The sequence below is a fragment of the Tursiops truncatus genome, chromosome 11, assembly GCF_011762595.2.
Source record: "Tursiops truncatus isolate mTurTru1 chromosome 11, mTurTru1.mat.Y, whole genome shotgun sequence".
Classification (NCBI taxonomy): Eukaryota; Metazoa; Chordata; class Mammalia; order Artiodactyla; family Delphinidae; genus Tursiops; species Tursiops truncatus.
Window position 1 is genome coordinate 34,245,540 of NC_047044.1, and position 72,089 is coordinate 34,317,628.

Consider the following 72,089-nt stretch of genomic DNA (forward strand, 5'->3'; position numbering starts at 1 on the left):
AGAAGCATAATCTATTATTATATAAAAGAAATTTATAATTAAAAAGTAACTTAAGGGACTTCCCTGGTGGTCCAGTGGTTAAGACTGGGCACTTCCACTGCAGGGGACGTGGGAACTAAGATACCACATGCTGTGTGGCTCAGCCAAAAAATTTTAAAAAGTTATCACTTTTGTTCGTATTTTCACGTATCAGAGCCATTATGGCTTTATCTACAAAATGCAGAAACACTAGCAGATTTGATCCTTGTCTACTGTTTTGAATGCTTCGCTATCTTAGTCAACTGTTTAAAAATTTGATTTGATTGCTTTGACATCTATCTATTCAGTTAACCCATTGTCTGCTTATACAGAGATCAGACAACATGGTTAATTGCCTTGCTTTTACCTCTCAGTCCTTCATCAGTCACGAATATACAGGATCAACAGAATATTCACTAGGTATTTGGGGATTGTGCAGACTTTATTTTAGAAACATTTTGAGACTATGTATCAAATAACATTTGTTTATATAACATAACATTTGGTATGGAGGGTGATATAATAAAAATTTTTACTGGAATGAAAAATAGAATCTCCACAATATGCTGAATATTATGGTGTCGGGAAGCAGAATTTGCCACCCTAAAACAGGTCTCTGTCATATTAGTGAATTTAAGCTGTTTAAAAATATTTTTTTTCCCCCTGAGAAACAGCAGACATGGAAAGGGCTCTAAAAACCACTAGGAGTTGCCCTTTTGTAGGAAACGTTTACATTTATGAGGGACATCTCCATTTGTATGTGTGTCTCCTGCTCTGTCTATGGAAGAGTAAGATGACCAAATCTCTAGAAACTCTTATCAGTGGAGAAGGCAAAGACTTAAATATGCATCACAATCACCCTTGTTTACTGTGCTTTTCCTGGTCACCTCCCATAATGACTCTCAGCATCCTCAACATCCTCTTTTGCCTTTAACTGAGGATGGTACTTAAGGTGAGGGCTTGGGCCATTTTGGTAAGTTACTCAGTTTTCCTGGGTCTCGCTCATGTATTCATGTTATTAAAATTTGTTCGATTTTCTCTTGTTAATCGATCTCATGTCAATTTAATTATTAGACCAGCCAGAAGAACCTAGAAGGGTAGAGAAAAATTTCTTCCTCCCCAACAATAGGAAAATGAATTAATATAATCTCATGATGTGAATCTATTTCAACATTTTCCTTTGAATTGTTGTTTCCACTTGTATAATGAAGACCTTTACTTTCTCAGACTATCCTTGGGAGTGAAATTTCTGGATCTTATGAGAGCTGCATCCTTTGCACTGTCTTGTGGGACACCGCTTACATCCTTAGTTAAGCCATAAAAAGGCTTATTGGTTTGAGTTGCTATTAAGATCCTACTCATCAATGGCCGGAAAATGCATGGGATCCTTTGAACTGGAAAGACTTCTAAATTATTAAAATTTTAATTAAATGATTAATTAAACAACTGTTCCTATGTTAATTGGCATGCAGAAGTGCCAAAAGGCAGAATTTTGAACATGAATTAATATTATCTCATGATGTGAAATGATTTCAATATTTTCCTTTAGCATCATGCATTTAAACCTTTTTAAAAGAATCTTTGAATTGTTTTTCTGAACTCTGGGCGTCTTTGCATAATACTGTCATTTTGAGGGATTTGGTTTTAAAAAATACTATGGTAGAAAGTCTTGGCAAGTCAAGATTCCTCCCACCACACACACGCCACACACACTTAAGGGAATACTCACTTACTTTCTCTTTCAGCCCTTCTATTACTTTTTTTTTTTTTAAATGAGAAGTATAATGTTGATTGCTTAAAAGTAGGTGTCAAATTCAGAAGGTGATTTAGATACAGGCAGGTATTTATTACTGTATCTAACAGATGCCTCCTGACTGTGTGAATTTAGACAACCAAAGCCTCAGGTTTTTCTTCTGCAGTGTACCTACCTCATAGGGTTGGTGTAAGCGTTAAGAAAAATCAAGCATATGGATTATTCCACACATTGCAAAGGCACATACTCAGCATCACATCAATACTTGTTGATATGTAAGTACACATCAGTACAGCGTGGGCATAAGGATGGGTCTACCTTTACCTGTAGGGAGAAATCTTCTTCCAAGTTCTGCTCTTCCCTTCTGTGTGCTGCCTCCTGCCGCTGCACCAACACCACCACATGGTGGCCATTTTCCTACCGTGTGACAGAGAAAGCACTCAGTAATTGCTAGCTAAAAGATGTTAGCAGTTGAACAGTCAATCTTTGAAAGATTTGGTTGTTAAAAATTTTAAACGGTACTGTTCACCTCCATGACTGGAATTACCCAGGATCTCCTTTTAGGACCTTTGCAACCCTCCTCCACTTCCTATCTTCTAAGGTGCCTAGTCCTGGTGGTAATTCTACACTTTCCATCTGTTAAAATCTATACATCCATTAAAGGCTTACAAAAATGCATAGAGGGAAAAAAAAAAAGCCAGCCATTCTGCCATTGAATGTCACCGTGTGACTGTTTGCAATTTTTTTTTCCTTTTCTCTTCTCTTTTTAAAAATTTTTAACTTAATTTAATTTTTACTTATTTATTTATTTTTGGTTGCACTGCATCTTTGTTGCTGCGCATGGACTTTCTCTAGTTGCATGGAGTGGAGGCTACTCTTCGTTGCAGTGCCATGGATTGCAGTGGCTTCTCTTGTTGCGGAGCACCAGTACTAGGCGTGCGGGCTTCAGTAGTTGTGGTAGGCAGGCTCGGTAGTTGTGGCGTATGGACTTAGTTGCTCTGCGTCATATGGGATCTTCCTGGACCAGGGCTTGAACCCATGTCCCCTGCATCAGCAGGCGGATTCTTAACCACTGCACCACCAGGGAAGTCCTGCATTTTTTTTTTCTGGGTATCACCTCTATCTAATCTCTAACTTAGGAAAATCGCATCATTAATTAGTTGAGAAGATTAAATAAACGATTTTAAAGCCCCAGGTGCTTAGGGGGCAACTCAGTAGCTACTTTATCTTATTTTTCCTCATTGGCATCAAGACATAAATTGTATCGATCATTTTTGAGGGCATTACTCCACAAATATTTGTCACTTGTACCTTTGTACATGCATTTGAGACAGGTGTCACACATCAGTGAAAAAGTGTGAGGGGGGAATACTGGTAGGCCAGAAGGCCTTCCTGGTACTACTATAAACAATTCCTGCAAGCATACAGAAAACTTGGTTTCCCACAGATAAGCCTAATCCTGATTATGGAGGACAGAGCTCTACGTATTTTCTTAAATTCTCCTCAGTTGTTATTGGTATTATTTGTACTATGTTTCAATTTCAATATATATAAAATGATATATATTAACATAAATATTTGCCTGTCACAAATACGTGAAGTAAAAGTAAATTAGACAAGATGTTCTGTAAGACTTTTATTGTAACTGTTTTTAGCTTTTCCTGTGGGGCATCTATCAGAGTATTTATTTACCCATGCCAGGAGAAGGGCATCCAGAGGATCAAATCTAATTTAATTTTTTCTTAAAAAAATTTTTTTTAAAGGTGGGTTTGGAAGAGACTGAGAAAAAGCTCTCTTGGCTGCATTAAAAGCTGGGGATTAGTAGCAATGTTCTGACCTGAAATTTAGGTCTTGTGATTTCTTTCCAGGAGATTTTTCACTGCATGAAAAACCTGTCTGCAATGGCCTTATTATTTAATTCAGTCTTAATTGGATACAAACCGTCAAAATCTGAGGGATTGTTGGAAGGCCTAAAAGTGCACAAAGGTATTTTTTTAATGGTAATATCAATCATCTAGAAGTGAAAACGTCCTTCACCAAGTCACTAAGCCTTTCTGCTATAACATATTTTACGTTCATTTTGCATTTCTTTTAAAGTTTCAAGGACATAAAATTTAATCTCTAGAGCATATGCCCTGTTTGGGGGAAGATTCAGCCATTTTCAAAAGTAGGCTAAGCTTTTGTGCTCCGTGATGTATATTTTAAGGAATTCTCCACGTGGCTTAATGAGTATGTCTTCATTGCTACAAGAGGTGAGTCAGGCTTCATTTTGTAATAAGACCCCTTGGAGACGAGTGGGATGCTAAGGGACCAACATAGGGTGAGGACTGGCTCCTTAAAAGAGCCTTTCATCATTTGGCCAGAATCACTGAGCGCTATCAGGCCACCGTTTGATGGAGAAGCAAATGCCCAGAGTGCTTTCCTTTTGCGAGAGATGTAAATGGCAGGCTGGGAAAGAAAGCTAGGGAAGAGTGTTCTCTGGGTCATTCACTGCTTCTAGTTCGGTCCCCGACGTTCGGAAAATATTCAAACGGTGTAAGGTAGGACCATTTCTATTGTTATCCCGGCTGGGACAAAGGCGGGGTGGCAGTGGTGGGGGCGGGCAAGTGATGCCCATCCTTTCGGTTGCGTAGGTTGGGGGAGTACGGGATGGCGCGGGGGGATTTGTTTTGTTTTGCTCTGAAGCCGGCTTCCCGGAGTCCCTCCCGTCCCCCGCCGGGAGCGCAGGGAGGACGCAGCGAGGCAGTCGCAGCGGCCTCTGCGTCAAGGGGCGGCGGGGCGGGGAGGTGCGGCGCCGGGCCTGGAGACCTGGCTCGCGTCCCCCAGGCGCCCGCAGCCTCCCCCTCCCCCGCAGCCTGTTGGCGGCCGCAGCTCTGGCGGGCCGGGCACGTGGGCGCCTCCGTCACACCCTCACTCACACACTGACACACACCCGCGCGCCTGCATCTCGTGCTCTTCGCCTGGCGGACACACAGGCGCTCAGGAGTAGTCCCCTGCCAGCCCGCAGGGCAGAGACCCCCTGCACCCTGCCCCAGGGCCCGCCCGCCCTCAGCAGCTGCTTCTCTGCAGACAGCTCCCCGCGGCCTCGGTCAGTCACCTGGACCCGACCCCTTGGCCACTGCTGCTACTGTCGGGACGTGGACACAGCAAGAGGCGCCGGCCAAGACACCCTGACGGTGAGGACACGCTTCTACCGCTAAGGACACGGTGTAGGTAGGGTGGGGCTCACCGTGAGGCACCCTGGAGCTCGGGGCCGGGGAAGGGAGCGGAATTGATGGATGGATCCCGGGAAGGGCTCAGCCTGTGTCCGGGGGTGAGGGGAGGTAGGGCGGCTCCAGAAACCCAGGAGGGCGAAGCTGGGCTCAGCGGGCGACCCTTCGGGCTCTGCGTCCTGCACCTGTGCACAATCGGGGGGCCTAGAAGCGGTGTGTAACGGGAAGCACATGGGTCGAAACGTGCCGCCATCCTTCTTCCTTCCTGCCGTGACCACAGCATCCCCGAAAGACTAGTCGTTTCCAAGTCCAGTCAGGGTTGGCCGAAGGGCGGGGTCCGCCTGAGGCAAGTCGGAAAGTTGCCAGGGTCGGGACGGAGCGAGACGCTTCCAGGGCTCTCGGTGAGTTGGAAGCTGATCCTCGTACAGGTTAGGGTGGGGCAGGGAGAGGAGCCAACCTCATTCCTTGTTCTCTTCTGGTTGCTTTTGCAACTGCCGAAGGCGACTGCCCAAGGCGGTGTGTTTTCACGTGACCCCAGTTCCCTTTTGCCTGAGGTATCCTGCGTTAAATGGTCCTGAAGTGGGCCTTTCTCCCGCACAAGGCACGCGGCTCTCGGAGAAAGCACAGCCTGTGTGTTTCTGCGCATCCAGGGATTTGAGGATGTGGTGGTGAGGGTGTTGGCGCCGGGATTTTAAGGAGAGGATGGGAGACCGTTTCTACGTTTCATGAACTCGGCTCGTTTGTGCGTGGCCTGGGTAGAGGACCGTTTTGAGTATAGAGGTAGACTTTCAGTCAGTAACGCGCCTTATAAATACGAATGGATTAAAAACGCTCGAGCTGTCCTGGGGACAGTTATGACCTACCCGGTCTCAGAGGCCGCAGTGGCTGGAATGCTTTTCCGTTAAGCGGAAAAGCGGCGTTTGCTGCTCGTTCGCGGAGAGGGAAGCCCACAGGTTCGCGCTCTCCGGTGCTGAGCTCTTCTTTCCGTTTTCCGTTCTCTTCCCTAGCGGGGAAACAGTGGAGTAAGAAGGGGCGGGGTCCGCACTGGGCGCCGTGACGTCAGCAGTGTTTGGGTGCTTATGCAAATGAGACTGCGACCGTTTCCCCTAGGCCGGCCGTTTCCCCTCCAGGTCTTAAAGGTAGACCCAGTCTCAGTCTGCACCGTTTGTTTGGTCCACTGCCCAGAAACACAAGAGGACCGAAGCGTTTGCGTTCTGTGCTACATTTGGGCTTCTCGTCTCCCCGTTTTTAAAGCTATTTTATACCTGTCATTGCCTGGTTGCTTTCCCGAAACACAGGGAACAATGTGTTTGCTTTAAGAAATATCATTCTCTGACGAACAACCCCGTGAAGAGCTCCTTACCCCACCCAGCCTCAGTTCTGCAAGAATGCTGCTGAGATACACTCCTGCTTCTGTCTTCAACGCATAGTATTGGATTTGACTTGTAGTAGGTATTTAATGTGTGTATTTCTCTCATTAAATTCGGAGTATTCAACCATCAAAATTGTCTATTTTATTTTTGCGAAAATGAGTGGGCTTTGTGTCTTACATGACCAGCGATCCATGTATATTTGTTAGCTTAAAATATATTATCAGTGTATTACTGAATTCGTTGACCATTTTCCTCCAAATGAAAAGAAAATTCAGTGTATTCTTTTTTTGCAGAAAGATAGGAATTAATGTTGTTGTGAAAGGAAGAGAATGTCATCATTTGTTGACAAGTTTTCTTTTTCTGATTGCACGTTGTATATTTGATTCAAGAATTACTTTATATTCCAATATATGTAACTCAAGATATTGTATTTTAATGGCGTTAAGAAAGATGTTCACATATGTTTTTAGGAAATAAGTGCTCTGTTATCCAATTAATAAAGTAAATAAGAAATACTATCTCAGTCTAGTTCAGGTTGCTATAACAAATTACCATAAACTGGGTGGCCTATAATGAACAGAAATGTATTTCTCACACTTCTGGAGGCTGGTCCAAGATCAAGGTGCCAGCAGATTCCGTGTCTGGTGGGAGTCTGCTTCGCGGTTCATAGAGGGTGCTTTCTCACTGTGTTCTCACGTGGTCGAAGGGGCTAGTTAGTTCTCTAGCATCTCATATTAACCCCCCAAAGCCTCAACTTCTAATACCATCACTTTGGGGTTAGAATTTCAACATATATGGGATGGGGGGAGGACACAAACATTCAAACCATAGCAAATAGTAAAGAATTTTTAAATTGGATCATAGCTGTTTGAGATACCAATAATCAGGTGAGATGCTTAGTTGTCAGTAGTTGAAATTTTAAAATAAGTTAGAATAATTACTAAAACCTAAACTTGATGAGCGTTAGTTTACCCAGTGATCACAGTTCAAATTTTATTTTGTACATGTTAGAAAATATACTTGTCCTGTCATGACAAAACTTTTGTTTTAATTGGTAAGAATTTTGCATTCCTTTGAACTCTGGGGTTATCATCCAGGTAATTAAAAAATCATTGACTTAGAATGATAGACCTGAAAGAGACTGTTGATGATCAAAAGCACAGAAAGCCTTTACTTCTCAATTTACTTCTCAACTTCCTTTGGAGAGTGTGTTAACCCCTTTATTACTGCATACATATGCATGATTGGCTGTAATAATAATTTCCTATGCAGAGTCGATTTTAAAATAGTTTCTGAGCAGATTGCATTATTAACAAAAATCCATGGGTGTAGTCTGATGCGTGAAAGCATTCAAGGTTACATAGCAGGCATCTTTAGATTTATTTCCAGTTTGCCCTATAAATTAAAACAAGTCCTAACTACTCTTCTGGATATATTGAGTAAATAATTTTTTAATAAACAAATTTATCTGCTTATACATTAACTTTGACCAGTAATGATTGTCTCATATTTCTTGGTGAACAGGAAACCCTAGAGACTGGGCTACAGGGTGGTATTAAATGCACGGTACCACTTGATATAGGAGAGAGCTGTTTTCAGTCTCGAAGTTCAGTTTATTTCCTTGTGATTGACGCGCTAAGGTATCCTTTCACATAAGATTAATTGTTATCTTTGAACAGAATGCTTAACCTGGGAGCTTCTTCACCTATCAGATTGGCAAAGATCAAAAATATTACTCACTGATAAAGACGCAGACGACGTAGAGAATGGACTTGAGGACACGGGGAGGGGGAAGCGTAAGCTGGGATGAAGTGAGAGAGTGGCATGGACATATATACATTACCAAATGTAAAATAGATAGCTGGTGGGAAGCAGCTGCATAGCACAGGGAGATCAGTTCAGTGCTCTGTGTCCACCTAGAGGGGTGGAATAGGGAGGGTGGGAGGGAGATGCAAGAGGGAAGGGATATGGGGATATATGTATACATATAGCTGGTTCACTTTGTTATATAGCAGCAACTAACATGACATTGTAAAGCAATTATACTCCAATAAAGATGTTAAAGAAGAAGGCAGAGGGAACCAGGCACTTTCATACTTTGCTTGTGGTAGTACAAATTGAGACAGCTTTTATAAAGGGTCATTTGTCAATATTTACCAAAATTATAAAAGCACAAACTTTTGATCAAGCAGTTCCGCTTCTAGGAATTTATTCTACAGATATGTAAATGTCAGATATACAAAGTGAGTTGCTTGAACATTGAAGCAAAGGGTCAGAAATGACCGATATATGACATACTCATACAATCATTTTAAAAAACACAGTAATATATGACATACCCATACGATCATTTAAAAAAACACAATATTGTATTGAGAGCAAAAGGTTTTAAAGATTTTTAAAGTGAAAAACCAAGATGCAGAATTATGTTTCATATAGTATATAGTAACAGTGGTGTAAAAAGAAAAAGGTTGGGAAGGTGGAAAGAAAACACATATTAGCCTGAACATACATATTAGCTTGAATATATACCAAATATCTGTGGAGGACTTTGGTGACTTATAGAGAGATAGGGGTGGGATTAGATGTGCTGGGGAAAAAGAGTGGGAAGATATTTTTCACTCTATACCCACCATATTATTGTATTATTTATTCTAAATATAAATTTAAACATATTCTAAAGTGAAAACAGTAGTATATAAAAAGTACTCTTGGGAGAACAGTAGCCAGGCATCAGATGCCATCAAATGAGTAAGGTATAAAAGTCAATGGAGGGGCTTCCCTGGTGGCGCAGTGGTTGAGAGTCCGCCTGCCGATGCAGGGGACACGGGTTCGTGCCCCGGTCTGGGATCCGGTCTGGGAAGATCCCACATGCCGCGGAGCCGCTGGGCCTGTGAGCCATGGCCGCTGAGCCTGCGCGTCCGGGGCCTGTGCTCCGCGGCGAGAGAGGCCGCGACAGTGAGAGGCCCGCGTACCGAAAAAAAAAAAAAAGTCAATGGATCTTTTGGGTCCATGATTTTTGTAGTTTCTGAATTTATGGGAAAGTTTCCTACATTGAATATTCTTAGTAATAAAATTGTATTAGAACAGCAGATGAGATTTAGTGGATTCACTAAAATTAACTGGTTATATCAGCATAAAAATGCACATTTTTTAGTGAGTTGACTAAGGTTTTTTTTAAAAAAAATTTGAGATGGTTATAGATTCATATGAAGTTGTTAAGAAATAATTATATAAGATAATATATAATTATAAGAAATAACACAGAGAGTTCTTGCATGCCCTCTATGCAGTTTTCTGCAAGTGTAACCTTTTGCAAATCTATACTATGACATCATAATCAGAATACTGACATTGATAAAGCAAAGTTACAGAGTTCCATCACTATAAGGATCCCTGTGTGGCCCTTTCATAAGCATAACCACTTCAGTCCTGTCCCCAGCCTCTCCTTAAATCGTGGTGACCACTAACCTATTATTCATGTTTGTTGTTTTGTCTTTTTAAGAATGTTATGTAAGTAGAATCATATAATGTGCAACCTTTTGGAATTGGCTTTTTCCACTCAGCATATTGTCTATAGATTCATCTAAGCTGTTGTGTGTATTAGTGGTTTGTTTTTATTTCTGAGTAGTACTCCACGGTATGGATTTACCAGAGTCTGTTTAACCATTCACCCATTGAATGACACCTGAGTTCTTTCCAGTTTAGGGTTGTTATGAATAAAGCTGCTATAGAAACTTGTTCACAGGTTTTATGGAAGCTAAATTTTCATTTCTACAGCATACATGCCCAGGAGGGCAATTGCTGGATTATATGGTAGTTGCATGTTTTGTTTTCTGGAGAGCTGTACCATTTTACATTCTCACCAGCAATGTATGAATGATCCAGTTTTCTCCATATCCTTGCCAGAATTTGGTTGTCTTTCTATTTTAGCCATCCCGATAAGTATGTAGTGACATCGCATTGTAGTTTTAGTTACCATTGCTAATGGCTGATAATGTCAAACCTCATTTCATGTGCTCATTTGCCATCCAGACATCATATTCAGTGAAATGTCCCTTTATGTCCTTTGTCCATTTTCTAAATTATTTTTAATTGATGATGTTTATGAGTTCTTATAGATCCTAAATACTGTTTTTTTTTTCTTGGGGTTGTGGTCTGCAAATGTTTTCTCCCAGTCTTTAGCTTATTTTTTTCATCCACTTGATAGGTTCTTTCACAGAGCAAATTTTTAAATTTTGAAGTCCATTTTACCAATTTTTGCTCTGATGGATTCTGCTTTTGGTTTTATGTCTAAGAATTCTTTGCTTAGCTCTAGATCTCAAAATATTTTCTGATGATTTCTTTTTAAAAGGTTTATAGTTTGATGTTTTACATTTAAGTCCGTGATTCATTTTGAGTTGTTTTTGTATAAGGTATGAAATTTAGGTCCAGGCTATATTTGCTTGGGAATGCCCAATTGTTCCAGAGCTATTTGTTGAAAGGGCTATCCTTTCTCTACTGAAATTGCTTTTGCACCTTTGTCAAAAATCAGTTGGATGTATTTGTGTGGACCTACTTATGGGTACTCTCTTCTGTTTCATTGATCTATTTGTCTGTCCTTCTGTCAACCTCACACAGTCTTTATCACTGTAGCTATATAAGTCTTCAAATAAGGTAGAAAGATTCCTCCTACTTCATTCTTCCATTTTGAAATTGTTGTAGCTATCTTAGTTTTTTGACATTTTATATAAATTTAGAATAATCTATATCTACAAAAATTTTTGCTGGGATTTTATAGGAATTGCCTTAAACCTGTATACCAATTTAGGGAGAATTGACATATTTACTGTGTTGAGTCTTTCAGTCCGTGAACATGGTATGTCTGTCCATATATTTAGGTCTTCTTAGATTTCTTTCATCAGTTGAAGTATTCAGTATAGAAGTACTGTTCATATTTTGTAGATTCCTTGGTATTTTCAATATAGACAATCAGGATGTCTACATATATGGAAAATTTTCTTTCTTCCTTTCCAATCTATGTGCCTTATATTTCCTTTTCTTGCCTTACTGCCCTGGCTAGAACTTCCAGTACTACACTGAATAAAAGTATGTGAATAGACATTCTTGTCTTGTTCCTGAGCTTCAGGGAAAATATTACATTATTCGTTTTTGAATATTGAACAAGCCTGTGTACCTAGAATAAGACCCACTTGGTCATGGGGTACAATTCTTATTATATAGCACTGAATTCTGTTTTCTAATATTGTGTTAAGGAAGTTTTTGTCTTTATTCACAAAAGATATATATAGTTTTTTGTTTGTTTTATTCTGGTACTATCTTTGTATGGTTTTGGATTCAGAGTAATACTGACTTAATAAAATGAACTGCGAAGTGTTCTATCATCTTCTATTGTCTGGAAGAGATTGTGCAGAGTTTGTGTTAATTGTTTCTTAAATGTTAGGTGGGATTCTCCAGTGAAACCATCTGGGCCTGGTTTCTTTTGTGAGAGTTTTAAAATAATGCATTCATGTTTCTAAATAGTTATATGGATATTAAATGACCTGTTTTATGTTGGGTAAGTTGTGGTAGTTTGTGTTTTTCAAGGAATTAGCCTATTTCAACTAAGTTGTCAAGATTTACGTGTGTAGAGTTTTTGCTAGTATTTCTGTATGGTCATTTTGATGTCTGCAGGTTTTCTTATAATCCTTGTTTCATTTCTGATATATAAAATGATATACAAAAGCGTAAAATCGACCTTATGGAGCTTTACATTAGGGTAACTAAACGTGTCTTTCAAGGCTAATATTTATCTTGTGGTTACAAGAGAATCACTGCATGGATTTAAAAACCTAAACCACACCTTTTTTTACACAGGTCTAGCCCCACTGTGAATGGTTCCTTGGACAATATTTCAAATTTAATTAAGTATTTTTACTTTCAGTTAAATTCAGTGACTATTCAATTTCTCTCCCCCATTAGGTAGTTAGTACATATGCTACATAACAAACTATCCATTTTTTGTTTTTTTTTTTAGTAGGTTTGAAACAACGTTATATTGAAGCATTCACCCTCTGTTACCTTCCTGGGATTGTAGTGACTTTAAACAATAATGATTTATTATTTTTCATTATCCTCTGTGTTGGTTGGGCTCAGCTAGGTGCTTCATCTGTTCTAGTTGATATTTCTAGTTGGTATTAGCTGGCTATTCAACTGGGGCTAGAATGTCAACATCTTTGTTCTTGTTCTTGTGGGTTTAGCTCAGATGGCTGGTACAACAGGTGGTTGATAGAGTGTCTCTCTCACTTTCCATGTGGGATTTCTAACAGGGCAGGTGGACATTTTTTATATTGTGTCTGGCTTCCAAAAGAGTCAAAGCAGAAACTGCCAGGCTTCCTGAGGCCTAGTGACATTTGCATAGTGTCACTTCTGCATTCTAATGGTCAAAGAAGTTCAAGGCCAGCCCAGAATTAAAAGAAGGGGAAATAGACTCCATCTTATTAATGAGATGAGTAACAGGGATAATACAGCATTGGGAAGAATTGTTAACATTTGTGTTTGCTATCTATTATAGGAAACATCTAAGAGAGATCATACTTGACATTCTATGATGATGACAATGAAGCATGTTGAATGCTTTCAAATTCATTTTTTCCATAAGGCATGATAATACAAATATAGAAATAAGTGTAATACAATAGAATGTGCCTGCAGGAGGCTAATAATAGCTCCTGAAGATTTGTCTACCTCTTAATTCCTGGCACTTGTGACTGTTACCTTAGTTGGAAAAAGACTTGTTGCAGAAATTATCTTCAGATGAAGAGGTTATCCTAGAATGTCCAGGTGGGCCCTATATGCCATGCCATCTCAGATGTCCTTATATGAAAGAGGCAGAGGAGATTAGACACACATAGAAGAGGAGGAGGCAATGTGACTATGGAGGTATGGACTGGAGTGATGTGGCTATGAGTGAAGGAACACCGGCAGCCCCAGAAGCTAGAAGAGGCGAAGAACAGACTTTCCCCTAGGGCCTCCTGAGGGACTGCAGACCTGACAACACCTTGATTTCGGTTCACTGAAACAGATTTCAAATCTCTGGCTTCCAGAGCTTTGAAAGATCAGATTTCTGTTGTTTCAAGCCACTAAATCTGAATTTGTTACAGCACCCTCAGGAAATGAATACAGTGCCTAAATCTGAGGTGTTCTCAATAAAATTTTAAATGTTTAAAAGACTTTTTGTATATTTTCAAAATGTTTAAAAGGCCTTTTGAAAGACTTAGTTAAATAAAATTTAAGATCTGTCCTTGGTTTATAGAAGTCAACAAAAATACATTTCAATTTCTGGGAATTGCTGTATAATTATAATTAACTTTGAAATAATTGCAAGCTCACAAGAAGGTGCAAAGGGAGGTCCTGGGTAACCTTCGCTTAGCCTCCCCCACTTTATAATCTTATATAAAAATACAGTACAATATCAAAACCAGCATATTGATATTGGCAAAATTCATAGAGCTTTTCCAGATTATGCAGTCATTTTTTCTGTATGTGTGTGTATGTATGTATTGTTCTTTGCAATTTTATCACATGTATAGCCTCATGCAACCCTTATCACAATGAAGATACTAAATGGTACATCTCACAAGATTCTCCTGTGCTACCTTTTTATAGCACACCCACCTGTCCTTCTGTACCATAACTCCTAGCAACCACTGTTCTGTGGTTCATCTATGTCATTATCTAATTTCACAAATGTAATATAAATGGAATCATGAAATATGTATCCTTTTCAAACTGGCTTTCTCTCCCCCATTTAGCATCATTCCCTTAAAGTTTATCCAGGTTGTTGCATGTATCAATAGTTCTTTCCTTTTTATGCCTGATATTGCATGATATGGACGTACTCTGGTTTGTTTAACCATTCACCCATTGAAGGACGTTTGGGTAGTTTTCAGTTTGGGGCTATTATGAATAAAGCTTTTATGAACATTTATGTACAAGTTTCTGCTTGAAAATAAGTTTTTATTTCTCTGGGATATATGCCTAAGAGTGCAAAATGATGGTCACAATGGTAACTCTATTATTAGTGTTAAAAGTAACTGCCAACTATTTTTTAGAGTGGCTATACTATTTTACATTTCTATCAGCAATATATGATTGATCTAGTTTCTTCACATCCTCACCAGCTTTTGGTGTCATTATTTATTTATTTATTTATTTATTTATTTATCTATTTATTTTAGCCATTCTGATAGATGTGTTATAGTCCACATTTTTGGGCAAAACGTATGTTACCAAGTGTAAGTTGTGACTTTGTATTTCACTTGTAAAAATGTTCTCCTCCTTTTGATTGATTCTGTGATTTTTTTTGTTATCTTTTTGCTTAATGCAGACATTTTATATAAAGAGATATAATTTGCAAAATAAATGCTTAGGTGGAATTCTATATGGTTGAATATTTTTTGTATTATTTGTTAAAATCATTATTTCATTATGTTACCAAATTTTGTCTTTTTCTATGGTGATAATTTCATAACTGTAAACTTCTTAACATGTGCCTTTTTTTTCTTGGGTATTTCAATATGGTTCAACATTTTATTTTTGTTCAAATAGTCTTTACTTTTTACCTTATACATTAGACTATGAAAAAATATATTTCATTTGAATTCACAATGAATTTCAGATTCAATGTTCAGAATTGGTTCATATTTAAAGAAAACTTTATTCAGTAAAATTTGAATTTGTCCAAGTCAGGGAGATAATTCACTGTTGTTCTAGTTCTTTATTATAGAATATTAAGATTGTGGAAAATGCTAGTAATTAGCCAGCACAGGCATGTCTGTTTGAGTCATCTCTCATATCTAAGATGCAAGTGTCTGCCTGCTATTTTAGGGTTTTGCATATTTTCACTGGAAACATTTATTAATGTCTAATATAACATAACTTCAAAAGATGTTGTAACAATAGTAGTTTAAAAGTCTGGAAAGATGGAGTAAGAACTCTGTTAATTCTATAGTGAATTCTTTCTATTTTGAGTTAACTCTATAGTGAAATTTTTAGCAAGAATAATCAAGACAAAAGCAGAGAAAACACCTATTACCAATAGCAGGGATAAAAAATGAGATAAGACTAAAAATCCTGCAGGTGTTAAAAAACACTAGGGACTATTATGAATCACTTTGTGCCAATAAATTTGACAATTTAGATGATATAAATTCCTTGAAAAGCACAACTTACCAAAACTAACATAGCAAGAGAAAGAAAACCTAAGTAGCTGTATATCAATAAAATAAATTGAATTTTTAATTGAAAATATTCCATAAAAGAAAACTCCAGGCCCAGATGGCTTTATTGGTGAATGCTGCCAAACATTTTAGGAAGAAATAAAACCAATCCTACATATAGTCTCTCAGAAAATAAAAGAGAGGCCATTTCAGAACTCTATTAAGGAGTCCACCAAAACCAGAGAAGTAAAATATAAGAAAAAAAATTTTACAGATCCATGTTCCCATGAATGTAGTTGAAAAAAATCCTTACCAAAATATTAGCAAATAAATTCAGTGATATATTAAAAGGGTAATACATCTAGAGTAAGTGGGGTTTATCCCATAATAAAAGATACAAAACCAATCAATCAATATAATACTCTATATTAACAGATTAAGAAGTTATGTGATTATCTTAATAAAAGCAGGAAATTATGTGACAAAATTCAACAGGTATTCATGATTCAAAAAAAAAAAATCACTGAACTAGGAATAAAAGAAACTTCTAAACAGATAAAAGGACCTGATGAAAAAATCCATAATTAACATTGTACCTAACAGTAAAATATTGAGTACTTCCCCACTAACATTGGGGCATAGATGAAGAAATCTGCTCTTAACACTTCTGTTCAAAATTTTGGTGGATGTCCTAGCCAGAAAATAACTCAAGAAAAAGAAATTAAAGGCAAACAATAAGACAAAGCTAAACTATCTTTATTTACCAATGACATATTGTCTATATAAAAATCCTAAGGAATCTTTAAAAATAACAACTTGATTTAGCATTGTTGCAGGGTATATAGCTTGTATTTAAAAAAATCACTTTTTTCTGGAGAGAAATTAAAGCAGATACAAATAAATGGAAAGATATAGCAAGTTCATAGATTGGAAAACTCAATTTTTTAAGATGTGAGTGCTCCACAAATGGGTCTATAGAATCAATGTAATCCCATTCAAAATTCCAGCAGACTGTTTTATTTTGGGTAGAAACTGACAAGCTGATTTCAAAATTTATGTGGAGAGGCAATGAAACAATCTTAAGAAAGGAAAAACACATTAAAAATGGTTAGGCTTGAGAACCACAAGTTAAAATTTTATTATGTTGATTTTAAAAGGTTTTGAATCTAGCTTTAAGTATTTAAAATAGATTTTTTTTCTGAAAAGTTACTCATGAAGATATTAAAGCAATACAAAAATGGGAGAATGAGAAAAATATAAAGATAAGTCCAAACTTAAATAATGTAACATTTTCAACATTTTAAATGTATGTAACTCCCTATATAGAATAGATAAGTGGGAAGACACCAATTGTTTTATATTTATAATAGGTTTACATTTATAATAGGTATATAATAAGGTTCTTTGCAAGCTGCAGAAACTGATGCTGGCTATGAGGGAAAAAAAAAGAAATATTGGCAGGGTTGCAAGGACTCAAAGAAACAATGGGGTGCTTGGCAATAAGATGGAAAAGGGCAAGAATGAAAACAGTTCTGAAAACTGGATCCAGGATCCATCACTATGGTAGTAGTTACAGCCTGGGCATAATCCCTTTGGAATTAAATGAGATGCCAACTTTTTGATCTCTTTGTTCTTCTCCTCAAGGTTCAAAATCCAGGGAGAGGAAATCTAACTGGACAAATGCAGATTATTCTCAAAAATGGTGGCAGTATTTCTCTCTTCCCTCTACTCATACCTTTAGCAAATTGACTTTGTTGTTCCTTCCATCAAAACATGGAGTTTATTTACTCTTGGGTCATCTGGACTTAGCTGTGTGACTTGCTTTGGTCAGTGAGACATCAGCAAATGTGACACAAACAGGCTTTACTAGAACTTGTGTGTTGGGCTTACCCCTTTGGGCTAGAGTTGGAACTCTAAGCTTATAATGTGAACAAGCTGGAGCTCGCATTTTGGAGAGACTACGTGTAGGAGGACCAAAGTGCTCTGGCTGATAGGCTGTCCCTGCCAGAATGTGATTTGAGACCCTCTTAGGCCATCCTCCTCCACTCGAGTTGACAGGTGACTGCAGAGCAGAAGTGACCCAAGTCAAGAGAAGCAAAACAACTGACCATTTAAGCCTAGCTCAAATTGCTAATCCACAAAATCATGAGCAAAGACAGTTTTTGTTTGCTAAGCTATTAAATTTTGAGGTAATTTATTATGCAGAGATAGAAAACTGGTTTTATAAAAAAGTGGTGTTAAGACACCTGAAACATGTAGCATTGGCTCTGGACTCACATTATCCTTAATTGAATGAAGTTGTAATATAATACAAATATAAGAGGGCGATAATCATAGTAAAAAGAAAACATATATTGAGTACTCTCAATGTGTTTGCGTTTATCCAAGCACTTTATTATTAGATAACTAAGTAATTTAGCCAAGGTCATAAAACCATAAGTGATAGAGTTTGGATTTGAACTCAGTCTGTCTCTAGAACCTAGATATAAATGTTTGGCACCATGGCCTTCCCTGGTGGCACAGTGGTTAAGAATCTACCTGCCAATGCAGGGGACATGGGTTCGAGCTGTAGTCCAGTAAGATCCCACATGCCGCGGAGCAACTAAGTCCGTGGGCCACAACTACTGAGCCTGCACTCTAGAGCCTGCGAACCACAACTACTGAGCCCACGTGCCACAACTACTGAAGCCCACGCACCTAGAGCCCATGCTCCGCAACAAGAGAAGCCACCGCATTGAGAAGCCAGTGCACTGCAACAAAGAGTAGCCCCTGCTTGCCACAACTAGAGAAAGCCCGCGCGCAGCAATGAAGACCCAATGCAGCCAAAAAAATAAATAAATAAGTAAATGTTTGGCACCAACACATATCTTTTCACAGCAATAAATATTAATTCCTACAAGATCTCATTAAAAGTAAATAAGAAGGATTATACAAACACATGAAGAAGTGGGGTCATTATCCTTTTTTGGACTATGAGTTTCATATTTAGACTGTATCCTAAATTGATACTGTCAATTTAATCCTCATTACAGTTTAATCCTCATCTTTCTGCTATGAAAGATGAGAACATTCTCATACCTTTCTTTCTTTCTTTCTCCCGTTTAAATTCCTGATTTTGTTAGTCAGGTTATCTTTGGATTTTAATTTATATTTTTCTCCTCAACATAATTCTTATAGATTTTGAACCTTATTTCCTTGTTTAAATTAATGTTCACGTCTGTCGTTTAACACGGGTCTCTGTCTCGATTGGCTAAATTTCATGATCATGTAGCCTGTCCCTCTTTCTCCCCATTAGGGCTCATCAGATCTTTTATGGATGAGAATATTTGCGACATTTATAATTGGAATACAAAGTACTTGAGTATAAAAACTGAAGATCAAGTATTTTTTTCTCTTAGTTTTTATAGAGGTGATTGAATGTCCTGGGCTTATTTCTCCTTTCTACTTCTGCTTGAAATCCCTAGGAATCTCCATACTAGTAATTTCTCAGTGTTGACCGTTCTACATTATTATTATTATTAAATAATACAAGTCTTAGCAAAAGTCTGCTATTTTATCTTTTAGTATTTTGTGTTTTATTCTATTCTGTTTCCTGATATATATTCTACATTTATCTTTTGCTTTTGTTTCCCTCTCAACTACTACCCCTCCATCTCCCTGTTTCTATGTAAAACTTTTTCATTCTTAGCAATTAATCTCATAATTACTCATAATCTCATAGTTACTTACTAAATAATCTCCTTTTTGAATGGGGAGATGTCTATCTTGTCACACCATGTAATAAAAAAATTAGTGCCGTGCAAATGAAACATAGATGGAGTGATCGGGGGCACTCTGCATCTTCAATTCAGATTTAATCTCTGGAACAGTGGTTGTCAAATTTTTTCAATAGTAAATATTTTAGGCTTTGCAATCCATACAAAGTGATTCAGTTGTTGCAGCACAAAATTAACCACAGGAGATATGTAAATGTGTGGGCATGACTATGTTCCAATAAAATTTTATTTACAAAATCAGACCGTGGGTTGTATTAGATTCATGGGCAGTATTTTCTTGACCCCTGCTCTCACCTGTTACTCCGTTGTAGACAGGAGGCCCTTATCAGTTAGTGATGAGGACAGCTAATGCAACTCCTAGGTACAGGTGAAGAGCAATATGATAGCTTGTTGCCAACTTTACTCTCCCAGGAGTGGATGGTGATAACTTGGCAGGGACTGTGCAGTTAATTGATTCTGATTATCCTACTGCCCATGTGACCGGTAGAATATGAAAAATTTATCACCCACTACTTCACATCCTCCCTGGACATTCCTGCTTCGTAGTAACAGTAATACACTTTTGGCAATAGTCGATTACACGTTTAAATCTTTGTTTATGGCATACTTTTACGGGCTAAGTTCTTCAGGCAAGCTTTTGGCATTCCTAAAAAATTTCTCTTTCAGAAAAGTTGGATCTTGAAAATTTTGAAATTAATTTGGCTTTCAAATTGTCTCATATACTAGGTTTTTACAAATCCACTCAGAAACTGCATTTATATCTTTTGGCTATATGCAGCAGCTATATAAGAAAGATATGACTCTGACTCAGTAAATATAGGGACTTGGGGTAAAAGGCAAAAAACGAAAAAACAACCAAACGTGTAATAATGTAAAATACTTGTAGTTATTATACAATATTATTCTGTCATACTTCAGTTCATTTATTTGACAGACAAATTTAAACATTGAGAATGTGAGATTGGTAAGATAATGTCATTCTCCAAGTAGAGCTTATGGCCTATTGAAGAAGAGATATACATTTTCCCCCAAGACTTACGTGTTACTGTGGAAACTTCAATGTTACTGCAACCCCACCCAATATTTTCCTATAGCCGTCCCAGACAGGAGCAGGAGGTGGGAGAAACAAAGTGAGATAAGAGAATGTAAATGATTTTACTTGTGATAATATTAATGTACTATCATTTCTTTTTTTTTGCTTATAATAGAAAAGGAACTCTAAATGCATGCAAATACATATTTAGCATCACTTTTTAAGTTTTAAATTTTGTAAAGGTTGCCTAAGATTATTGCATTATAAATCTGTATATGTAGTTAAGTACATTTTAGGCATTTAAAATAGAAAGTTGCATTTAAATTTTGTTTCCATTAGACATTGATTTTTTTTTTCATAAGAATGTGAACTTTGGGTAGTCTGACAGGAATTTTTAAACTAAACTATGCCAAAAGATATCCTATGTATGATTATTCATTGGATATGTAAAAAATATGCAACAGTGGCCAAAGATGTTATTTTTAATTTTTTTCCTGCAAAGACTAGAAATCTGTAGAAGAAATACAACAATTTTCAGATAATTAATTTGAGGGAGACTCATGAATAACACTGTCTTTTAAATTTTTTCTTCATGAAATGGTGGGTGATTTTACTGTAATGTCTTTAAACTTCAATACATTCCTTACCTTTCTATTTGCATGGAAAAAAGCAAAAGGAGTAACAGACCAATGTCTATTGAGGAAACTAAGTTAAGAGTCATATAACTATGAGAAGTTACACAACTAAGTAAAAGAGCTATGGCATAACTCCAAGCTTGTCAGATTAAAACAAATGCTCTTATCCATGTATCAGTAAAGTTATTATGCAAACAGTTTATCATTAGATGATCCAAAAAATGTAGACCTTTAGATAATTCATGTCTCACAAATCACAATTTCTTATATGTCAGGTTGTTTTCTTCCAGCAAAAACTATTTGGAAAATTAGCTTATTTCAGTTTTTCAGTGGTTATATTTATCCATCTATTCAACTAATAATTACTGAGCTCTAGGGGGAAATAGTACAAATTAAACATACATAATCCCTAACTGCATGAAACTATTTCTGTATCCAACCCGTGTTGGCCTCTTCAAAATAGTCACCATGAGAAGTTTTTCAGTTATTCCAGAGATATGTCTACTATTCAGAATATTTTGGGAATGCTTCTCTTTCAGACTTTCCTTCACAGTCTTCCTGTTAATCTTCACCAGATCTTAATGAGTGTATTTTCTTAGAGTATATATTTTAATTTTGGAAACAATGAAACACATACAAACCTAAAAATGATGAATAGTTATATGGTTAAGTTAAAGAATTTTTCTTTTCATTGCGTTACCCAGCACCCTGTCTTTTTCATTAAGATTATAAGATAAAGTATGACAGACTCTTTCTCTGACTTTTAATGTAAATCTAACAGCAGTTCCGTCAAAGAATTCCATTTTTTTTCTAGCAGTGAATGATAGAATTCTTGGGATATCATTTTTAAAGCTTCCTGATCCAATTTTGAGGAGAAGCTCTCATATGTTTAGTCACTTTTTAAAATAGACAACTTCATACTGGACACAATGGCTATTATCAAAAAGTCTACAAATAAATGTTGCAGAGGATGTGGAAAAAAAGGGAACCCTTGTACTCTGTTGGTGGGGATGTAAATTAGTGCAGCCACTGTAGAAAACAGTATTGACGTTCCTTAAAAAAACTAAAAATAGAGCTAACATATGATCCAGTAATTCTACTCCTGGGTATATATCCAGAAAAATGGAAAACTCTACTTTGACAAGATACATGAACCCAATGTTTAAAGCAGTACTATTTACAGTAGCCAAGACATGGAAGAAACCCAAGTGCCCATCAACAGACAATTGGCTTAAGAAGATGTGGTATACACACACACACACACACACACACACACACACACACACACACACACTATATTACTCAGCTATAAAAAGGAATGAAATATTGCCATTTGCAGCAACATGGATGGACCTAGAGAATATTATGCTTAGTCAAGTAAGCCAGACAGAGAAAGACAAACACCAAATGATATGACTTATATGTGGAATCTGAAAAATAATACAAATGAATACAGAAGAGAAACAAACTCACAAACATAGAAAACAAACTTATGGTTACCAAAGGGGAGTCAGGGAGGGACAAATTAGGCATATGGGATTAACAAACTACTATACATAAAATAGATAAGCGATCAGGATTTACTGTATAGCACAGGGAATTACACCCAATATCTTATAATAACCCATAATGGAATATAATCTGCAAAAACAAAACAAAGCAAGCAACTGTGCTGTACACCTAAAACTAAAACAATATTGTAAATCAGCTCTACTTCAATTAAAAAAAAGAATAGTCTCATTGGTTCGTAGATATGCCGTGTGTACTTACTTGGTCTGTATCTGAATAGAGAAAGGAGGTGAGATATAATGCAAACAGAAATGGAGAAAGGGGAAAATGCCAAGGTGATGGCAGTGTTGTTCTTGAGTTGTTTGAGAGAATGTACACACAAATATCACAAATTTTTACCACTTCCTGAATCTGTTTATGTTTTTCCTTATGTTTGTTGTGGCCCACTCCATTTCTGCTCAACTCTAAGTTCACTTGTATCCAACGTTCCTGGTCTCTCCTATTGTAAGGATGTTGGGTCATTTACATTGTGCAGCGTGGTGCAGTTATTTGGGATGCACCTTTCTCTATAGTAGATATAAGCTCGTTAAAAGCAGATATTGTATGTTTCATTAATGTTTGTGTCTGATGGGATTCAGGGTAGGTTGCCACAAGATGTGCCACTCCAGCATGCAGATTACTTTGAGCTGAAAAAATGAAAGCCCAAAAGACTCAGGAAGAACCTTTGAATTCCTCCCTTACTGCCTAAAAGAATTTAAGATAGGAGGCCTGTCCCAGTAAGGAGCTATCACCACTGATAACTATAGTCAAGTATTAGGTGTGGTAGACAGGAAGGAACCTAGCCAAGCCCATTTGATCAAAGTCCTCTCTGCGTCCTATTGTCTTTGGATGACCCGCAAACATTTGTTTACCAAACAACTCCTTTTATCTTCCTTTGAATTCTTTTACTTCCCCTTAAAACCTCAGATCCCTACCTCCTTCTTAGTCCAGAATAATATATATATATCTCACCTTGCCTTTGGAATTCTTCATATTTATGTGGATTTGCTGTATGAAAATAATAAACTTTTTTTCTCCTGTGAATCCGTCTTATGTCATTTTAATCACCAACCAAAAGAACTAAGAGGGGAAAGAGGCGAAATTTCCCCTCCCCCAATATATCCCTTAATGTCTTTTCCCTTAATATCAAATGAATAAATAGATGAACATGCCAACAGATGAAATTCTGTATAAGACAAATTTACAGGGATGGCATGCAATTGTGTATATAATTCTATAAGCAATAAAATAAGGGATGTACTTTAGTCAGAGAGGGGAAAAAGGAAGAATTAAGAAAAAGGGTCTCAAAATTCTACTTACTTACGAATGAACCGAGTCAACATTATGCAGTGGGGTATATCTGAGATCAAAGTAGATTTTTGCAAGAAGGAAGAAGTTAGCTAAAAGAAAATGTGTGTGAAGCCCTTGTGTACTTTACAATTCTTATACTTCTGGAAATAATAAGCTCTGAAAGGTCAAGGACAGTCATATGTTTTACACTCTGTAGAAAGAGTTTGCATCTTAAAAATTAATAAGAAAGGGTCTTTGGTATTTTAAATATTTTTCCTTATTAAATATTATTGTTTTTCAACTTAAAATTTTACAGGTACCCACAGAATATTGGACATAGAGATCCAGGATCCATAAGACTTTATCACCTTGAATCAAAGATTCCTTTGATATCCTCCTCCATCTTTTATTCCTATCAACTAACATATTTTTAAAAAGGATTAACAAACTTACCAAAAGGGAATTAAAAAAAATACCACTGCCCGCACTTTCCAATGCCTAAGAATAGCAAGGTGGTAAAAAGAGAATTAGACGATGAGGTTATTGAGTCTGTCAAAGACCTTCTTTCCAATGAAGACTCAGCTGATGATGCCTTTAAGAAAAGTGAACTAATTGTTGACGTCCAAGAAGAGAAAGACACAGATGTTGAAGAAGGATCTGAAGTCGAAGATGAAAGACCAGCTTGGAACAGTAAACTACAATACATCCTGGCCCAGGTTGGATTTTCTGTAGGATTAGGGAACGTGTGGAGATTCCCATACCTCTGTCAGAAGAATGGGGGTGGTAAGTTTCTGTTTTCTGCTTTTTTTTTGAGTGATACATTGCTGAGCAAATTGCAGTTGATTATGTCAAATAGCCCCTGTTGTTGCTGTAGTTTCACTATTTTAGAAACTATGAATTCCACTGTAAAACTAGGGAGACACTTTTGCTGGAAGTAATTTCAGCTCTGAATTTCAGCTCTGTTTTCAGATTAGGTTTCCATAGGAGCAGATGGCTTGCTATGAACACTCAAGGATTGCTTAAGGTCATAAATTCTCAAATTCTTTCTGTGGATGCTATTAACATCTCTAAATTACTGACTTTTCTAACCAGTGTTCCATCCCTTGTGCCTATCAGTTATTCACTTTGGAGAAAAGTCCTCAAGTTTTTGATATGAGACGATATTGGTGAACAAGACAAGAGAGAATTTTCTGTCCACAATTTATTAACTCTGAATTTTAAGTTGTTTCCCTCTTCAAAAAAGCAAAAATTTCATATAATTTAGAATGATTATAGTCTTCAAATGCTGATCAGAACTTTGTATATCCTAGTAGAAAGAATTTAACCAGATAATTAATATAATGCCAGATAGTCTTCATCCTCAGATATTAGCATCCTTACGATGATAATTACCATTTCTGATTTTAAACATATTATCTAGATCAACATGATATTTAGCTTTTTGTATTTGTGCATATAATTACCAGGTGTTATTTAGTGAAAATTATCTTAAAATCAAGAAAATAAAACCATATACAAGAGAGTACATTGTTCATGTAGGATACAAGCTCAATAGTACACCAAAGTCAAACTGAACATTAAGTTAACTAACATTTGAGTTATTAAATTAAAATAACTTTAATATTAAGCTTTACTTTCTTTACCATTACTATCTTTACCATATACATATATGGAAGCTGTTCAAACAAGTGTGATTAAACACTAAATATTCTGTAAGCAGCATTTCAGCACATAAAGGAAAGACTGAATATTTTGGTCTTTGATTCCAGTTTGTGATAGTTTTGCTGACTGGAAAAAAACATGGTTTTATTTTATTTTTGATGTAGTTACAACCTATATATCAGATGAAATAATAAAACCATTCATATATGAAATGGTTTCTTTTCAGTCACTAATAGATAAAAAGCTAAGGTGTCATGGTGACAAAATATGTTTAAGGTCTTGCTTAGTTAATTCAACCAGGGACAAAACTACAGGTTTGGGGAAAAGTAGCCTGTCTGACAAATCTGCCAGAGAGGTAAGAATCAGTACATGAAGTTGGTGATGCACTACCCATCACTCCACTGAAACAGCAAGCTCCTCTAGCTAGTCTTTAACATCACAGATGAATTATTTATTAAATCAGCTACAAGCAGCTATGTACTGCCCTGCTTTCTGTTTCTCACAAATCATCCCCATTTGCAAGACTGGCAAAAGATGAATTCTGATTTTCAGACCTTTCACCTTATGAGCCTAACTGGCAATACTATTAAGGAAGACCACTATCTTGGCTGAAAACTCAGGTTGCTTTCCATTTAATACAGTATTTGTCTTGGTGGAGAGCTCTAAAGGATTTCATAGTAATCAGTTGTTAGCAAAAATGGCTCCTCCTCTTTACTTTCTTTCATATATAAAGATAGTCAAGATGCCCTTCCTAGTATTGTTTCCTCTCTTCTAATTACAAATGCTAGAGAGTGACATTATAAAACACCAATGGGCTTTATCGTTTCAAGATGGCTGTTGGAGTTCAAAAGGCAGTACTCAGCGTGCAGTATGGCATTGAGCTGTCTAGGTATTTGACTGTTTAGTCAAACAGTCTCAGGTTACGTAAATCTTATTCATCATTTGAGGCACTTTATGAATAACAGAATAAAAAGTAATAGACCAATATAAGTTGATTTGTCTGAAGATATTACTGAAAGCACAATGGTTAAGCTTAATAAGTGTTATAATGTAGAAGCTACCAGCTCAAATTTTGAAGTCAGTTTGACTATAAAGCCTGGCTCTTTCCCACATTATCCAGGTGACCATTCACAGGTTAACTATTTCTTCTGGCTGAATTCCCACACCTGTACAATGAGGAAAATACTGGTACTTGCCCCATTGGATTCTTGTGAGGAATAAATGAGTAACTACATGTAACATGGATAGAAATGTGCCTGGCAAATAGTAAATTCTCAGCTGTAGTTTAGCTATGACTATTTTTGTTATGGAGGCTCGTGTTAGAGAAATTTGAGTTAGAAGAAAAGGCCAGGTATCTAATAGTGTGTCATGAACACATAACGGAGGAAATGCTCCCAATGAGTCCAGTCTTAATTCATTCTCTCTTTTCCTCCTAGTCATTCACACACATATAAACCAATTCACACTCCAGGATTTGAGACGTGTTAAAATGCACTGAAACATGTTCAGGTCATTAGTGCCTGAATGTTATTAATCATTTTAGAATTTGAATTTTGATAATTCTGTTTTATAATCTCATGCATCAATGCTTTACATTGCATACCTCTTTGTAGATCAACTCATGTCTCAAAGACTGAAAATCAGCTGTAAGGGAGTAGAGATTTTCTACCAACCACCATGTTAAGGGAAATTTTTTTTGTAATTCAATTTCTTTTTTTAAAAAACATTTATTTATTTATTTATTTGTCTGCACTGGGTCTTAGTTGCGGCACGCGGGATCTTTAGTTGTGGCATTCGATCTCTTAGTTGCAGCATATGGGATCTAGTTCCCTGGCCAGGGATTGAACCTGGGCCCCCTGCACTGGGAGCGCGGAGTCTTAGCCACTGGACCACCAGGGAAGTCACTAATCATGTGTCTTAAATTGAAATTTAGCTGTAAAATAATATATATATTTTTCAAGTATGAAAACTTTACTACAAGGAAAATAGCACATATATTTTACAATAGCTATTAAATAGCTCAGTTTAGTCAGTCCTCCCTACCCCTTAACAGAATTTTGGAAAGCAAAAAATTACTTGTTTCCTGAAGTGAACTTTTTATATGACATATATATATATATATATATATATATATATATATATATATATATATATAGGAAAAAATGACATTTGTCTGTGGTAGAAGTTCTTTTTCCTTTTTTTTTTTTTCTCTTTCAGTCTAAGCAGCCATTTCTTCTTCCCTGTTGTTAGTTAGGAAGAGTCAGTTTTAATACCATAACATCTCACTCATTTTGATTTATCAGATTTGAAATGCATGATTTAGATGAGTTTGAATAAAATTTAATAAATGACTTCATTAACGTCGTATGAATAAGATTTCCAGGAGTTTGTGAAACCTATTTGAGAAAATAATTAATTTTAAGGAAGCAATTATTTTTACAAAAAATAAAGCTGGTTTACCATTTCAATAAAATGAAACTAAAACTATTCATTGGTATCCTTACTTTTTTCATAATTATTTTTTATCAGAAACTCTTTGTAGCAGTCAAATTCAAGTTTCAAATACCAGAAAGCTTAAAGTAATGAAATTGCATTTTCTTTAAAGTCCTTTGTAGTTATACTATATGGAAGTTTAAATATCATCTTTCGTGAGATAATCAGAATTAGTGTATTCTCTCCTGTGACTGTTGAAAATATAATCTATTTTATTTGTTCTTGTTTCTGTAGGTGCCTATCTTTTGCCATACTTAATACTGCTTCTGGTAATAGGTATTCCCCTTTTTTTCCTGGAACTTTCTGTGGGTCAAAGAATTCGGCGAGGAAGCATTGGTGTGTGGAATTACATAAGCCCTAAACTGGGAGGGATTGGATTTGCAAGTTGTGTAGTAAGTTTCCTGGTATGGTATATGCCTTATAATTTTTACAGGGTTTGTAATTATATAGTTTGAATTTAAATGAAACCTTTGAGTGTGTATTTCTACTCAACTCTTTAATCATGTTTTAAAAAAACACTACTGGAGCTTGCACTAATACACAAAACAAGCTGTAAATTTAAATGTAGTTCAATCTTGTTAACACATGTTCTTAAGGTCTATGAGAGTCATCGTTTTAGAAAAGATAATGCTTTGCAAATAAAAATAAAATAAGGAGGTTTTTTTTAAAGTATTAAATGGGTTTTATGCATTTCATCTCATTGTTTCAAAGGAAGGGGCATGAGAGGTTTAATATAATCACACTATTTTATTTTGCAGGTATGCTTTTTTGTGGCTCTCTACTACAATGTCATCATTGGCTGGAGTTTGTTTTATTTTTCTCAGTCTTTTCAGCAACCTCTACCTTGGGATCAGTGTCCTTTGGTGAAAAATGCTTCACACACTTGTAAGACATGTACCATGTAGTGTTTTTGTATCTAAAGATCATACAGTTGGTAAAGGCAGGAGCTTTCAAGATTCTTTTTTTTAAATAATGTGAAAAAATCTTTCAAAATTGTTACTATAACAAACTTTCCTTGACATACTCAGAAAGATAGATGTCTGGCATCATTTAATTTATCTAGCTCTTTCCAAGTAATTTTATTGTGCCCCATGATGTTAAGGGTAAACAATTATAAGCCTTCAATTGTAAATTTTGACAATATTTTATTCTGTATATCTTTATTGATGCCTTACAGTTTCATTAAAATAAAAAAGAGGACAAAAAGAGTTTAGATTGAAGGAATTGTTTTTATGTCTTGGGTTGTTTTTCTATGGTTTTCTTATCATTTATTTTTATATCCTAGAATATAAAGAACAATTCCCTAGCGCTGTCCAGTAAATATAGAATGCAACTCACATATGTAGTCTAAGATGTCCTAGTAGCCATATTTACAGAAAGTAAAAAGGGAGAGGTGAAATATTTTATTTAATCCAATATATCCAAAATATTAACATTCCAACATATAATTAATATAAACATTAGTTACGTAATAATTTACACTGTTTTTCTCATACTAAGTCTCTAAAAGCCCCTTTGTACTTTATATTTACTGCACTAGTCACTCTAAACCAGCTCCATTTCAAAAGTCACACATGGCTAGAAGCTAGCATTTTTGACAGCTCTGCCCCCAGGAAGTCAATCAGATAATTCTGGGGGCAGAAGGGGCTATAAACCTGATACATTTTAATCACCTTGATAAAAATCTCACATATTCCTATTTTAGAAATGTGTAATAACAAATGTCAAAGAGGATTCATGTCTGTTGACTTTTTCACATTTTTGCACAGTTGAGGTTTCATTGTGGATTTAAATACTTCTGTAGAATAGTAGTACTTTTCTAGGAAAAGTTAAGAATTGATTTACAGGCTTACTGGGGGGGAAATGGCCTCATTATTCTTTATAGTCTGAAATGACTGTGTTACCTTTCTTTCTACAGTCGTAGAGCCAGAATGCGAAAAAAGTTCTGCCACTACCTATTATTGGTACAGAGAAGCACTGAATATTTCCAGTTCCATTTCTGAAAGTGGGGGCTTAAACTGGAAGATGACCGTCTGCTTGCTGGCTGCCTGGGTTGTGGTGTGCTTGGCTATGATCAAAGGCATTCAGTCTTCTGGAAAAGTTAGTATGTTAGAGCCCCTCCTGCTTCTGCTAATCACCTCATCACCATTCCTGGGAACTATCTCCCCCACCCACTATAAACCTGTGTGGGCAAACTGCAAGTAGCACTTTACTCTCTCGGCAGTTAATTAAAGATTGGTAAAAAGTAGTGCTTTAAAAAATGTATTTAAATCAAGGAAAGGACATAAATAAAGATATAAGTGTTTTATAATGAAATCTAAAGTTGTTTATAATCTTTCCCTATTTTATCAAGATCTGTTTTGAGCTTTTTTGTCAATACTTAAAAGTCCTTTCTCGTTGCTGGTATTCAGCTGACCTTAATGTTTTTAGTTCTCTGATTAGTTCCAATCATGGAAATTGGGAAAAGTGGTAGAATAAAGAATTTGTTTATTTGTGTTATATCATTCATTTTTCTCTACTACAGGTGCTCTAGGGAAAAGTTGCATAAAAGATTTAAAATAGTCTAGTGTGGAGTGTTTCTTAAAGATATGAACATTAGGTAGTTATGATATATCTCAACAAGGAATTCAGAGTAATATAAAAGACTAAAGGGCATGCCTGCCAGGGCAAATGGAAAATTTTATAAGGCTGTGCTTGAGAAAGACAGTAAATCAATTCTAGATACCCCAGGAAGTCAATCAGATAATTTTTTAAAAGGATGCATTAGGAAAGTAATTGTTATTCACTATTTTGTTTCCATATTACATTTTTTCCCATTATTATTGCCATTGTTTTAAAGCTCTCTACTTCTTTTGTTTGGACCATAGCAAGAATTAATCTTGGTTCATCTTCTCTCTGCCCTTTAACAACCCATCTCTACTGTTTTTTCTTTCCAAAGCATAGATCTGATCATATATCCTTCCAGGCTAACATATTGCCACTTACCATGATATACTAGTAAGAGTGGGAATAGTAGTAGTAGTAGCAGCAGCAGTAGTGGTAATAAATGATGATGATGGAGATGATTCTGATAATGATGAGAACAAGAACAATAACAGAAGGCAAAATTTATTACCTGTTTACTTTGTTCTAGGCACTGTGATAAATGCTATATATACTTTATCTCAATTAAATCTTAAAAAAAAAAGAAAACAAAAACCAACTCTAAGAAGTAATTGCTACTCTCAGACCTGCTTTACAGATAAAAGAACAAGTTTGAGAAAACAGGTAACTTGCTCAAAGAATCACAGTTAGTAAATGCTAGTACCTGGATCAAACCCAGCTCTGTCTAAATCTAAAGCCCATGTTATTTAATTGCAACACTATAACGTCTCTCACTGTGGTATATTTTTTCCCACAAAAAGTGAACTCTTTTAGGCGAAGTCTGTCTAATTCATCTTTGCTTCCTGTTACTTCATATTTAATTAGAAATGTTTGACAATTTTTTTAAACTTGTTAATCACAGCTGATTTTACATTTACCTTCCTGATGGAACTTCTATACCATTTTTCCTTTGTAGAAATGAATGTGGTAGATAACACCATATTCTGTGAATGTTAGTGTATTCTGTGATTAAGTTAGTTCAATTAATTCGTTCCATTTGGTGTGTCTTCTACTATGTCAGGGCCCCATTACAGTCAAGTTATAAATAAAGGACTAGATTCCTAAGCCAAATCTAACCACATTTATGTGCTTCCTAAGATGATGTCATTTGATAGAAAGAGGACCAACTATGGTCAGCCAAAGAAGTCCAAAAATCCCTCTGCTCGAGTCTTACCACCACATTTTATTTCTTCTTTGTCTGAGTATGTGTCTTATCATTTAAAGAACTATTCATCCTTTTCTTATCACAACATTGGGGATGTTTTTCTTATGTCGTGTAATATAACTTTATCTGGAAAAATTTAATACAATTTATAGACTACATGTAGTTTATTATTTCAACAAGAAGGCTTCAGGGAGAGGGTAGCTTTTCAGCAGACTTTGAAGAAAAAATTTAGTAGGCACAGATGGGGAGAAAGCTGTAAGTAATATGAACAAAGTTATGAACATCTAAATTGTGACAATTCCTCATTCTGAGACAATGAGCTAAATATAATAAGAAATTTATTAGGAATAAATGTAAAGCTCTGTTTGCCTGCCAAACAAAAAAGCTTCCAAATAAACAATCACACAAATGCAGTATAGAGATATATTGTTTAAGGGTAATGAAGTTTAAGGGTAGTATGTGAAAAAAAAACTTAGAGAATTTAGCAGCTGAAAGAAAAGTCAACTTGTGATATCCCTAGCCAAAACACACACACACATACACACACACACACACACACACACACACACACACACACACAATGCTAATTTGAAACTGAATGAATTAAGACAGGAGTATGACAGTGTCATTCTCCTTTAGGTCAGGTAGGCACATGCCAGTTGAACCACACCTGTAATACTGGATTTTACTGAAATCTTTACTACTTTGTTATGGAAAAGAGCCATCTCAGCTTTGTGATCACAATCTTCCAATAGTTGAATAAAAAGAGGAATAAGCCTTATTCTGTGTGGTCACAGAGAACAGGACCATGATCAAATATTTGGAATTATGCAGAGTGGCGGGATGGTGGTAAATCTTCAAGGAAAGGAAGACCTTTCAGGAATCAAGCCTAGTAATAATGAAATCAGTTGCACAGTGGTAGAGAGCTCAGCACTACTGGAGGTGGTCCAACAGAGGTGGTATGGTTGCATGTCCCTTTGTTGGAGCCTCTATGCAAGGGATGCCTGCCCCCAGGGGAAAGATAGAAATGAGAAGCTCTAGGCTTTCTTCTAACTCTAATATTTTCTACTAGCACTACTTTGCCATTAGTACTACTACTGTGCTAAGTAAGTACTCTACATACATTAGCTTGTTTAATCTTTCTAGCAGCAAGATGATTTGCATGTTCTTATCCCCATTTTACTGCAAAGTTAAGCTTAGGGAAAATAAATAATTGGCCAGAATTAAACAACTGATAAGTGGCAGAGTTAGAACTAGGCTATGAAATCCTCAAAGAGAATGACTCTTTCTGAAGGTATGTTTAAAATAAACATTTTAATATGTAAGAGAGAAAAACAACTAAATGATTTCATATATTTTCTTTTTTTTAATAGTTGAGTAAAATGAAAATATTTTCATGCAACATTTTGATTGATAAACTTATGTCTCTTACTGAATGTACTTACTGTGAAAGGCATGTCAGTTTTTAAGGCCCAGGGAGTCTTAAAATCAGCCAGAGAAACGTATTTCATTGTTTCACTTCCAAGTTCTTAAGAATAATACTTAAGGGTCATTCATCTACTCACTGAACACATATTTATTGAGCACCTACTATGTGCCAGGCACTGATCTAGCTCAGGAGGTACAGTGGTGAACAAGGCGGACAAAATACCTGTCTTCATGGAATGTCCATTCTAGTGGCAGAGGCAGACAATAAACAAATCATAAAATAATATCAGGTAGCAATGCAAAATATAAAATAAGGAGAAAGTGTTTGGGGTAGCATTTTACATATAGTCAGGTAGAATTTAAACTATTTTCAATAATATTATTCAACTGACAATTTTATTATTATGAGACCCATATGATTAAATAAAATGAATTTGTGTTTAAAAGCACAACATGGATACCTCTGTAAAATGCTGACCTAAGACACATCTTTAAATCTCAGAATTTAATGATTAAATATTTGTCCTTTACCTGCTCACAGAAGAAAAAAATTCAGGTGTGAACACTACCTATTACTACTTAAGTTTTTAAGTGTTTAAAATCTTGACTGTTACTTTTCTCCATGTTGCATCCAACATGAAATTGTCCTGTTCCTTTTTGGACAAAGCTATCCTTATCTTATCAGAGTCTTATCACTGAAGCCAGATGAGTATTAAGAACTCAAATATGTGTTGAATTAATAAATGAAATTTGAAATGTCTCATCATATAATTAGTACCTAATTTTTAAAATACTGTAAAATAAAGATGAGGGTTTTTTGTTTGTTTCTTTTTTTTTTTTAGGGAATGTGTACAGAAAGGAAAACTTCCTATGAATTCTCTCTTAATGTACAATATTTTTGAGTATCTAAGAATGTGCAAAGGTTAATAGGCCACCATCTTTATCCTCATGGAACCCATAATTTAATGGGTGAGACAAATAATGACAGCAGAATAAATGCAGTAAGATGTACAAATAAAAAGTGTATGACAGTATAGAGCATAGAGGCAGCCACTGAAATTAACCTGGAATTGGGGGAGGGCTTCACAAAGCAGGTAACTTTTGGGCTAGAGTTTGACAGTTGAAGAAGAGTTCACCAGAAACTTCAGAGAGAGGACATTGGAGGCATGGAAAACAGCATGTGCAAAGCCCAAAGTTTGCTGAGTAACCCCGTGTGACTTTTACATACAATTTGTGAAGCTTGTGGGAAATGAGGCTGGAAATGTAAGTTGACTGCAGGTATTAAAGTATCTATGGACACTGGTAAAATGACTGGCTGTTACTTAACAAACGGTGTGAAATATTTGAAGATTTTTAGCAGTTCATTACACCATCAGATCCTTAGAAAGATCTTTCTGGTAGCAGTGTGGGTGATGAATTTCAGGGATGAAGAGGAGAGCTGGCAGGGAAAATCAAGAGGCAAAATGAGGAGGAAGCTAATAGTGAAAAGTGACACATCACTGAGGATGAAAACGAAGGGACAGATGAAATTTGGAGTCAATTGGACCTGTTGGTCAGTTGTTATGGGATGTGGGGAAGAGAACCATATTCAGGTGTGTTAGAGTTGTTTAGCCTGGGCAAATACACATACAGGAAGAATCATTTCTTCCTTTAGCTTCTAATTTGAAATTATATTAAAAATATACTGAGGGTACACTGTATTTATTGGAAAAAATCATAATCAAACTATCCAGATTATTTTAGTGTGCAGCCTTCATTTTCATTTTTAAAATAAATGCATTAATGGAAGTCCTTTAAGTCATTTATAAGGCAGCAAATTTGAGTTCTGTTAAAAAAAAAAAAAACAAAGCAATTGTGCAAAGGTGAATCCATGCTTCTGGTTAGCCCCAAGATTTGTGAAGAAGAATCATAAAAGGAATAGCTGTAATCAAGTGAGATCAAGGCTACTTGAATAGATATATAGTAGACCCACAAATTTAAAGAATGCTAAAAGGGGGCAGAAAGAATGAAAAAAATGTACTCCATCTAAAAGCATTCTGATAAGAAGAAATCAAGAAATGTGGATGAATGGATGCAATTTAAAAATTATACCATTTTTATAAATAAAAATTTAAAAAATTATACCATTTTGAAATGATCAAAAAATTATATTTCTTTACAACTAATTAAAATATAATTATTTTTAGAAAAAATATGGGTTTCTAATTATGCTGAGATTTTATTTGTAATATTAATTTTTTTCTTAGAATGCTTAATATAATTATAAGGTATACAGAACAGTAGAAGAGGGGCAAATTATTGTGTTGACTTACCTATTGTTTGTCTACAGTTACTATAGGATTCCATATCTCTAACCTGCCTGAGCCATCCTCTGCTATGGCAGTTTTTTTCTCCATTCTTCCTACCCTTCCTCCATTCCTTCCTCCTCAGATAAGTATTATATACGTACTATGTGTTAGGAACTCTGTTAGGTATTTGAGATTTGGTAGTGAACAGGAGAGAAGAAGTCCTTGCCCTCACAGAGCTTATATTCCAGTAGGGGAGATTGAAAATTAACAAATAAACAAGATAATTTCAACAGTGTTAAATGCTGTCAAGACAAAACAAAATAATATTGAAGGTTCATGGGGCATAGAGGAGGGCAGATGGAGGTATACTGGATGAGAAAAAGGCATCACCTTATTCTGGGTGTTCTAGGTAGTCTTGAGAAAATGAAGATAATACGTAAAATAACAAAGAGGAGCGAGTCTCGGACAGATGAGGGAAATGAATACCTCAGACTGAGGGCACAGCCTGCTCTGGCCCTGAAGCTAAAGAGCTTGGTTTCCCTCGGGGCTGAAGCTCAGCTGGGGGAAGAGTGGTGGGGCAGGCAGGTAGGCAGCCTAGTCTAAGGCTTTGCAGGACAGAGGGAGAAATTTGCCTTTTACTCCAACTGCATTAGAGATCCCTGGAGTGGGTTAAGCAGGGAATGAGATAACCTGAGTGGTAGCTTGGAAACTAGAATATTACAAATAGTGCAGAACTACTTCTGGATGTTTGACTTTAGCAAATGGATGGGTGGTGGGAGATGGAGTTGGGTGGGGACAGCTTTGGGGGAAAATCGGGAAAGTTTTGGATACCACATGGAGATGTCAAGGAGGCAGTACATGTCTGGTTAGGACAACTGCTTTTCTATGATAAACATTTGCTTAACTTTAATGATGAAACTTCTGAAGTAGAACATAAAATCTCTACACTATTATTCAAGTTCTGTAGGAACTTTAACAGGACCACTCTCTACTCCAGAAGCTTTAAAGAATTATAATGGAACTTTGCTTAATTAAAAACAAACAAAAAAAGGACTTTTTTTTTTTGCTACCTCAAACAATAAAGTAGAAATTTGTTAATGAGTTAGTGTCCATTCATTTCTCTTAAATATTGCTTGTTTTGTGAACTGTAAGGAATCAACACTATTCAAATTACACCATACCTATGGGCTATTTAAAAGGGGTTTAAATAAGGAAAATTTTATTTTTTGTTATATCTCAAATAGAATCTTAACTAGTCACATTGAATCAAGGCTATTAAGCCACTCTGATATGATGGCTATGCAAGGTATTAAAAGTATTATTTATCATATTATAAAAAGTGCCACTTTCACGGTATAGAACAGAACACATAATCTTAACTATGAAAAAGAAAATAGTCGTTAGGATGTCTCACTTTTTTTAAATCTTTCTTACTTTGCAGATCATGTATTTTAGTTCTCTGTTCCCGTATGTGGTACTTATATGCTTCCTAATCAGAGCACTCCTTTTAAATGGTTCAATTGATGGCATCCGTCACATGTTTACCCCTGAGGTATGTACTGTATTTCTAGTTAAGGCTTATGATCACAAAAGCCTTATGTTTATTGTTAAAATGTTCCCACAGTTAGATTTAAGGGATGATTGTTCTAACCTATGTGCACTAGACTATTAAATTATAGCTGTTATGTTAACCAGCCTAGTAAAACCGGAGCTTTTGGACATCTATAATTATATCCATCTCTCTCCAATTTTAAAGGCCCCATTAGTGAGTTTCACTATTTAAACTTCAAAAATTCCTATTTTATAATAAATTAACTTCCCATTTTTACACTGGTATATTTTAGAACTTTTCAGTCTTTACTCTTCCTCCTCTATTTCAGTGGTTCTTAACCTTTTGACATGGACCCCTTTGAAAAAAACCTGATAATGGAATCTTCTTACCAGAGCAAATAGAGAACATATTAATTTGCTTAGTGTCTCAGGAGGTTGACAGATCACCTAAAATCCATGGACCCAGGTTAAGAACCCTATTGCCCTCTAAATCCTGTCTCAGAGAAATTCAAGGTTTCCTACTTTGTTTCGTTTTGCAGTTTTGTATTTTCTAGAATAGTACTTAACATTAGTGCATTTGGGAAGTTTTGTAACTTTTATAAATGCATATGCATTTTAGGAAAATTCTCATTAGGTTTCCTAAAAGGCTCGGAACTTAGACTCCGTTGTTTAACTTAGAGCTGACTTGATTAATCCTTGTGGACTTGTTATATTGATTTGACAGGAAAAATCAAGTTTGAGGTGTACATATATTTTGGTTATACACTGACATTACACTTCACATTAGTTTGCTAACTCTATCATAGGCAGACAACGAGTTATAAAAACACAATTTCAAAATTAGCTCAGAAATTGGAAGTTGTCTGAATGATGACTGTGCAGCCAAGCATGGTGCTGAGAGATGTGGGCAGAAGATTTTAGCCTCCTTGGAATTGTCACTCCTGGCAGCTGCCTTGATACTGTGTCACAGAGGCTGTGTTCTTTGTGTATCTGGTTCCAACGTGGTGTTCATTCTCGAGTAGCAAAAATGTTGACACTGTGATCTGGTTTTCTCGAATAGTTCTAAAGTTCTGTTTATCATTTAGAGTTGTTGGAACTCCTCAGTGAATAATTCCTTCAGATTTATGAATTTCAGCTACATTATAATTTAAATCAGCCTCAGATGGGCCGTACTTAGTGACCAAAATATTTATATTTGCAATATCAAAAAAAAAAAGTTCTCTGAGTTAAAAACAACTAGCTTTGTTGTGAATTCCTGGAATATCACCTTTCCCAGTGTTGGCAATTGTTTGTGACATAATTCTAAATATTTAATTTAAATAGATACTTTAGACTCTAAATACTTTGATATGATGCTTTTACACGGTCCCCGTATTTAAAGCTGCAGCATTGTTAACATTTTAAACCAGAACTGGAGATAACTATTAAAATAGAGTTAATTATTTCTTCAGCTCACTTTTCATGGACTGTTGATAAGATTCTGTATTAGGCCACTGTAGGATGATAGTTAATATAATAACGATAAGGAGTTGTCAATAACTTTTTAATTTACATTATTTATGTATGGGAGAAAGTACCTAAGCACACGAAATATTCCCAGTGAATGGAGATTTAATTCCTGAATTGGAAATAATCAGAATGTCTTTATTACATAGGTGTTGTCTGCCATCTAGTGGGCAAAGTGGAGATAGACAGTTGAATGAGTGTATTTTACTAGATGGGCATCAACCGTAGAATGGTAATGTAGCAGCGATAGTCAGTAAACAGTATGCATATTTTAGTTAATTGAAAATAAATTATAAATATAATCATGATTATGTTTCATGATAACATTGCATAAATTTCAGTAACAATCACTAAAATTAATTGAACAACATATCCTAATGTTTGAGAGCTTACGCATTTTGAAATCTACCTGTGTTCATATGTCAGCTCTACCCCAGAAGTGCTGTGTAACCTGAGGCAGGTTACTTAACTCTTCTAAGATGCAGATAATATTAGCCACAATTTCATTGATTGTTGTGAATAATAAATGAGATCATCCATATAAAGTGCTTATCAGTCTGCCTGCCACTATAGTCCATATGTTAGCAATTATTGAGGACTTTGAGGGCAGCAGGCAATGTGATAAGTAGTACCTGTCTTGTTACTCTCATCTTTCAGTTGAGAAAGCTTGAACTCAGAGTGGACAGGCCACCTGCCCTAGGTTGCACTATTTTTAGATTATTAAATGGCAGAATCAGGATCTGAAAGTGTCTATGTAACTCATGTTCTTAACTACATTTGGCATTGTTCCCAATAAAGGCAATTTCACCGCAATGGTGAAAAGAGATAAAATACCAATTTAAACACTACTGCTACTGAGATCAGACTTAATTGTTTATTGAGGTCTGTGCCAGGTATGGCTAATATTAATAGTTCCATTTAAAAGGTCTGGTTATATACAGTGATAATTGTTTAAGAAGTGAAGCACAGTTACTTGAAATATATGTTCAGCACAGATTCCAAACTTTAGAACTTTGGATCTGAAAAGGTCTTAGTGATGATATGGTTGAATTTCTTCTGTTTTCAAAGAAAAGGCTTTCAGGAAACTACTCAATGAATGAATAATACCTATCTGAATATGCAAAGTACAAATAGTTCAGCTCTACCCAGCTTATAATTATTATCTGCTTTGGCTGTTAGACTTAAGAAAACACAAAACTTAGGGTATTTGTTAAATAATTATTTAACTTTTATGGCTAACTGATTTATTTTGCTTTGGAAAGAAAACAAAGATAATAAATAAGAATAACTGAAGATAGTTCATTTCTCTCCCAAATACTCCTTTGATGATTTGTCTTAAAGATATTTAAAAATTCCCATATACGTATTTTCTCCGTGTATTTAAGTAACATCTCCGTCTAAAGTTTCAATAGTCTGTAGCCTTTCTTATTCATATTCCTTGTATTATTCCTAAGTGAAAATTTGTTCTTTCTACTTAAGAACAGACTATCCCCCTGTTTTAAATAATCTTTGGGTGCATAATGATATATTTAAACAATAGAACCAATTCCTTGTAGATTATTCTGAAATATTTTTTTGCAGCTGACTTATATTCTGTTTAATTTTAAACAGCTTGAAATAATGCTGGAGCCCAAGGTCTGGAGAGAAGCTGCAGCTCAGGTGTTCTTTGCCTTAGGTCTGGGATTTGGTGGCGTCATTGCCTTTTCAAGCTACAACAAGAGAGACAACAACTGCCACTTTGATGCCGTCCTGGTGTCCTTCATCAATTTTTTTACTTCTATCCTGGCAACATTGGTGGTGTTTGCAGTTCTGGGCTTCAAAGCAAATGTCATAAATGAGAAATGCATTGCAGAGTATGGTTGTTGATTTCCTTTAGCTTTTGATGGCATAATTATATTAAAAAATCTCCTTCCCAAACCCATGTGTTCACTAATGTTGTTTTCCTTTTCAGAAATTTGGAAATGGTCATCAAACTTGTGAAAATGGGCAACATTAGTCAAGATATTATTCCCCATCATATCAACTTTTCAGCTGTTACTGCGGAAGATTATCACTTAGTTTATGACATCATTCAAAAAGTGAAAGAAGAAGAGTTTCCTTCTCTTCAACTCAATTCCTGTCAAATTGAAGATGAGCTAAATAAAGTTAGTAGGCTATGTTTATGCGATAAAATAATTCTTATTAACTTAAAATATGTATTACCCAGAAGACTTCTTTTAGGAAAATGATCTTTAAAATACCTGTGGAAGATCATGCTGTTTCAAAATTCACATTCTTTATTTCAGAGAACATATTTTCTTAAATCAAAAATGTTTGTTTTACTTTGAAAAGCAGTTTCACTGATTAAGCCACAATAATTTAAAATATGGGTATAAATTAGGTGATTTTCATCCCAGAAAATGAAATTAGTCTGGTACCTTTCCGGGTATAATATTTAATACAAAACTTGAATTGCAATTATCATTTACATATGGTATGGTTGTTTGGACACATGAATGATATTTGCTCATCTTAATAATTGTGTTCAACAAGTCATGATTAAGTCCTTTTTCTAGCCACTGTCATACATTTTAATAAACACGACATAGGTGAACATGAATAAATAGCCTTGCATTAATTGTCACCCTCTCTTTACATTGGCAAAAAGGAAAATATAATGGAGAAATTGGCTGTTAATCACTTGCTTTAAGATAGCTAACTGTACTTGAGACTAAACATAAAGAATCACGTGCAGGAAATTATGGATGAAGCCATCATTAACATAAAAATCTCGAATTCTGGAAGGAAAGATTTAATTACTAACTTACTCTTAAAGTTCTTTTAAAATTTTGGTCTACCTGCTGTTTTTATGAGATAACACGATCACCTTGAATTTTATTTAGAGGCACAGTTTCTTAGGAGACAACATGGTATCAGCGTGTTTATCTCCAGTAACTCCCATGCATTATTCAGAGTTCTCCTGCCCTTTGCAACTGATGTATATATAGCCAGCACTTCATATTGCTCTGTATTAACGTGGCTGTTTTGTGTATCTTACAGGCTGTTCAGGGGACTGGCTTAGCTTTTATTGCCTTTACAGAAGCAATGACACATTTCCCTGCATCTCCCTTCTGGTCAGTGATGTTCTTCCTCATGCTGGTAAATCTAGGGCTTGGCAGCATGTTTGGAACCATTGAAGGGATCATCACACCCATTGTGGACACATTCAAAGTGAGGAAAGAAATTCTCACTGGTTAGTTTTTATGTATTTGACTTTTCATTGAACTGATGTGGCGGGCTGTTTTACCCTTGGTGAGAGATCGGAGATGGAAATAGGAAAAGTGTTTATTATTAATGTCTACTTATTAATAATACTAGTATTTGTTATTTAGGGCTTTATTTATATAATATGCAAATGACATATTTAATACAGATTCTATTAATTATTAGTGATCATTTATTCTATTACTCTTTATTAGTAATAATGTCATTATCATGAATTACTGGCGCTAGAACAAAGTCACAGAATGTTCATGTATAATTTTGTATTCAACTCAGATAATTATAAAAATAGTAGTTCAGGTCATTGGATTTTCCAAAAGTGCATAGCTGAAATTGATAAACCTAAACTGAGTTCTCATATAAAAGAGCAATTGTAGCCTGATAGAAGTTAATACATCTAGGTAGGAAAGACAATAACACAATTTATCAATATTGATGGTTGTTAAAAGTCCAATCTACAAGTAGTTATTAAAGTACTGGTTGTGTGTTGCATGGTCCTCACATTTGAGGGATATCAAGGATATAAGAGAAATTACAACAGAGATACAGAGATATAGGAGAGCCTCTCCTCTAAAAAGAATAGGACTGATAATTAAAATCAAGGTGTGTAGATAAGACTTGTACCATGTAATATATTGATAGCATGATAGGGACTTTACCTGTTCTATGAATTAAGACGCAGCAGAGGTCATCTAAATATATGAGGGAACTGTCAGCGAAAGGCATGGAAATTGAATTCGAAAGGGGAGGGGTCTTCTCAGGGGGTCAGAGGATAGTGTTCATAAACATAGCCAAGTAGAGACAAAGGAAGCAGCGGGGAAGCCAGCCAGACCAGAGTGCAGCAAGAGTGTTGGTAAGTGATGTAATAATTAATTGGAAAAAATACATAGATGATCTTAAATGCTGGGCAGTGGTACACAAGCTCCCCAAGGCTCTGTTTTTAGCTCTGAAAGATTTAGTAATAATTTATGTGTAAATAACTCTCAAATACATATATATCTTTATCACTCACCCTTCTGCTAAGTGTGTGTGTATAAAACAATTTCAGCAGTTTGTGAGATATTTACATCTAAATATCTTTGATTCAGCTGAACATAAATGAGAAATGTCTCTGTCTTTTCCTGAAAGGCAGTCTCTACTTCTGCAGTTTCTATTTATTTTAAGGCTATCAATACCCTGCCTGACATGCAGACTAAGTAACAGTCATCTTTGCTGCTTTCCTCGTCTTTGCCCCATATCCCAACCCTCCTGTGGTAAGGGGGTTTGCAAAATTAAAGGGAAAACAACAGTGTAGAGGGAGAAACACACATGTGAGTATTTGGTAACTCCCAGTGGAAGACCTTTAGGTCAGAGTAAAGAGGAATATACTCTCTACGCCTGTTACCTGTATTCTGGGATCATACTTCTACTTTGAGTCATGTTTTATATACTTAGATGAAATGTTCCCCCATCACCTTTGTCAGATGTTTTCATCTCCTCTGATAGGACAGTAGGACTTAGATAAGTGACTTACTCATTATCTGTTCCTCTCACATCGTCAGCAAAACTCTCAGTGTCTTTACCACCTGGAATACACTTTCTTCCTATCTACCTTATACTATAATGTAATTAGGAGAGAGTGAGAGTGACACAGGCTGTGGTTCAAATCCAAGCTCCGTTAGTTACTTGGATCCTGAGACTTTGAGTACAATTTGCTGTGACAAGCATTCAAATATTTCAATATGCATTAGACTCCAAGTGAATGCTACTTTTCCTTTTCTGCATGGTATGTTTATATATAATATTCACTTATGTACGATGTAACTCATACCACTAGCATAGCGCTTACAAGATGGAGGAAACGGCTTAATTTAACCCATACTTATTGAGATTTTTAGGGAACCCCCATCAGATGGAACCCCCAGGATGTCTTTCCTCCCCTTCTGAACTGCCCTTACCTGCTCCACTTCTTTCACTTTTACTCACCTCTGCTAAAAGCTGTTTGAGAAAGAGAACACAGTCATCTTTTATTTTCGAGGTCTTCTCTACCAACGTGCAAGAGAGAATAAAGAGTCTAACAAAAATATGGGAATATCATATGGATTCCAGAATTCTAACTTTCTATATTAAGGGTAGCTGGTTAGAAGTTTCTGCATCTTTCTTCAGTACTGCTGCAGAAACTCCTTTTAGATGGTTCTTCTTAGTTACCTGGAGAATCAGGTTGCCCAACCCTGTCACAGATGTATTCCCAACTAATCTGTTTGGGCACTATCAGGACAGAGCTATGGATTGCTGCTAAGGCAAGGTCTCATCAGATTTTTTTCAGTTATGCTTTAACAATAACCATATTTCAATCAGACAGAAAAATACATGTTATCATAGTCTTATTATAAGCTACACTAATCTCATTATTAATTTCAAAATTCAGTATTGCTTCCAAAACTATAAAACATTCTTAAAAGTAGAAATGACCCACAAACATTTGCTGCCTGGAAAGGTCACTTTGCTATTAATAATGAGAAGAAGGGCATGGAGAGTTATACTTTTAATATATCCTCAGTTTTGCCTCATTTGTTATCTGTGTTTAGTAAACACGTTTCCACAGACTCGAGATGAGTTGAGTTACTGTCTTACAATGAATTCATATTAAATCTGGGGCTAAATCCAGGTAACTAATTCCCAATATGTTATAGTCCATGGTATCAGGAAAGGTATCCTATTTGTATCATTGACAACTTATAAAAGTGGAAACAAAATTATTGTTTGCGTATAATAACTTATAATGAAGTTTAAAAGACTTGACTCTGAGTAGGGCTTAATTTTCTTATTTATTCCTTTGGTCCAGTTATCTGTTGTCTTCTGGCATTTTGTATTGGCCTGATATTTGTGCAGCGCTCTGGGAATTACTTTGTTACAATGTTTGATGATTATTCTGCTACCCTGCCTCTGCTAATTGTAGTCATTTTGGAGAATATTGCTGTATCCTTTGTTTATGGCATAGATAAGTAAGTATATTCTCTCTTATGCATTCATTTTTCATCTCTCTCTTGGAAAGACCAATTGTTAATATATATCTCATTTAGAAGAGGAGGGAAGTGACTAGAGGGAAAAATTCCTCGCCACAAAAATCAAATCTTTTGCAGGCTCCTCTTCATTCGATCATTTTAATGAAGTATATCCCCTTATTAGGTGATTAGATGGAATGGTGTAGATGGTAATGTAGTTTAGGATTTTGGAGCTTTGATTTAATTCTGGCTATCAGATAGGAACTTCCAAGGGTTAGAGCATGTTGGCAAAGTTCCAAGAACCTCGTTCAGTTGTTTTCAGCTATTGTTACAGATAAGAAAATGCAGGCTTCGTGAGACACCAAGTGACTTGCTCCTCACACACCTGAACAGAGGCAGACCTGGGATTCATAGCCATTTTTGCTTAACTCTAAAGACTATACTTCTAATTACGTTGCTAACCTGTTTTACAAGAGGAATTTTATTTTGTTATGCTACAAAATGCCTTATTTTATCATGTTACACAATGTTTTATGTCGCAGGCCAATTTTGGGAAGTGGCATATATATATGATGCTCCAGGATATATATGCCATTTGCTGTACACAAACTTCTTATTTATGTGGAGTCATGACTTCATGAGATGCTTAAACCTTTGAATTATATACTTGATCGGTTTGAAAAGTATATATACTTGGCGTGAAATGAAGCATTAGAGTAGTCTCAGAATAAAAAAAGTTTCTGGAGGCCTTGTCCAATATTTTTTAAAGTTGTGGTCTTTAGTTAACATATATGGATTAACTAAAGGTAATAAGACCATCAGGCTTATTAGAGGTCTCTGTGAAGTAGGAATAAGTTAATTGAGGACCAGAGTCCTCTTAAACAACATAAAGAACTTTATTGGTATTGAGTGAGCTTTGCGACAAAACTTAAAGAATGTTTTTATTACTGGCAAAAGCTCCAGGCAAGGAAAGATAGGGGAACTTACATTTAATGATCATGTACTATATAGCAATAGTAGTAATAGCTGTATGACACGCATTTAATGTTAGTCATTATAACAATCTGTGGTAACTAATATTACCCATATCCTAGATGGAAAATTGGCCCTACTTGTAAAGGAGGACACAGTATGTTAGTTGCAGAGCCAGGACTTTAATTTCAAAACCAGATATTTCTACACTCTACCAAGCTACCCCCAACTCCTAACCTGCCCTGTGTTGGAATTTGACATTGTTATTGGATTGATCTATGGAACAATAAGATCATAATTTAGATTGCCATTTAGACAGTTCAACATTTACAATAGGCAGAGTAGTAAATATTTCTTTTTCGTAGTTCCTAAATAATAATCATTATAACAACAGGAAGAATACTACTACTAATAATACTTGCATCTATAAATTTCTGCTGTATGTGAGGTAGTGTGCTCTGCATATGTTGTCTATGAGTATAACAATAATCCTCCAAGACAGGTATTATCTTTTTCGAAAATGCCAAAAATTAAGCTCAGAAGGACTAAGATATACATTAAAAGATGATGGAGCTATGATTCGCAACCAGGTCTGTTGGTTTCTAAAGCTCATATCTTGTCCTATGAGCAGAATTAGAATTCTCCTGTCTAAAATGCTCTCATTTATTTACTTTCCCCTCCTTTAAATGTCGTAGCAACCTTATATTCTTCCTGTTCACCTTCAACAGTGTCATGAGCTCAGCTCTTCTCTGTCTTCTGCCACATTTACCTACATTTCCAGACACAGAGTTGAGAGAAAGAAGGCTTTCAAAACCTAAACCTTTGAGACAGTAAATTCAAATGCAGAAAAAGAAATATTGGAGCATAGCAAGTTAGGGATTAGGAAGAAATATGAACGAGAGGAAACGAGAAGGAAGATCCTGTAAAGCTGAAAGTGATGGCTGCGTAGATTGTATTTTCCTGAGTCTCCTTTTAAAAATGAAAGAGAAAAAGAATGACTAGAAAGCAGAACTAAATACCCATAAACACGGGCAAGAAGATATTCCTGTGAACCCTCAAATACGAAAGGTTGGGGCAAACCACTGGCAGCCACAGGACCTGTGTGATATCACTTCCGTGTGGGAGATGGTAGAGGATATGCAGCTGGGCTTCTGACAGCTTTCCAGTCACCCCCAGGTCCTCCCTGCAATGTGTGGCAGGCTGATCGGAAGACAGTGAGCTAAACTGGGAGAAATTCTATAGGATCTTTGCCCACATTTTGCGGAGTGCAGAGGGACCAAAATACAGTAAGATCATCAGTGCTGGAGAAATCTGGTCTCTAAAAACTCTTGAAATGAATAACCCAAAGTTCTCTTCCAAGATAAAGCTCTTCACTGAAGAAGTGGTGGGAGCAAAACCTGAGTTGAGTAGGAGAGAGGTAGTAGCGTCCATAGAAAAGAAAGTCCAGGTCAGTATGAGGAGGAGAGCAGAGGTAAACAGAACTGAGAAATTCTGAGGCCACCTTTTTTGATTACTTTGCAAAAACAGAGAGGAAAGGCCCATCCCTCCCTCCTAAAACACACAGGAAAATTCATTTCACTTAACTGTGGCCAAATCTTAAGAAAAGTTTCTTTTTTTAAAAAAAAAGAGTAAAATCTTTTTTTTAAAAAAAAGAGTAAAATCTCTGCAGACAACAAAAGCACACATGCAAAATAGATGGAAAACTAACAATACTTCAAAATGAGGTGAAATAAATGTCTAAAAATGATAGAAGCCACCAAAGAAGAGCAGAAATCAGTTATTTTAAAATTGAGAATAATAATAATTAGAGAAAAGGAAGATTTGAAAACAGAGGTGATAGAACTCAGGAAATAATTGTAAATAAAAGAAAAACACTTAAGAAATGAAGATCAAATTAAAAAGAAAACAAAAATGATAAGCACAGTGCCTAATTTCAGAAGAATTAGAAGCTAGAAAGGAGGGAGGCTTTTGAAAATCAAGGAGAAATAACAAAGGATTTAAGAGAAATAAATAAACACAGTAGTTAAGCAAAGATGGTTCAGCATATGTACAATGAAGGCCTCTAGAAACAGTAGCCAGAACAAATGCTAAAAACTATAATTGAAGAAACTTGCCTGAAATAATTAATTTGAATGTTGAAAGGGCAAACAATATACTTGGAGAAATAGACGTAAAGGCCAACACGAGGACATAGCCTAGCTAACATAGCCTTGTTACTACAAGACAAAGAAAAAGGGCATCCAGGCAAAAATAATACAAAACAAAACACAGCAAAGAAGATTATTTATAAGAGAAAAATCTAATAGTTAACAAAATTTTTGTAACAATATTATGTAGTTAGACATATGTATGATTCTCAAGGAAAAAACGTAAGCCACAGGTTTTAAATTCAGCTGAACTGACATTCAGGTATAGTGACCACAGACAAACAATTAGAAACATGCAAGAAATTAGGAAATATAGTTACTACGATCTCTTTTTGAAGAATCTACGAGAGAACTAGGTTTAGACAACCAAGAAGTCTGCAGAAACATTAATACAAGGGCTGGTGGGTGGGCAGTAAATATTTATCTGGAGATAAACATTAAGGGATGTAGACTAGTATGAAATGGCTACATGTTCCTGACAGTGTTAACATCATACAATTAAAAAGGGTGAATTTTACTTCAGGTAAAAAGTACCTCAGTAACCTGACTCTTAAAAAAAAGAACATGTTAAGTCTAATCATTACTAGGTCTAAGTGTTAATTCATGGGAAATAGGAGGATCAAATGCTCTTGTGAAGCAAAACTGTGGGAATGCAATCAGCCAAATACAGACTGTGGGACAAAGTGATCAGCTGATTCAACAAAAAATCAGAGGAAACGATGAAGACATGTACGAGGAACTTAGAGATGAAAAATGGTCTGAGAAACACATACATCAACTGCAATGTATGGACCTTCTTTCAGTTGAAAAAACAGACTACCGAACGAAATGAGAGGTCAGATAATATAAACACCAATTGGATTGGATGATATAACATATGGCTAATTAAAAAAAAAAGAAACAAGGAAATTTTAATGTATTGCAAATATTGTGTTCATAGAGTGGAAATCATCAGTTGGAGGAGACTTTCCAGTAATTGACTTACAGGGACTTTCTCCAAATGAAAATTACAGTAAACTGGTTCCATTTTACTTTATAAATGTTCTTAATTTATAAGTCATCTTCCAATATGACTTTTAGACTCAGTGTAAAATGTCATAGGGTATCATGGTTAACCCCCATCAAACCATTGATATAATGCATATTTTAAAGGACATGTAATTTACCATATTTTAATATAGCTATATTAACTCAAGGAATAATTAAATTCCTTCGTTCTATTTAGGTTCATGGAAGACTTAAAGGATATGCTGGGCTTTGCTCCCAACAGATATTACTACTATATGTGGAAATATATTTCTCCTCTAATGCTATTATCACTGCTAATTGCTAGCATTGTGAATATGGGATTAAGTCCTCCTGGCTATAATGCATGGATTGAAGATAAGGTAAAATGCAAAATAAGGAAGGTAGATAAAAATATACATAAAATGTCATTTTAGAGGTTTTTGTTTTTTGCTTTTTTCACAGTATAGTTTGCGGTTAAATGAATGGTGTTGCTTTTATGTGAGGATCTTGAGATTTTTATGTTCTTTTGGCCCCAAATATGTATGATTTTTTTATATGTTGTGGACTTTTTTAGTACATGAAAAGTACTGACTTGGTCCTCATTAAAGTAATTTTATTCATGTCACCATAGATGAACCAATTGGGCCTTTGACTTTAGAAAACATATTGATCAAACCACCAGAAATATTTTTTCCTGTATAAATTTACTAACTTATATCTGAGATACTCTAACAATGAAACTGTTCATTAGCCATGTATACATAATTTAAGTAAATACTGAAGTAAAGTTTTGCTATAACTGTTTTACATTAGCCACGACTATTTCAATTTCTGTTGTCATGTTGCTGTAGCTACACAGTAATGCAATCTTAAAGTACATATTAGCAGTTAGAAAATCAGAATGCTTATTTTTTAGATACCTCTGACCTTTATCCTACGGTCAGTAATTCTATATAATAACAACTAAATTCAAGACTATTCTAAACAAATAAGTCTGTTATCCCTTACCAAAACCCTTGGGGCCAGATGTAGTTCAAAATTTAATTTCAGATTTTAGAAAGATAATGTGGCACATGTAACAGGTAGCTATCACTTAGTAACATATGACCCCCAAACTTAATGACTGAAAGCAGTGATGATTTATTATTTCTTAGGGTTCTGTGGATGAACTGGATGATCCTTCTTTGGGTCTTGTGTGAGCTAACTCATACAGTTGATTAAACTTGGAGACCTGGGCTCTATGTGAGCTTTCATTCTTGGTTTCTTCCAGGCATTATGGACTCAGGGTAGCATTCTAAGACACAAAGGCAGAAACAGCAAGGCCTTTAAGGCTTTGCCCTGGAAGTTGCTTACTGTCACTTCCACAGCAATTCATTAGTCAAAATCATAAGACTAGACCAGATTCTTTTCTTATAAACCTGAGAATAAACAAATATATATAAACAAATATATATTTTTTCATGTCCCTGCAGAGAAAGAGATTATTAATAATTATTTTTTGGCTTTAACAGGCATCAGAGGAATTTCTGAGCTACCCAACGTGGGGAATGGTTGTCTGTATCTCTCTGATGGTCCTGGCAATATTGCCTGTCCCAATTGTCTTCATCATTCGTCGCTGCAACCTTATAGACGATAGTTCTGGTAATTTAGCATCTGTGACCTATAAGAGAGGACGGGTTCTGAAGGAGCCTATAAACTTAGAGGGAGATGATGCAAGCCTCATTCATGGAAAGATATCAAGCGAGATGTCCTCTCCAAATTTTGGTAAAAATATTTATAGAAAACAGAGTGGATCACCAACTCTGGATACTGCTCCCAATGGACGATATGGAATAGGGTACTTGATGGCAGATATGCCAGATATGCCAGATATGCCAGAATCTGACTTGTAGCTGGGGGGCAAAAATCAGTGGGATTTTATCTGGTTCATTTTTGTCAATGAACATTGGCTCTACTAAGAGAAGCGATAGACTTCGCTTATCAGAGGGCGATCTCAGGTGCTCCATGGCTGTGATCTTTAATCCTAGCAGTGTATGTAAATTCAACATGAGCATTCCTTTGGATTCTCTGGTTTACATTTGCACAGAAAGAGCCACAGACACAGTGTACAATAACTGAGGTCCATGTTGGTCAGAATTTTCAAAAATACCTTTGGTGTTTTTTTCAAGGATTCCTCTCTAAAAACCACAGGTGTTACCTCAGTTTCTAATAATTTCTGGATGTCATGGTATGGGCAACTCAAAAATGGTATACTTCAAAATTTATAAGTTTGCCTTCAGGGTAACCCCCAGGGTTACAATGACCAGTTCTGTAAGTTGGTGCCACTCAGCACACTTCCATGAACATATTGTGTAGATAGGCTGTACTTATTTTGGTAGCATTGATACCTTCTTAGGCAATTAGTTGAAGAAAACTGCAAAATATTTTCTTACGTAATAGCTGTATAGAGCAATAGTATCAAAGAATAAGAAGGCACTAATGCTGGGATGAAAGGTGAGGTTCTGAGGTGACTGGGGATCATGTGTGTGATGGCTGTATATTTTGTGTAAAATATATGTGTGAAAATGATCTAAGAATGAGTCACTCAGCACTCTCAAGAATTATGCAGATTTCGCATTTTTTTATGCGTGTGCCTAAAAACCTACTTGGTATTTATTGCGGTTTCAAGATTACTCATAGTATATTTGTAAAATATACTTGCAATGTATATAGATGTATATTAGTACTCTAAGTACTGATTTGAAAACTTGAAGCAAGATGGCATTTTATTTCATATCTTTCTGTTTTGCTTCTGTTTTCTGCAAATATAAATCCTTTTTTAAGTGACTGTTAAAATTGTATGGCATTACATTTTAAGCTACAAATAAACAAAGTTAAAAAATGATGTTTGTTTTTCTCACTGACTTTTCTTGTGCCACCTGAACTAGATTATCTTGCACTTCTGTCAGCACTTAGGCATTTCATAATAATTAATCGTCATATTCCAAGAGGGATTAATAAACTGATTAATAGAGTTACCACCACTTTAGAGACAAAGGAAAAAGATAGTATTATGGTTAAATGGTGTTCTAATGTAGTCCCAGAATTCTTGGAAAAATACTTATCGTCTCCCAGGAAACCGTGTGTACTGCTTGCTGGGTCAGTACTGTCTCTGAAGTGTAAAAAATTATGATTTCTATGAAACTGGTCTATATATGACATTGGATGAAGCAGAACTCCACTGAGTGCCACCTAGTTAAAAAGCTCTCATTTAACTGTCCTACCACTATATCGGCCACACTTTAAAAATAATGGTGGATAAAGCAGCACAATAGGAGAGGTAGTATACACTCTGTATCCATTGATTATTTTTGGCCAAATGTTCTTCATCTGCTATGGACGTTTAAACAGACTGCATCACAGCATTTCAAATATAATTCCACTAAAACTTTCAGGCTTTTTTTTTTTTTTTTTGCATCTTCATTAATATTATATTTTGTAGTACTTTAAAGTTTAAGAATATTTTATAGATAGGCAATACAGGCACATTATACAAACTCAAAAATTATCCCAATTCAGTGTAAATTAAATTTTCCTTTCAAAATTTCTCCTAGCCACCCATCTCCCATCCTCGAAGGCAACCACAATTACCAGTTTATGTGTCTTTATAGAGATGTTCCATGTATACACATTACATAATGACAGCATTTGGTATTCTCTCCTCAATCTTACTTATTTCGAGGAATAATTGATTTTGGACTGTGTTTCACACGAAGGCACATAAATCTGCCTCTTTATTCCAGAAGTTGAGGTAATATAAATTTTGTTTATTTTTGCATTGAAGCAGTATTTTCTTCCATAAGCTACTCAATGTTAGAAAGTTTGTAGCAAATACTTACTTACTTTACCTGCCAGCTTTTAGCTTAACATGATAATACATTGCCAAATAGCACCATCCCTCTACACTCCCTCTCTTGCCATGAGGGCTGTTAATTTACAGTCTGGATACCTGCCTTGCACTAGGGAATAGGTCTTCTCCCTTCCATTCACAGAGTAATACGAAGAATACAGGAATTGTCTGAGATGGAAGAGAATCTGAACAGCTTCTAATGCGCCCATGTAGCAGATGAGGAAACTAAGGCCACAGAAGTGAAAGGGAATGAACAATCTTTCCTTTCTGCTTTTTTCAGTCAGTTCTTCAGCTGTTCATTCATTTATTCACCCATTCTTTCAGCATCTATTCACCAAGAATCTGCCTTATTCTTAGCACTTATCCCAGATACTACTGTAATTAAGGCGTAAACTATTCATCTTTTCCCAACTTTCTCACATTTGTCTGGGAGTGCCCTTACCTGCTTTTTTCCCAGGCAGTGTAGTAGTTAATCAATAAACAGTAGTATGAAGTATCCTTCTCTATACTCCAAAATTTGAGGCTATTTGCTTTTGTATTACTTTCCAGTATTTCTGTAAACTCTGGCCTAAACTTGCACCTAGACATAACATAACCAAAGACTATCTTCAAGTGGAAAGCAGTCTGGGGAGTGTGACAGGAGGGCTAGTAAAGTGTTCAGAGTGGAATAAAAGGAAGAGGGAGAAAATGTACTCACTTTTAGGTATTAGAGTCATAATGAGGAAGTCTAATATCTTGGTGAAACGACATTTTAGGGTATATGTTATGAAAGTACATTTTCATTTCCATATGTTTGTGTTTATGTGCATTATTTTAAGAAGAAGTTATTTTTTTCATTGGCTCTTCAAATGGGTATGTGATTCCAGAATGTTTAAAATCAAGATATAGTGCTTCTTAACAATAATTATGAATTTGAGTCACTTGTAACCTTATTTCTAACTTAATGAATCTGAATCCTTTTAGGATTGGAAGCAGGACATGAGTATTTCTTTTAAAACTTATTCTAATATGCATTCTTGGTTAGAAACTATGAATATGAAGAAGATTAAGAGGAAATCAAGTAAAATATGAACTCTAATTGTCTTTAATCAAACAGAATAAAAACTAAAGTTCAGTATCTGTGATATCTAGGGAGGAAAATAATTTGGGTAGATAGATTTTGGAATTGATAATTTTAAAAAAATTCCTTAAAAAGTAAAATATCTTTAGCCCTTTGACATTTTTTCTGGTCACTGTGTTTTCTGAACACTTCCAAAAGAGATACATATCTATGTCAACTAAATATGAATAAAATCAATATCAATTATAGCCATTACATAGATTTTTCCATAAATTTTAGTTGTAGGTTTTTTGAGACAAAAAGTTTTGACAAAAAGGGAAAAACCTCTAGGTAAATATTGGAACTATTAAAAATAACATTTCCTCTAAGCTATCCATTATTGAGTATAGAATATTTTTACCTTCATAAGTTGGGACTGATGTAAAATATTTCATATGTTATTTTGCCTCAAATGACTGACTGTAAAATGGCTAAAATTCTAGTTGTACTAATATAATTCTCATCTAAAACATTGCCTTAAGAATGTCTATCATGTGGTGTTAAAAAGAGAAAAGGAACTGGGACAGTATCTTGTCCTAAATCCAAAGCCCTTTGGATTCTACTATTACTTTAAAACATCACAGTCATTCCCAGCACCACCATCAACACACACACACACACACACACACACACCACCACCACCACCACAACAACAACAACAAAAAAACAAAAACACTTGATCTACATGAATAGCAAAAGAAACATGCCCTGTGGTGCCTATGCAATACTATATTTGGTGCCATGTAAGTAAAAGAAAACATGCCTTGTAGATTAATGATATCTCATCTGCTATTCCTTTTCTATTTATTAACTTTTCAGGGGATAGTCAACTGCATAGTAAGGAAGATAAAGGTTCTTTAGAAGAGATTGATATTTACATTTCTGAGAATATAATTTACTCAGGAAAAAGCCATTAAAAGAGTTGCAACAATAGTCATTTCACTGTTCTTTAAAGGAATGCTTATAAAAAGCAAACAAAGCAGAACACTATACAGCACTGTACTCCAATCTGAAAAGACTGAATAAACCTTGAAAATTTTCAAGCATGGTAGCAATGTGGCATTTACTTGATCTGGTCATCACTGGCATTTACCCACATTATTGATGAGGTCAGCAGAATTCAAAGATGCAGATGCCTGGCTTATATTCATTCCCCCAGAATACTCTCTGTCTCTTTTGTCAGGAATATGCCTGTTTTCCTTTTCATTTTAAAGCTTTGCTTGAATCTGAGTAAATATTAAAAGTACCAATAAGGGATCATTTGAGATCAGTTATATCAAGATCTGGTAGGATTGAACAAACAAGATATTTTCTCTGAGCAAGAGGAGATCTGGATGGCCCAATCTCTCTGCTAAATAAATCAACTAGAAGTTTGTTCACTATGTACTTTCTTTTTTTCTTTTATTTTTGTAAAATGTTTATTCTCTTAAATCAAATACATTCACAGGGTGTTAACACTTGAAACGTTTATCATTTCCACCAGCTGCAGCATTATCTAAGTAAACCAAAATAAGCACTTTTATCATAGATGTAGTCAGTGATTATTAATACTTTTTGTTTTTTTTAAAGGACCTAAACATCCCCCAAATTTCAGCACAGGTAGTTTCATTGTATGTTTCATTTTCACTATATACTTTCTTTTTTCTTTTTCTAACTTTTGAATTTTATTTAATTTATTTTTTATACAGTAGGTCTTTATTAGTCATCAGTTTTAAACACATCACTGTATACATGTCAATCCCAATCTCCCAATTCACCCCCCCACCCCCCCACCCCCCTGCCGCTTTCCCCCCTTGGTGTCCATACCTTTGTTCTCTACATCTGTGTCTCAATTTCTGTCCTGCAAACTGGTTCATCTGTACCATTTTTCTAGGTTCCACATATATGCGTTAATATATGATATTTGTTTTTCTCTTTCTGACTTACTTCACTCTGTATGACAGTCTCTATGTGCACCCGTGTCTCTACAAATGACCCAATTTCATTCCTTTTAATGGCTGAGTAATATTCCATTGTATATATGCACCACTTCTCCTTTATCCATTCATCTGTTGATGGGCATTTAGGTTGCTTCCATGACCTGGCTATTGTAAATAGTGCTGCAATGAACACTGGGGTGCATATGTCTTTTTGAATTATGGTTTTCTCTTGGTATATGCCCAGTAGTGGGATTGCTGGATCATATGATAATTCTGTTTTTAGTTTTTTAAGGAACCTCCATACTGTTCTCCATAGTGGCTGTATCAATTTACATTCCCACCAACAGTGCAAGAGGGTTCCCTTTTCTCCACACCCTCTCCAGCATTTGTTTGGATTTTCTGATGATGCCCATTCTAACTGGTGTGAGGTGACACCGCATTGTAGTTTTGATTTGCATTTCTCTAATAATTAGTGATGTTGAGCAGCTTTTCATGTGCTTCTTGGCCATCTGTATGTCTTCTTTCGAGAAATGTCAGTTTAGGTCTTCTGCCCATTTTTAGATTGGATTGTTTCCTTTTATAATATTGAGCTGCATGAGCTGTTTATATATTTTGGAGATTAATCCTTTGTCCATTGGTTCATTTGCAAATATTTTCTCCCCTTCTGAGGGTTGTCTTTTCATCTTGTTTATGGTTTCCTTTGCTGTGCAAAAGCTTTAAAGTTTCATTAGGTCCCATTTGTTTATTTTTGTGTTTATTTCCATTACTCTAGGAGGTGGATCAAAAAAGATCTTGCTGTAATTTATGTCAAAGAGTGCTCTGCCTATGTTTTCCTCTAAGAGTTTTATAGTGTCTGGTCTTACATTTAGGTCTCTAATCCATTTTGAGTTTATTTTTGTGTATGCTGTTAGGGAGTGATCTAATTTCATTCTTTTACATGTAGTTGTCCAGTTTTCTCAACCACTTATTAAAAAGACCATCTTTTCTCCATTGTATATCCTTGCCTCTTTTGTCATAGTTTATTGACCATAAGTGTGTGGGTTTATCTCCCGGCTTTCTATCTTGTTCCATTGATCTATGTTTGTTTTTGTGCCAGTACCATACTGTCTTGATTACTGTAGCTTTGTAGTATAGTCTGAAGTCAGGGAGTCTGATTCCTCCAGCTCCGTTTTTTTCCCTCAAGACTCCTTTGGCTATTTGGGGTCTTTTGTCTCTCCATACAAATTTTAAGATTTTTTGTTCTAGTTCTGTAAAAAATGCCATTGGTAATTTGATAGGGATTGCATTGATTCTGTAGATTGCTTTGGGTATTATAGTCATTTTCACAATATTGATTCTTCCAATCTAGTACATGGTATATCTCTCCATCTGTTGGTATCATCTTTAACTTTTTTCATCAGTGTCTTATAGTTTCTGCATACAGGTCTTTTGTCTCCCTAAGTAGGTTTATTCCTAGGTATTTTATTCTTTTTGTTGCAGTGGTAAATGGGAGTGTTTCCTTAATTTCTCTTTCAGGTTTTTTGTTGTTGGTGTATAGGAATGCGAGAGAGTTCTGTGCATTAATTTTGTATCCTGCAACTTTACCACTTTCATTGATTAGCTCTAGTAGTTTTCTGGTGGCATCTTTAGGATTCTCTTTGTATAGTATCATGTCATCTGCAAACAGTGACAGTTTTACATCTTCTTTTCCAATGTGTATTCCTTTTATTTCTTTTTCTTCTCTGACTGCCATGGCTAGGACTTCCAAAACTATGTTGAATAATAGTGGTGAGAGTGGACATCCTTGTCTTGTTCCTGATCTTAGAGGAAATGCTTTCAGTTTTTCACCATTGAGAATGATGTTTGCTGTGGGTTTGTCATATATGGCCTTTATTATGTTGAGGTAGGTTCCCTCTATGCCCACTTTCTGGAGAGTTTTCATCATAAATGGGTGTTGAATTTTGTCAAAAGCTTTTTCTGCATCTATTGAGATGATCATATCTTCAGTTTGTTAATATGTTTTATCACATTGATTGATTTACATACATTGAAGAATCCTTGCATCCCTGGGATAAATCCCAGTTGATCATGGTGTATGATCCTTTTAATGTGTTGTTGGATTCTGTTTGCTAGTATTTTGTTGAGGATTTTTGCATCTATATTCATCAGTGATATTGGTCTGTAGTTTTCTTTTTTAGTAGTATTCTTTGTCTGGTTTTGGTAACAGGGTGATGGTGGCCTCATTGAATGAGTTTGGGAGTGTTCCTTCCTCTACAATTTTTTGGAAGAGTTTGAGAAGAATGGGTGTTAACTCTTCTCTAAATGTTTGATAGAATTCACCTGTTAAGCTATCTGGTCCTGGACTTTTGTTTGTTGGAAGATTTTTCATCACAGTTTCAATTTCATTACTTGTGATTGGTCTGTTCATATTTTCTATTTCTTCCTGGTTCAGTCTCGGAAGGTTATAACTTTCTAAGAATTTGTCCATTTCTTCCAGGTTGTCCATTTTATTGGCATAGAGTTGCTTGTTGTAGCCTTTTAGGATGCTTTGTATTTCTGTGGTATCTGTTTTAACTTCTCCTTTTTCATTTCTAAATTTATTGATTTGAGTCCTCTCCCTCTTTTTCTTGATGAGTCTGGCTAATGGCTTATCAATTATTGTTTATCTTCTCAAAGAACCAGCTTTTAGTTTTATTGAGATTTGCTATTGTTTTCTTTGTTTCTATTTCATTTATTTCTGCTCTGATCTTTATGATTTCTTTCCTTCTGCTAACTTTGGGTTTTGTTTTTTCTTCTTTCACTAGTTCCTTTAGGTGTAAGGCTAGATTGTTTATTTGAGATCTGTGTTGTTTCTTGAGGTAGGCTTGTATAGCTATAAACTTCCCTCTTACAACTGCTTTTGCTGAATCCCATAGGTTTTGGATCATTGTGTTTTCACTGTCATTTGTCTCCAGGTATTTTTTGATTTCCTCTTTGATTTCTTCAGTGATCTCTTGGTTATTTAGTAACGTACTGTTTAGCCTCCACGTGTTTGTGTTTTTTACGTTGTTTTCCCTGTAATTCATTTCTAATCTCATAGCGTTGTGGTCAGAAAAGATGCTTGATATGATTTCAATTTTCTTAAATTTACTAAGGCTTGATTTGTGACCCAAGATGTGATCTCTCCTGGAGAATGTTGCATGTGCACTTGACAAGAAAGTGTAATCTGCTGTTTTTGGATGGGATGTCCTATAAATATCAATTAAATCTATCTGGTCTATTGTGTCATTTAAAGCTTCTGTTTCCTTATTTATTTTCATTTTGGATGATCTGTCCATTGGTGTAAGTGAGGTGTTAAAGTATCCCAGTATTGTTGTGTTACTGACGATTTCCTCTTTTATAGCTGGTAGCAGTTGCCTTATGTATTGAGGTGCTCCTATGTTGGGTGCATATATATTTATAACTGTTATATCTTCTTCTTGGATTGATCCCTTGATCATTATGTAGTGTCCTTCCTTGTCTCTTGTAACATTTTTTATTTTAAAGTCTATTTTATCTGATATGAGTATTGCTACTCCAGCTTTCTTTTGACTTCCATTTGCATGGGTATCTTTTTCCATCCCCTCACTTTCAGTCTGTATGTGTCCCTAGATCTGAAGTGGGTCTCTTGTAGACAGCATATATATGGGTCTTGTTTTTGTACCCATTCAGCAAGCTTGTGTCTTTTGGTTGGAGCATTTAATCCATTCACTTTAAGGTAATTATCGATATGTATGTTCCTATGACCATTTTCTTAATTGTTTTGGCTTTGTTTTTGTAGGTCTTTTCTTCTCTTGTGCTTCCCACTTAGAGAAGTTCCTTTATCATTTGTTGTAGAGCTGGTTTGGTGGTGCTGAATTCTCTTAGCTTTTTCTTGTCTGTAAAGCTTTTGATTTCTCTGTCCAATCTGAATGAGATCCTTGCCAGGTAGAGTAATCTTGGTTGTAGGTTCTTCCCTTTCATCACTTTAAGCATATCATGCCACTTCCTTCTGGCTTGTAGGGTTTCTGCTGAGAAATCAGCTGTTAACCTTACAGGAGTTCCCTTGTATGTTGTCATTTTTCCCTTGCTGCTTTCAATAATTTTTCTTTGTCTTTAATTTTTGCCAATTTGATTACTATGTGTCTCGGTGTGTTTCTCCTTGGGTTTATCCTGTATGGGACTCGCTGAGCTTTCTGGGCTTGGGTGGCTATTTCCTTTCCCATGTTAGGGAAGTTTCGACTATAATCTCTTCAAATATTTTCTCTGGTCCTTTCTCTCTCTCTTCTCCTTCTGGGACCCCTATAATGCGAATGTTGTTGCATTTAATGTTGTCCCAGAGGTCTCTTAGTCTGTCTTCATTTCTTTTTATTCTTTTTTCTTTATTCTGTTCTGCAGCAGTGAATTCCACCATTCTGTCTTCCAGGTCACTTATCCGTCCTTCTGCATCAGTTATTCTGATATTCATTCCTTCTAGTGTAGTTTTCATTTCAATTATTGTATTGTTCATCTCTGTTTGTTTGTTCTTAAATTCTTCTAGGTCTTTCTTAAACACTTCTTGCATCTTCTCGATCTTTGCCTCTATTCTTTTTCCAAGGTCCTGGATCATCTTAACTATCATTATTCTGAATTCTTTTTCTGGAAGGTTTCCTATCTCCACTTCATTTAGTTGTTTTTCTTGGGTTTTATCTTGTTCCTTCATCTGGTACATAGCCCTCTGTCTTTTTATCTTGTGTATCTTTCTGTGAATGTGGTTTTTGTTCCACAGGCTCTAGGATTGTAGTTCGTCTTGCTTCTGCTGTCTGCCCTCTGGTGGATGAGGCTATCTTAGAGGCTTGTGCAAGTTTCCTGATGGGAGGGACTGGTGGTGGGTAGAGCTGACTGTTTCTCTGGTGGGCAGAGCTCAGTAAAACTTTAATCTGCTTGACTGGTGATGGGTGGGGCTGTGTTCCCTCCCTGTTGCTTGTTTTGCCTGAGGCAACCCAACACTGGAGCCTACATGGGCTCTTTTGTGGGGCTAATGGCCGACTCTGGGAGGGCTCAGGCCAAGGAGTACTTCCCAGAACTTCTGCTGCCAGCGTCCTTGTCCCCAGGGTGAGCCACAGCCACCCCCCACATCTGCAGGAGACCCTCTAAGACTAGCAGGTAGGTCTGGTTCAGTCTCCCCTGGGGTCACTGCTCCTTCCCCTGGGTCCTGATGCTCACACTACTTTTTGTGTGCCCTCCAAGAGTGGAGTTTCAATTTCCCCCTGTCCTGTCGAAGTCCTGCAATGAAATCCCACTAGACTTCAAAGTCTGATTCTCTAGGAATTCCTCCTCCCATGCCGGACCCCCAGGTTGGGAAGCATGACGTGGGACTCAGAAACTTCACTCCAGTGGGTGGACTTCTGTGGTGTAAGTGTTCTCTAGCCTGTGAGTCACCCACCCACCAGTTATAGGATTTCATTTTACTGTGATTGCACCCCTCCTACTGTCTCATTGTGACTTCTCCTTTGTCTTTGGATGTGGGGTATGTTTTTCGGTGAGCTCTAGTGTCTTCCTATCAATGATTGTCAGGCAGCTAGTTGTGATTCTGGTGTTCTCGCAAGAGGGAGTGACAGCTCGTCCTTCTACTCCGCCATCTTGGTTCCTAATCCCACTTAATACAGTTTTAAGTAGAATTGTGTTTATTCAGCCCTTTTATAAACAATCCTATGAGATTTAATCATCTCAATCCTTTTTTCTGAGTTACTGTATGAAGTACTGCAATGTTGATGTAGACAACTAAACGAACAACCAACCAGCCATTCTAAATAGAAACGGCTATTCCCCATTTCTTTAGCCAAGTGAGGTCACTGATAAACTGGTTCTAGGACTTAGATTCAGTAGAATAAATCTACTTATTTACATAGTATACACTGTAGTATCATTATATGAAACTTACTATTTTATTTTTACTTTTCAACTCAAAATCATAGCTCATATCCACTAAACAGAGAGCATTTTCTCATCCAAAAGTTTTTCATTTTTATTTTTTTGCCACTCTTCATAAAATATTTATATTCAAACAAATCCCAACCCCAACAAGTACATTAAGCTACCTTCCTGTTGAATTTTACAGCTGAATTTCAATAGCAGAAACAACACACCCTTTTTGTCATCACTTTGTGGTGTTCTTTCAGAACACCTTTCTGTGTTCTTTTAAAAATATAGTAGTCCATATCCTACACTTGAATTTTTCAAAGTTTTTAATTTTTCACATTTCCAACTTTTTCAGATAAGCCTTTTAAAACTGGTTCTCTATTTTCAGGCAGATGAGTGAGCATAACCTCTAGAATGGGGGTGATAGATAGAAGCATCATTTTTTGGTGTTCTTATTACAAAACTAAACTTTATAATGCATATAGTGATGACAAGCACTAGTTCAGAGATTTTGCCTTGATTTTGTCATGATTAAATGAAAAAGTACCTGAACTTTCACAAGTAGTTTGTTTCATAGGAATTCAATAGTTGTGTATGATTAAGGCATACGTATTTCTTTACTATGACCAAATAATTTCAGGTAATGTCAAGGACATTAAGAATGCTTTTGGGATAGAGAGAAAATATTTTTGTCATTAAATGATCCTATTTCTGAATGAAAATGATGACGATAATTATTTAACAATAGTCTGAATAAAATTCTAAATCTCTGTCTTTACATCATCATCCTAGTCATCAGAAAGGAAAGTAATTTATATGTGAATGAGTTTGTGTCTTTTAACAGAAAAAAAAAAAAAAAGCATTGCCTGTGTAATATCATTAAAGAAAGCAAAACAATTCTGGTCTGTTCAGAAAAATATAGGGAGATGTTTCTGGTGAAAGAGCTTACTTGTGTGCACTAGATAGAGGAGTGGACTGTGGGACCTTGTGTTCCTTTCCCAGGTTGTGATATCCTTCACTGATCAGCCAGGCATGGCAGCCTCACCTGCTCTTATTGATTACCTCTCAAGGCTGACTTGGAACCTTGTGCTGTCCAGGTTTCAGATTTGTCTCGTTGATTTCACACAAAGGAAATACTAGGAACTCTCACCTTAGAATGTAGCCCTAACAGCACCTTAAAAAGCACAAAGGAACTAATTGGGAGAGGGTCATTGCTTAGCATGAACTATGGAAATTTTAGAAAAGTAGCTTCCAGGGACTTCCCTGGTGGTCCAGTGGTTGAGACTCTGTGCTTGCAGAACAGGGGGTGAGGGTTTGATCCCTGGTTGGGGAACTAAGATGCCACATGACTCACAGTGTGGCCAAAACAATTAATTAATTAATTAATTAATTAAAAAAAAAGAAAAGTAGTTTCCGCACATTATTCATGTTTTAAGAAGCACAGTATGTTTTAGGATTTGAAAATCTGGAGACTCGGCTACTGAAAATTAGAGTCCAAACTTTTGAAACAGTGAAATGTAATCATTTCTGTTAAGAGCTCCAATACTGAGGTCTGGGCAGCTAGATATAGAGAATTTATCTATTGCATCCCTGCTCTTTATTAACACCCTTTAAGCTAGGTGTTTATAAATTTTACCTGGGTAGCCTTAAGCTTTACGTCAACGAGGTTCTCTCAGCTCTTTCCTCTCTCCTTGCCCATTTCTGGCTGCAGTGTTCTGCTCTTTTCTGTGCTTTTCTCCTTAATTCATATCCATTAGTCAAGGAATGAATGACTAGTAGGAGTTTTAGGCTTTAGCTCCACTCTCTGTGGCAGCTACCATTTAATAGAGAGTGCAGCCTTAAATCCATTCCACCCTTAATCCACCCTTAATGGCAATTTCTAGGTTTTTTTTCAGGTTTTTACTTACTCCACCCTCCTTTCTATTCAACTAAAGCAGCACCACTTTTTTCCATTTTTAGGTTGGGTAACATTTTATTAAAAAATGAATTCTAAGTTTATAAGAACCTATATGCAAATATTCTCTTTGATATATATAAAAGAAGACTTTGGTCCTGGAATTGGATTTAATTTTTTCTTCATATGAGCTCTACCGCTTAATACTATGTGACTCTAGATAATTTATCAAGCCAATCTGAGCTCAGTTTCCTTATCTGTAAAGTGAGATTAATAACAGTATCTACCATATAGGGGTATTATGAGAATTAAAGAAGATAATGAGATAAAATGCTCAGCACAGTTGCTGGCCCATATTAAGTGGACATTATATTCAGGCATTTTCCAGAAGCTGAAGATGATTCTTTACCAGCTTGAGGCTGGTAAAGAAAAAAATCAAGCCACATATAAGTACTTCCTATATTTCCTGTGTGTAAGACTGGCCCTGAGATGCCAAGACAAATTACGCTTCTTGATTTAGAAATGGCCAAGACATTATATACTTCTGTTCTATTCTACATATATTTACCAAACTTATGCCTCTTGTAGATTACAGCCAAATATAAGATACAACCAATGAATGCAGGGCTGAATATAGACAATGTAGCCCAAAAGTCAAGAGTCAGGGACTGAGGGAAGAAATGGGAACTAAGAAGCAAAGGAAAGAATGAAGTCTGAGGGACCAGAAATTTGACTGTGAACAGGGATACCCAAATCTCCTTCATATGGGGGTAGCAATGGTTTGTTGTATTGCCTTAGAAGAACCAGATCAGTGCAGACCCTTCTTGCCCTCTATAAGCATAATATAGTCAGATGGCAGGTACATATATGCAAAGCAAGATGGACAGTGTATAGTGACAAACTCAGATCCTTCAAGTTAAACGTATTTGAGAATCTAGAGAGCAGGAGGGAATGTTGGAAACTGGGCTCCTCGTCTAAATTCATTCAAAATGATTGTTAAAAAAATTAAGAAACATATGTTCTAATGAAATAACACATTCTAAGAGCCAGATTCTGCTAACAGGCTTCCAGTCTGCTACCACATCCACATGCAATAACTCATTTGTTCTTACTACCATCATGGCATCCATATAAAATCTTGGGAATCACCTGCCCAGGGAGTATTTCTTCATGCACTTCATGCGGGTGAATGAGAAGACACTACACTTAACTTAGGAAACTTCTTGGGTGCTTAGACAATTGCATTTACCTAAAGACATACCCATATAGAAAATTTAGAGAGAGGAAAATATGGAAAAATGTCTTGCCAAATATAATGATGGCCTTTTCTCATGAGCCAACTGCCTATCACTTGGTGGATTCTGTAGTGCTCTGTAGTGACCCCCGTATGAAGGCCTAAGGGCAGAACTAAGTAGGACTCCCATAACAAAGTACCACAGACTGGGTGGCTTAAAACCTCAGAAATCTATTCTCTCACAGTTCTGAAAGCTACAAGTCTGAAATCAAGCCATGCTCTCTCTGAAGGTTCTAGAGGAGTGTCTTTTCCATGCCTTTTTGTTAGTTCCAGTGGTGCTGGGCAAAGATGCCTCACTCCAATCTCTGCCTTCATGGTCACATGGTGTTCTCTCTTCACCTGTCTGTGTCTCTTCTTTTTTTCTTTCTTTTTTTTTTTTTTTATAAGGACAGCAGTCTTATTGGATTAGAGCCCACCTTGGTCCAATATGATCTCATCTTAACTTAATTTGATCTGCAGAAGCCCTATTTCTAGAAGATGTCACATTCACAGGTGGCAGGCGTCAGGACTTCAACATACACTTCTGGAGAACACACTTCAGCCCACAACGAAGGAGGCTGAAGCTGTGTTCATTTATGTTCGGCTTCCCTGGTGAATATAAATCTAATGCTGCTGAGAGTAATAACAAAGTATAGACTTCACTACTTTCCTTCATTTCTAGAGAAAAAGGCAGATAAGTAGAGCACTTAAAAGCATAATTCTGCTCTGATTATTCTCTTAAAAATCTGTCTAAGGCTCTGCATTTCCCTCAGGATAAAGTTCAGACTGCTCACGATGGCAGACAGACCTGGTTTTCTGCAATAGGTCTCTGCCTCGCCTCTGGCTCATCTCTTTCCTGGCACGTTCTACACCCCAGCCACATGTAACTGATGTATTTATACTTCAAATGTTCTGAATCCCTCCTAATCCATTTCTTTCCACACACCATTCTATGTATCTGGATTGCTCTCCATCCCTCCCCATTTTCCTCTTTATCTTTGGCTAGAATCAACATATCTTTCATTTCTCAGTTTAGAAGGTATTTTTCTTTGTGGAGTTGTTTGCCCTGCTTATGTGCTCTGTCATCTTGGGAGTAACATCATCACACAATATTCAGATTCTCTGTTTTCCACCTTAGCTTATACACTCCCAAATGTTAGATGTTTAGTTTTATTTAGAATTGTATTTCCAGGGCTTAACATAGTGCTTGGTACAGAATGGACATGCAATTTCTTCTTCTTTCTCTCCTTCTTCTCTGTCTCCTCTTCCTTCCCCCACCTCTTTTTTTAAGGAAGGAGAAATAGGTGAGAAGGAGATAGTGAAGGAGGAAGAAGCATTAGAGGAGAATAAACAGGGTCATACCTAAACACCCGCACTTTTACTAAATAGGACCATTTGCTAAAAAGATCCAACAAATAATGAGCTGGCAATTTCTAGGTTTTTTTCAGGGATCATGGATAAATGTATAAAATGTTTTAATAAATTATCTTGATCATTGAGACCAGTAGAGTTTTGTAGTTAAAAACAAGGAATCAGTTTGCCTGGTTCAAATACCAGCTCTGCTACTTAGTATCCAAGTGACTGAGTAATTCACATACTTCTCCACACCTCCTTTTTCTCATCTGTAAATGAGGGATGATAACAGTACCTAACTCATAAAGTTGATGTGAGGACATAGTGAGTTAATATATGTAGAATGCTCTGTACCTCGACTAATGCATATTAAATAGTACATGTTACATAGTGTTAACTATTATTTTCAACATTTTCTTATTCAGTTTTTCCATCTAGATTAACCAGACATGTTAACCAATAATAGTTTAAATATTAAAATGAGTATTTTTATCCACCTTCCAAATTAAATGGTCAATTATTATATTTCAGTTTTCCATTAAATATACTACTACGGTCATTCTGATACAAATTCAAAGGACACTATGTGAGAAGGGAATTTGTAGAAATTCTACATTGGTTAGTTTAAGGCAAAAATTATACAAATAAAAAAATTGTGTTGTTTTGTGAACTGAATCATTTAAAAAATCTTGTTACTATTTCTCTCCACTTCAAAAGAGATGTGTAAAACCACTGCGTGTCATTAAAGTATTTTCCATAAGGGGGCAGTAGTACATTTCTATATCAGTAGAAGGTTTTCAACTATTTTCATTCACATTATTTCCAGTAAATTGACAGTAATAATTGGTGCTTTGGAAGGCATATGTTTATGTTAAAATCTTTTTTTTACGCCTTAAAGCTTTCTTTTTTATACCTCTATTACCATGTAAATTAAAAAAAATTTATAGAAATAAAACCTTTATAAGAATATAAAAAGACCAACATAATTGATTCTTCAAAACAAAATACAGATAAACAATCATTAAAAATCTTGTTTTCAGTTTTTTAAGGAACCTCCATACTGCTCTCCATAGTGGCTGTATCAATTTAGATTCCCACCAACAGTGCAAGAGGGTTCCCTTTTCTCCACACCCTCTCCAGCATTTATAGTTTGTAGATTTTTTTGATGATGGCCATTCTGACCAGTGTGAGGTGAAACTACCATAGGACCCAGCAATCCCACTACTGGGCATATACCCTGAGAAAACCATAATTCAAAAAGAGTCATGTACCACAGTGTTCAATGAAGCTCTATTTGCAGTAGCCAGGACATGGAAACAACCTAAGTGTCCATTGACAGATGAATGGATAAAGAAGATGTGGCACATATATACAATGGAATATTAGCCATAAAAAGAAATGAAATTGAATTATTTGTAGTGAGGTGGATGGACTTAGAGTCTGTCATACAGAGTGAAGTAAGTCAGAAAGAGAAAAACAAATACCGTATGCTAAAACATATATATGGAATCTTAAAAAAAAAAAATGGTTCTGAAGAACCTAGGGGCAGGACAGGAATAAAGACATAGAGACATAGAGAATGGACTCGAGGAAGAGGACACAGGGAGTGGGAAGGGTAAGCTGGGGTGAAGTGAGAGAGTGGCATGGACATATATACGCTACCAAATGTAAAATAGATAGCTAGTGGGAAGCAGCCACATAACACAAGGAGATCAGCTCCGTGCTTTGTGACCACTTTGTGACCACCTAGAGGGGTGGGATAGGGAGGGTGGGAGGGAGATACAAAAGGGAGGAGATATGGGGATATATGTATATGTATAGCTGATTCACTTTGTTATACAGCAGCAACTAACACACCATTGTAAAGCAATTATACTCCAATAAAGATGTTAAAAAAAATCTTGTTTTCCTAAATTAAAGCAATTATCAAGAAAATTATATATTGATAGTCCAGTAACAATTTTGGACTTTAGTAAAATATTTTTCTTTTATTAAAATAACAACAGTTAAAATATATTAGCCCATTTTTCCATCACTGTTTAGACAGTTTTTACATGTGTGTGTATTAGTGTGTGTAGAATTCCATGAATTACTTAAGAAAATAAATAGTACTTTTTTGAAATAGTCTACTAACATAAATTTACTCACATTTCGTATAATCTGCTCACAAGTATGCAATATTTTTCAGTGCTTTTAAGTTGATAAGTTTATAATTTTAAAAAAATTTTTTAAATTTAAAAAAATTTTAAGTTTATAAGTTTATATTTATAAGTTTATATTAAGTTTATAATTTTAAAAAAATCTTCAGGTAGTTGATTTGGGGGATACATAAATTCTTGAAGAACATAAATCTGAAGAGTGCTAATGACAATATTAACATGAAGAGTCAAAGTATATTTCTACAAAATACTTTAAAGTTATTATTAATAAATACATTAAGTAATTAACTGCAGTAAAGAAGACTGGCACCATCTTAACCAAATGATGACAGTCAATATCACCAGTAATACAGCAATTATCTATGGTGTACTTTCCAATACAATGTATTGAGGAGAACACAGTTAATGTAAAACATTCTATGAAGTAACTAATCTATTCTTGAAACCTATTAAAGACAAGAAGAAGCTGAGGACCTGTTCTAGATTTAAAAAGCCTAATGAAACATATCAATTAAGTGCGTCATAAAGTTCTGTATTGGATCTTAGTCTTTTACAGCATATCATTAGGTCAATCAGTGAAATTTGAGTGAGGTTTGTGGATTAGATAGTAATATTTAATCAATATTTGATCAACAGTAATTTCCTGATTGTGATCATTTTCCTGGGGTTATGAAAGCAAGTGTCCTAATCTGGAAAAAGGGTACATGGGAGCTCTTAATACTATCCAATGACTTTTATGTATGTTTGAAATTATTTTAAAATCAAAAGTGAAAAAAAAAAAAAAAAACCACTAGGGAAGAGTGTACCAGGGAGAGAAAACAGTAAAAGCTAAGGCACTAAAACAGAGAAGGGGGCCAGAGACAGAATGGCTGCGTGGCTTAGCACAGTGAGGGAAGGGGTGTGTATGCACCAGATGAGGCTTGAAAAGGAGGCAGGAGCTGTATGTTGCAGGGCTTCACTGTCCAAAGGCATTTAATTTTTATTGTGAAAGAAAGAAAAAGTCCCGAAACTTGTAAAACAGGTAATTGACATGACCTGATTTATGTTTTAAAAACGACACTGTGTGTTCTGAGTGTAGATTGGATTGGTGGTGGTGAGGAAATGCGGAAGCAGGAGTGAAGAGGCAGTTTCCTGGGAGAAACTGACTGCTTAGCCCATGCGACTTTGATGTAGATGAAAAGTAGATAGATTTGGTATGTATTTTGGAGTCAGGACCTACAGCTATAGGCTGATGGATTGAATGAAGGGATTAAGGATGACTCAGGTTCTCTGTAAAATCAGGGAGCATATAAATTATGCTCTTTGGTATGTTCCAAAGTACATGCGTAGCATAGGGTCTGGTATACATGATATATTCAATGTATATTGTATATATATTGATTGATAATTTTTATATCATTTGAAAATTATTAGAAAAGTGGACATAATTACAGAATAAAGCTTCCATAATGAATGCTTTAATGAGGAAATTATGCAGGCTTGTACCTTGAAGCATTTTTAAGTGATAATGTGCGCTATCAATGTGATTACTGCTATTATTCTATCACATTATAGATAATTTGATAATAATTCCATAGTGATTCAGAACTCCCTTTCCTTGGCTGCTACCTGATGGTTCATAGAATTACAGTATTGTAGCATTAAAAGTAACTTCAGAAGTGACTATTAGACAACATTGCAGCATTAAAAGTAATTTTAGAAGTGACTACTAGACTCCTAAAGAAATACGCTATTTCAGTATTTTCTGACAAACGTTCATCTAATCCTTCTCTAAGGATCCATGGGCCTAGGAAATCTTTGCATTAGTTTCAAAGACAGATCAACAAATATTGATCTCTGCTTCCTTCTCTTTCATTTCTTCTTTCTGCTTCATACTTCTCCATCATGCCATTTTATGAAGAAAAAAGTATGGGATAGGATGGTGTATTATTCAGAGGTGATGCTCATTAGTGTGAGACAGGAAAGGCATTTAAATGGGTAACTAGAGGCTTTCCAAACCATTGCAAGGGCAGAGGATGTGACGGTCAGTAAAGACACCCTCAGGAAATGGAAAAGTGAAGGATCAGGGAGATCAACACAAGTGACCTTAGCTGCTTGCAGTATCAGTGGGTTCTTTTCGGGATGGCTCGGGAAAGCCTTGGGAAGCTTCCAGTAATGATCTTAAAGGCATAGAGCACTGAAATGAATACACTCAGGAGAAATTCCAGTGGCTGCCGACAACACCCTTCATCTGCTGCTTGACTGCTCGTGCCCACATATCTGTCTGCAGCTGCTGTGGGATACTCACTTCTCCTCCTGTCCTTCACCTCCCACATGGTGAGTGAGTCTGGGAAAAATGGTTTTTAGTTTTCTTCCCCTGCAGTCTTGGAGAGAGGTTTGAAGGACAGGGATGGTACTGAGAACTAGCAAATCATATCTATCACGGGTAGATGGATGTTTTTCTTTCTTTGAGCTCAGTACCCAAATGAACGGTTTGTTATTTCTCTGTACCTGCTATTAAAGTCAGTTGCTATTTACTTCTCCAGAATTCCTTATATCAGTATAATGAAACGTAAAGTGAGGAATTTGGGAATCTCTAATCAGGATTACCCAGAAGATTTTTATCAAGATGGCAAAGTTAACTAGGTCAATTTTGTTATGCTTCAGTATACATTTATGGGGAACAAACAATGGAATTTCAAATCCAAAGTCATTAATATATTTGATAATTTAGTTCAGAAACAGCACTTGGTTTAAAGACAATTTACATAATTAACCAGGTAGATGAATTTTATTCAGTTGCCAAATATGTATGGAGCACTTAAATGTGTCAGAAACTCTATTAGGTTTGGGGGTGGCACAAAAATTAATAGTCAATGATCTTAATCCACTGCGCATTCCACTGCCCTTTGCTTACTGTCAGGATCTGAGCTACTTGAAGTTCTTTACCTGTTAGTGATCTAAAGGTTTGTTCCTAAGGGGTCTAAATCATGTGTGGACCTGCCTCGTTTATCTGTCTGTTTGCCGACTTGTTTGTTCATATGTTTGTTTTGCCCTAATTTCCCATTAACTTTGCTGATTGGGATGGAAGTAATGAGCATCCCAGAGGTTCCCGACGTGTAGCAACAACCACAGTTTATCCTTGTTAATTAGGATTTATCACCCCCACCAGGATACTATCCCATTTGCCTTTTTTTTTAAAAATATTTATTTATTTATTTTTGGCTGCATTGGGTCTTCGCTGCTGTGCGAGGGCTTTTCTCTAGTCGCGGCGAGCGACTCTTCGTTGGTGCTGTGCAGGGCTTCTCATCGCGGCGGCTTCTCTTGTTGCAGAGCACAGGCTCTAGGCACGTGGGCTTCAGCAGTTGTGGCACGTGGGCTCAGCAGCTGTGGCCCATGGGCTCCAGAGCACAGGCTCAGCGGCCATGGCTCACGAGCTTAGTTGCTCCGCAGCATGTGGGATCTTCCCGGACCAGGGATCGAAACCGTGTCCCCTGCATTGGCAGGTGGATTCTTAACCACTGCGCCACCAGGGAAGCCCCTCCCATTTGCCTCTTGTTTGAGTGGCATGAGGAATGCAAAATGGCCCAGTGCAAACTAGAAAGGTACAGTCTCAGCTTCCGGTACTATGAAAGCAGGGGTGTTCTAGAGCAGGCACATGTGGGCTCCTGAGAACTACGTGGTTCATTTCTCAGCTCTGC

General features: G+C 36.1%; 1 protein-coding gene across 1 annotated transcript; it reads left to right on the plus strand.

The window, feature by feature from the left end:
* Positions 1-4,412: 4,412 nt before the first annotated feature.
* Positions 4,413-51,830, plus strand: SLC6A15 (solute carrier family 6 member 15). The gene is made up of 12 exons (XM_019918729.3): positions 4,413-4,947; positions 24,155-24,621; positions 28,228-28,385; positions 28,752-28,878; positions 29,912-30,093; positions 36,959-37,069; positions 40,186-40,427; positions 40,526-40,718; positions 41,614-41,806; positions 44,660-44,819; positions 49,164-49,326; positions 50,458-51,830. Exons 2-12 carry the CDS (start codon positions 24,333-24,335, stop codon positions 50,836-50,838), a joined length of 2,199 nt encoding a protein of 732 aa, XP_019774288.1. The 5' UTR covers positions 4,413-4,947; positions 24,155-24,332; the 3' UTR covers positions 50,839-51,830.
* The last annotated feature ends 20,259 nt before the right edge of the window (positions 51,831-72,089 follow it).

What these genes read in the sequence shown, in the direction of transcription:
- SLC6A15 (XM_019918729.3), top strand. Translation starts at nt 24,333, where the DNA reads ATGCCTAAGAATAGCAAGGTGGTAAAAAGAGAATTAGACGATGAGGTT. An exon ending in CTGTCAGAAGAATGGGGGTG is followed by an intron (nt 24,622 to 28,227) that starts GTAAGTTTCTGT and finishes TTGTTTCTGTAG; the next exon opens with GTGCCTATCTTTTGCCATAC. An exon ending in TTTGTTTATGGCATAGATAA is followed by an intron (nt 44,820 to 49,163) that starts GTAAGTATATTC and finishes CGTTCTATTTAG; the next exon opens with GTTCATGGAAGACTTAAAGG.